This window comes from Colletotrichum abscissum (genome assembly GCF_030869225.1).
Source record: "Colletotrichum abscissum strain IMI 504890 chromosome Unknown Scaffold_82.1, whole genome shotgun sequence".
In the NCBI taxonomy this organism is placed as follows: domain Eukaryota; kingdom Fungi; phylum Ascomycota; class Sordariomycetes; order Glomerellales; family Glomerellaceae; genus Colletotrichum; species Colletotrichum abscissum.
Genome location: NW_026850528.1, coordinates 25,379 through 93,873, shown reverse-complemented (window position 1 = coordinate 93,873; position 68,495 = coordinate 25,379). Strand labels below are relative to the sequence as shown.

General features: G+C 53.1%; 16 protein-coding genes across 16 annotated transcripts; 8 read left to right on the top strand and 8 right to left on the bottom strand.

Moving 5' to 3' along the window:
- Positions 1-7,974: 7,974 nt before the first annotated feature.
- On the bottom strand, positions 7,975-8,439 carry CABS01_16127 (uncharacterized protein; the record flags this gene model as incomplete). Its single annotated transcript, XM_060549459.1, has 1 exon — positions 7,975-8,439. The coding sequence occupies one exon, from the start codon at positions 8,437-8,439 to the stop codon at positions 7,975-7,977; it is 465 nt and encodes a 154-aa protein (XP_060390181.1).
- Positions 8,440-9,980: 1,541 nt separating this feature from the next.
- CABS01_16126 (vegetative cell wall protein gp1) lies at positions 9,981-11,240 on the top strand (the record flags this gene model as incomplete). The annotated part of the gene is made up of 1 exon (XM_060549458.1): positions 9,981-11,240. The coding sequence occupies one exon, from the start codon at positions 9,981-9,983 to the stop codon at positions 11,238-11,240; it is 1,260 nt and encodes a 419-aa protein (XP_060390180.1).
- A 9,019-nt stretch (positions 11,241-20,259) lies between these two features.
- CABS01_16125 (cytidine and deoxycytidylate deaminase zinc-binding region) lies at positions 20,260-20,940 on the bottom strand (the record flags this gene model as incomplete). The annotated part of the gene is made up of 1 exon (XM_060549457.1): positions 20,260-20,940. The coding sequence occupies one exon, from the start codon at positions 20,938-20,940 to the stop codon at positions 20,260-20,262; it is 681 nt and encodes a 226-aa protein (XP_060390179.1).
- A 2,410-nt stretch (positions 20,941-23,350) lies between these two features.
- CABS01_16124 (uncharacterized protein) lies at positions 23,351-24,643 on the top strand (the record flags this gene model as incomplete). Its single annotated transcript, XM_060549456.1, has 1 exon — positions 23,351-24,643. One exon carries the CDS (start codon positions 23,351-23,353, stop codon positions 24,641-24,643), a length of 1,293 nt encoding a protein of 430 aa, XP_060390178.1.
- A 1,776-nt stretch (positions 24,644-26,419) lies between these two features.
- On the top strand, positions 26,420-27,242 carry CABS01_16123 (aflatoxin biosynthesis ketoreductase nor-1; the record flags this gene model as incomplete). The annotated part of the gene is made up of 2 exons (XM_060549455.1): positions 26,420-26,874; positions 26,954-27,242. 2 exons carry the CDS (start codon positions 26,420-26,422, stop codon positions 27,240-27,242), a joined length of 744 nt encoding a protein of 247 aa, XP_060390177.1.
- Positions 27,243-28,311: 1,069 nt separating this feature from the next.
- On the top strand, positions 28,312-29,760 carry CABS01_16122 (uncharacterized protein; the record flags this gene model as incomplete). The annotated part of the gene is made up of 2 exons (XM_060549454.1): positions 28,312-29,196; positions 29,257-29,760. The coding sequence occupies 2 exons, from the start codon at positions 28,312-28,314 to the stop codon at positions 29,758-29,760; spliced, it is 1,389 nt and encodes a 462-aa protein (XP_060390176.1).
- Positions 29,761-29,841: 81 nt separating this feature from the next.
- On the bottom strand, positions 29,842-31,158 carry CABS01_16121 (uncharacterized protein; the record flags this gene model as incomplete). The annotated part of the gene is made up of 1 exon (XM_060549453.1): positions 29,842-31,158. One exon carries the CDS (start codon positions 31,156-31,158, stop codon positions 29,842-29,844), a length of 1,317 nt encoding a protein of 438 aa, XP_060390175.1.
- Positions 31,159-34,655: 3,497 nt separating this feature from the next.
- Positions 34,656-35,467, top strand: CABS01_16120 (phosphatidylethanolamine-binding protein; the record flags this gene model as incomplete). The annotated part of the gene is made up of 3 exons (XM_060549452.1): positions 34,656-34,786; positions 34,859-35,370; positions 35,430-35,467. The coding sequence occupies 3 exons, from the start codon at positions 34,656-34,658 to the stop codon at positions 35,465-35,467; spliced, it is 681 nt and encodes a 226-aa protein (XP_060390174.1).
- Positions 35,468-36,572: 1,105 nt separating this feature from the next.
- On the bottom strand, positions 36,573-37,781 carry CABS01_16119 (uncharacterized protein; the record flags this gene model as incomplete). Its single annotated transcript, XM_060549451.1, has 1 exon — positions 36,573-37,781. One exon carries the CDS (start codon positions 37,779-37,781, stop codon positions 36,573-36,575), a length of 1,209 nt encoding a protein of 402 aa, XP_060390173.1.
- Positions 37,782-38,619: 838 nt separating this feature from the next.
- CABS01_16118 (uncharacterized protein) lies at positions 38,620-39,825 on the bottom strand (the record flags this gene model as incomplete). Its single annotated transcript, XM_060549450.1, has 1 exon — positions 38,620-39,825. One exon carries the CDS (start codon positions 39,823-39,825, stop codon positions 38,620-38,622), a length of 1,206 nt encoding a protein of 401 aa, XP_060390172.1.
- A 426-nt stretch (positions 39,826-40,251) lies between these two features.
- On the bottom strand, positions 40,252-41,163 carry CABS01_16117 (uncharacterized protein; the record flags this gene model as incomplete). Its single annotated transcript, XM_060549449.1, has 1 exon — positions 40,252-41,163. The coding sequence occupies one exon, from the start codon at positions 41,161-41,163 to the stop codon at positions 40,252-40,254; it is 912 nt and encodes a 303-aa protein (XP_060390171.1).
- A 1,474-nt stretch (positions 41,164-42,637) lies between these two features.
- On the bottom strand, positions 42,638-42,778 carry CABS01_16116 (uncharacterized protein; the record flags this gene model as incomplete). Its single annotated transcript, XM_060549448.1, has 1 exon — positions 42,638-42,778. The coding sequence occupies one exon, from the start codon at positions 42,776-42,778 to the stop codon at positions 42,638-42,640; it is 141 nt and encodes a 46-aa protein (XP_060390170.1).
- A 908-nt stretch (positions 42,779-43,686) lies between these two features.
- Positions 43,687-45,195, top strand: CABS01_16115 (FAD dependent oxidoreductase; the record flags this gene model as incomplete). The annotated part of the gene is made up of 1 exon (XM_060549447.1): positions 43,687-45,195. One exon carries the CDS (start codon positions 43,687-43,689, stop codon positions 45,193-45,195), a length of 1,509 nt encoding a protein of 502 aa, XP_060390169.1.
- A 5,997-nt stretch (positions 45,196-51,192) lies between these two features.
- Positions 51,193-51,454, bottom strand: CABS01_16114 (uncharacterized protein; the record flags this gene model as incomplete). Its single annotated transcript, XM_060549446.1, has 2 exons — positions 51,193-51,379; positions 51,432-51,454. 2 exons carry the CDS (start codon positions 51,452-51,454, stop codon positions 51,193-51,195), a joined length of 210 nt encoding a protein of 69 aa, XP_060390168.1.
- Positions 51,455-52,065: 611 nt separating this feature from the next.
- On the top strand, positions 52,066-53,237 carry CABS01_16113 (uncharacterized protein; the record flags this gene model as incomplete). Its single annotated transcript, XM_060549445.1, has 4 exons — positions 52,066-52,109; positions 52,311-52,363; positions 52,423-52,568; positions 52,950-53,237. 4 exons carry the CDS (start codon positions 52,066-52,068, stop codon positions 53,235-53,237), a joined length of 531 nt encoding a protein of 176 aa, XP_060390167.1.
- A 3,319-nt stretch (positions 53,238-56,556) lies between these two features.
- CABS01_16112 (methyltransferase domain-containing protein) lies at positions 56,557-58,142 on the top strand (the record flags this gene model as incomplete). Its single annotated transcript, XM_060549444.1, has 4 exons — positions 56,557-56,986; positions 57,223-57,252; positions 57,380-57,590; positions 57,674-58,142. The coding sequence occupies 4 exons, from the start codon at positions 56,557-56,559 to the stop codon at positions 58,140-58,142; spliced, it is 1,140 nt and encodes a 379-aa protein (XP_060390166.1).
- Positions 58,143-68,495: the final 10,353 nt, after the last annotated feature.

The following is a 68,495-nucleotide window of genomic DNA, read 5'->3' as shown; positions in this document are numbered from 1 at the left end:
GCGCGACTCTCTTCCAGTTCCCACTATACTTGTTCCCACTTGGGTGCATGGCGAAGACAAAGGACGAGCAGCAAGACGTTGTATCCCGCATTTCTTCGCTTCTCGCTTGTCGCTTGTACCGTAGCCCCGGGGTGAGAGGGGATCGTAGTCCGAATCCATTACAGGATCAGCCAGAGGCTTAGTAGAACCCTAGAACGATGGGAAGCTCGGCTTCTGTGCTAGTATCGCTCTCCGTGTAGGTGAGCTGATCCTCTTGGTGGCCATGTGTATGTGTTGTCCAATTGTCATACGTCCGAGATACCACCACAATTAGCAAATCCATACGCGCCACACCGTCTCGTGATGGCGATGGCCTCACTGGAGACCACCTGATACTGGCTCGAACAATCGTATAATTGTACAGCCTTAGAAGTGATACTTCTGTGCGCGTCGTCGACGTCACCGAGCCCTAACATGACCCTGTCAATGGTCATCAGGCGCATGCGGCATCTTCAACCCAACCAGGGGCAGCGGGGATTTTCTCCCTCTCCCGTTTGAACCACTGCGCAACAGAAAGAAAGCAGAAACGACGCAAAAAAAGTCAAAATAGGGCATGAAGCAGCAGAAACCCCTCCTCTTCCCTCCTTCGCATCTGCAACGACATGCAATGCCATGCAAGTGCCCCGCCAGTCCGTAAGGTGGAATGCGGTAATGATAGGGTGGTTGCCATGGACGCAAAGAGTCGGTGAGGAGGGGCTTTCGCGTTGCGCCTGTCACATTTGCGGTCTGGGCCCGGAGTGCCGGGAAGAGAAGATAGCAAGGAAGGAAAAGAAGAATAACAAGGCGGTTGCCAGAGTCCTTGCCTATTTTTGGTCAAAAGTGGCTGTCAGTCTGAACGGTATTGGTCGAAGAAGGGCGTGGGTTTCGTATGAAGGGCGGAGCAGTGGACGAGGGCGGTGGTGTATATATTTGATGGCTCGGCAGCATCGATCATGGATGAACATGGGCGGACTGCATGGCGGTGGGCATACAGGCGAATAGACGTCAGTGAGGGCATCGCCAGTGGGTATTTGATGCGTGTTTCGATATCGAAAGGGTGGGTGTGTGCGATTCCAAGCTGGTCGTCAAATGGTTGCAATGCATCGGAGGTGTTGGGTTAGGGGAGCAACACCCAGAGACGCCAGTGACCGGAGAGACGGAGAGTCGAAGATGACGGGAATGAATGAAGCAGCCGGGAAGACAATGCAAAATGCGGTGGACCCCTGCCGGCCGCAGGATTAGGGATGCGGATGCGGCCCTTCGTAGTGCAGTAGCGTCCCCTCCCAGCGGCCCTGGCCGTCCGACCATCAACTTGACTGGCCATACGGGCTGGTGCGCCGGAGGAGGAGGAGGGGATTCTGTCAAGTTCGCGGTGCGACGTGTTCATTGACACCCAATCAGCACCAAGGCCCTCACTTGGGTGACCTTTAGAAGGGCTTCGAGGAAGTTTGATAGGTGCAGCAAGGAGGCCGGCAGCCTTGGGCTGTTGGACAGCAGTGCAGCAGGGACTCGTGAATGTTGGGACCGACCACATGAGGCTTTTCGTAGCGCGCTTCTCTGTCACTCTTCCTTCTCTCTCATACACTCCTTTTCCCACACCGCACACTACACTCTGCACACCTCGTTTGGTGTAGTATGGCCTGCCCTGATGAGCACTCCTATGAGTCACTCCGCAGCGACCGTCCCATTCCCGCAATTGGTGCTATGGCATGGTAGTAGGGCTGGCATGATGGGAGAGTGGTCTTGTATGATGAGAGACAGGGAGTGAAATGAGACGTGATCTATTCTCGGTGAGAGATGAAAAATTTTCACATCGGTGCCGGGTAAAAAAGCAAATTACAGTACGCACATAGAACATTTGGCGCAACCTGCCGCATGGGCGCGCATGGCACCTCGGGAGTCTTGGAGTCGGGGACTCAGGGCACACTCGCACACACCCGACACTGACACTAGCCGACGGGGGTCAACAATGACAACAATAACAACATGCAGGGAAGCAATCAAGTCTTCCCATGGTGCGGTAGGGGAAAGAAAAACAAACAGACAAGCCTGAACGGTCAAGGCCCGGCCTCGAGCCACTCACCGAGTGTTGCGGCCCGCGGTGAAGTGCAGGTGAAGGGAATGCCCAAGAGGTTTGCCGTCTTCTAGAACAAAATAATAGTTAGAAAAAGGGTATTTTTTCTCCTTGTGGTGGGAACCGTGGGATGAAGCGAACCTAGCAAGCGAGATCCAGGACGCACCGAAGCCCTGTCGTCACAAGCCAGCGCCAGAGCGTGCGCGCGCGGCATCTAGCCAGACGGCTGGGTAAGGGTGGACTCCATGAGAGACAAGGTCGAGGACTCGGAGAAGACGTTCAATGGTGGAGACGGGAGACGCTGGACCGGTGTGGAACCGTGTCCAACTGCAGCAGGGGAGCTGGAGCAGGGTAATGGAAATGTTGCAACCTCCATCAACTCCACCCGGCACGCTAGGAACAGCAGCCTGTGTGACGCTATCTCGCTCGCTATGCACCTGCGCTGCAGGGAGCAGGGAAAAGGGGCGTGTAGGAAGCAGGGCATCAGAAGCTTATGGCCTGGCGATATCCTCTCGAGATGCAAAACAGGCCAATTTTCCCATCTCAGTGGCTCGCCCCAAACAAGTGGCCCGTCGATAGATGGAGCAAACCGAGACTGTGGTTGTATATATGCGGTCAAGAAACCGGACTGATGGAGTCGAGGACGCCGAAGTCTTGACTAGTGGCATTCACTTCCTTACAGTAAAACTGACTGTATGGAGTAATACGGGTAGGTAAGTACGGATACGACTGACGAATCATGAAATGGACGTGTAAGTCGATCTCGGTCAGACCTGGCGATGCCGGGGTACCGGTGGCTATCGGTGAGGAACGGGAAAGAATTCAAGTTGATGCCGGTTGCCTCTGAGGTGAGATGTTGCGTTGGGACTCGGCTGGGCGAGGAATGCTGATATCGAATTGACTTTGCCTGCCGCCTACTCCCGGATGGTCCCCTTTCTTCGGACGTGTACTTGCTCCGTATAGATAGTCAGGTATTGATTCGATGTAGTTGTCCGTGAAGCGGGTGAGAGATGAGACGGATGAGCACGGACAAGAAGAGAAGAGAAAAAGACATCGGCCGAGACATGAGGCTGCTTGGTGCAAGACAAGACCGACACGACGCGACTCAGGTCGTCCAAGGGCTTGTATCCGTAGGCCAGGCCGAGCCACGACAACGGTAGTGCATATGCGTACGAAAGCAATGGCCGATAAGACCACGGCGGCAGTTTCGCAGGGTAAGCCGAGTCGATGCAGAGGCTCATAGCATGCCCTGCCCTACACATCGCAGCGCATCGGGCAAAAGACCACATGGACATTCCAGGGGTTCAAATCGTTGTAGTTGCGATCCCAAGGCGCCTGTCGCCTGTATTGCTCGCAGCGATTGCCCGGCCCTAGCTAATCCTCGACTGAAAAGGATCGAGGTATAGGTTTCCTTCAGTGGCTGCATTAGCTGAGCCCGCCGCTAGGGCAGGACACATCGGGGCATGTCGCTTCCGAAGGCTGACAGATGCATAGTCGCAGACGTCCTTGCGATCCCTTACAGCGCTCCTCTCCTGCTGTGGACTAATACTAGACATTTGTTTCGGTGAACAATGCCTGTACTGTGTAGAACTTGGAGTGTATTGCAGCAGTTCATAGGTGTAAGTGTGGATAGAGTTGGTGATAACCAGCCTCATGTTCCCAGGGAAATCCTAGGACAATCCCTCCGATAGTTTGTCTAGGATGGTATGACGAACACGAGGTCAGGACTTTTGCCGTGAAATCCAGCTTGTTGATAGTGATTTCTGTTGGCACCCAATGCTTGGGTGAGCAGCTGCTTGGGCCGCAATGAACCAGGGTCATGGTGCACTGCCTACTGCCCGCCAATTGCGTTGCCCTCGAGATCAGCAAGATCAATAAAAACAAACGAGGATGTGAGGTGAGAAGCCAATGAATGTGGGCGAAATTGTAGATGCCGGACAAAAATACCAGGCCCGAGAGCGGCCACAATTTGGCAAATTTTGGGTTAGTTGGCCAGTGTGTAGCAAGCGAGCCAAGGTGAGACAAGACCATCGCCGGCCTCTCCAGCCACCTACCCCTTTCACCCTCTGTTGACAGCAGGAACCACGCGCAGGGGTGAGGGGAGATATTTGACCGAGTACACCGTACACCGTACACCGGGAACACTGGCCACGGTAGGCAAGGTGAAGTGAGGCCGCCTGGAGGCTGGAAGTTGGGACGCGCGGGCAGGTCGGTAGAGGGAGGACGCCATGACGAGCTGGTGGCGGACCGAGTCTTGAAGGGGGCAAGCCGTGACAAGTAACCCCAACATTCGAAAGGGGCTACAAATAACGGTTTGGGTCTGGCTGAATGGCAGACTTGGTCGGTAGTAGTCGATGGAGGCGTGAGGGGCGAGGGGCGACGGGGAAAGTATTCGAGTTCATCCGGAGGGCCCAACATGGTGGATTTGACTCCAGAGGGCTGGTGGCCTAGAGGAAACCAAAAGCTAGCGACTGGCGATGTAGTGCCAGTTCTGGGCCACTCACTGGATGGAGTTGACTGAGGTCATGGCCACTGAGTCTGGAATGAATCCCATTCGATGGAGCATGGCGAGGAGAGTATCCACATGCGTCGTTCCTGGTCGCCGCCGCTGGTCTTCCGTCCCGTTGGTTGGCCTGCGATTTGTGTTCGCCTTCGAGTCAGCTCCGGCGATTGTGGAGTCTGATACAAGCAGTGCCGTACGGTCGGAGCTGAATGGTAGCGGGAGAGGCAATATGGGCCCTGGGCAAGAGTCATTGAGTGTGCGACAGTGACGAATATGGGCACTGAGACGAGAGTTTGGAGACTAGAAGGATTGATGGACAGGAGGAGGCAAAAAAGCTGCATACGCACTGTAACTTAGCATGCCAAGAAAGTACGTGATTGACGTTCAAGTTGGGGATGCTCTTGGGTTCATGCCAGCTGTGGCGTACGCTCTAACGCAGGGGCATGTACGGATATTCGTATTGACAATAGCCGTCGTCCGAGGATGCGGCCACCCGAAATTTCTGGCTGGGAATCGGAACGATGCATCGTAACGGTATATTTTGTTTGATGTTTCTTGATGTTGCCAATGGTTCCCATGAAGTTCGTGGAGAAAATTACGTTGAAGTCCTGAGGTGACGCCCAACGGTGGTTGACCACATGAAGAGGTACGTACATTTTGGAGTCGTGTTATTGGAAGGTGCGCAACTACCTTACCTAATGTGACTCTTTCCTCCTTGTCCTTCCTGCCTTCTCTATCCTGAGATAGTAGTCGTTGCTCCTCTTAGGTGAGCAATCAACCTGGAAGGAGGCAGGTGGAAGATCACAGCAAATCTGGAGAGGGCAAGCGCATACTTTGGCAAGCTGCCTCCTCTTAATTGGCTCTCACGATAATGCGAATGGCGTGGAAGTGCAGGGAAGGGACGGCCGTTCTAGAAAATCGGGAGGGGGCCACCATGCCAATTCTGGCCATCACTGGGCTCTTGCTGCATGTTCCGCTCTCCCGTCACCCCGCGTTGGGGGACTTGGGGTGCATGTGATGAGCGAACTCCTCCACTCAAGATGCGAACCTCCGCAATGTCACTCTGTCACGCATCATTCTTTTCCAATCGTCATACTCCATATGGTAGAGCTGCTCACCCTCATGTTGAATGGGCGCTTGTTCGCCAGTCACTTGACATTGCACATTGGTAGAAACAACGTAGGTCACTGGCTGCAGTTCATGCTATTCATCACCTGCCATATCGTACCGCAATACCACACTATGAGCCTCCTTCCTCTCACTGGTGAATCTCACAACGATGTGAATACGTGCAACTTATTATCAGCTATCTATTCCGTACATACAGAAAACTCACTATAGTTGAGGCTTTGCTCATTTTTCTCTCTATGCACACGCCGACTACCCAGTCGTGCCTGCTACAACTTCCAGGTGACTAGCGATGCGGGGGAAGTATGTTAAGTGGGAGGAATATACGCAGCAAATGGCATCACAGCATCTCATCTGATAAAAGTTGCACTTTGATGCCCGTCATCCCCAAAAGCCACTCGTACCCCTCCCCCTCCCATGCCAACGTGATCCATCATGCATGCAATCCCTGGGCAAGGCTCAAATGTGCACGTACGGATAGTTAGCTACCTATTCGTGCTTTGGGGATACGTAGATCGTCGTTGCAGCTTCAACCTCTGAATGTTCCTCATGTATTCTTGCATCTGACTTGCTCCTGCCTCTATGCGCAATTACCTCGTCAAAGTACCTACAAGGACGTTCCTTCCTTCTGACTCCTTCCGTCCTCACATGCAATGCAGCTTCCTTAATACTTCTCCTCTTCCTCTCTCTCCCACTTCACATCATTTGCCTGCATCCATCTGTTTTGCCCACGCTTCATCATCATATTTGCTGCTTCACCATCCCGAGGACAGGCAGCTGATACGAAGCAGGTGACAGCGCCGCTGCCTGCTCCTGCTCCAACGCATCATCTATACAACTCGTCCTGATAAAAGGGTCCAACTATTGCACCAGACAGCCGGCACATTTCTCTAGAGAGCTTCCAAAGTCTCTCGACCCATCGAATAGCCGGCTTCTACCTTATTGCTCTGCTCGATCGCGGTCGCGTCAGCGGTCAGCACCTGGTCAGCATTCACTCCAGTCAAGATTACCAAGCTAGCGAGTCGATACTACAAACCCCAGCTCTTAGCTTCTTCCCGCCGTGCAGCACTCTTGGCGTGCAACCACCAGCCGCGAACCGTTTTTGTCCAGTCCCGCTCTTCCAACTTCCGCTCCCTACGGATACAAGACACCACGGACTGAATTTGCTCATTTCGAGCAACGGCAGATCTCATCTGCCATCAGGACGTTCGAATCAACCACGACTCGACGCCGACTCAAAAGACGTGCGGCTGCCGGGGATCGCGGACAGGAAGAGAAAATTCTGATCCATCCTCCCGGCTCGCGACTGGGATCCATCAAGCGCGAGACCCCCGTCCTTCTCTTCCACAACGGCCAACCTTGCCTTGCTCGTCCGAACCGCCTCACCGAGGGCGCACGGAGCAAGATTAGCAGGCAGCACCTGGCCACGACCACACAAGCAAACATCACCACCACCGCCAGCTTCAATAACACGCACCAGGCTCACCCAAACCAATTCGGGAGCCGATCCTCTTCACACCTCTGGCCGGGCGCAAAGTCAAAGTCAGCGAAACATTGACTATCGTCGTACACGATGCCATTTTGAATCCCATTGATTCTCTGTGGAATCCCGTCGATATTGCAAAGCCAAACCACCAAATCATCTCCATACCAACAACCCCATTTGAGTTTTCCAAGCCTTTTCGGCTCGTCGTCGGCGGGTGGGCTCGTGTTTCGGTGGCCTTCACCTTGACACGGTGTGATTCACCCTCGGAATCCCAACAATTGCAACCCTGTGTTGGATGATCAAGGACCAGACTGCGGCCAGCCACGTTACGCCAGGGGAACGAGAAAAATTTTCACCTAGGACGCTCTAGCGGCACTGGCCCGGTAAGATTCCCCCGTGGCACCGTTGGAGACCTTTTTCCGTCTCTCTTTTGGTGTGGTGGAAGCCATCTCCAAAATTCAAATTCCACGCCTGTTCGTGCGAGGACCCAATTTCGCTTACTCGTCACCGGTAAATTTACCCACACGGCAGCGCCTACTTTCACAAGGATCACTGGGCTTTATCTCTGGAACTTTTTTTTTCTGGTGCCCCTCGCCCCTCTTGCTCTTCCACGAAAAAGTTGCGCCCGGGGACTAGGAACCGCCAGCCGGGGGTCCCACGGACGTTGGCGTCGACTCATTGAAACGACAAGGCCTCCCAGTCCTGAGTCTGCCTGTGTGGTCAGGGTGTTAAATCCCCCCGGCCGTTAGGGCGCCGGAGTCACTATCAGAAGCGGTGACCGGATTTTGATACTGGTGTGGCTAATTTCAGCGTCAAGGTGTGAATATCGATCTTCACCTTTCGGTGGGCGAGGGCCTGCTCATTCCCATTCCAACCCCGGCGAAAGACCAATGTGGAAGGTTCAATTAGGACATCGATCAGAATCATCTTAGACCGCCGAGATAGAGGAGAGAAAGTGTGTGTCATTAGCCGGGTACGGTGACTCGAACAATCAGAAAAGCAGTCAAAGGGATCCAGCGCCAGTGCCCAACGTTGGGAATCGAGTTGCAACTTGCAGCAGGCCAAAGGGCGACTGCAGGCAAACGCAAGTGGCCTGGACGACGAGGTGCATTCTTCACTGCCACCCCTTATTTCCACGGACGTGCCTTTGGGGGCGCGATCGTGTGTGTGTGTGTCTTCTATTTCCAGGAGCTTCTTTCGAGTCAGCAGCGAACCAAAGCGCACTTGCATCGAGCTGTGCCACGAGTACGCTGCACAACGGTGATTGACATGTTCTGACCGGGACTGTGGCCGACTAGACTGGAGTCATCATCACCGTCGTTGTCGACCACGACTACTGCAACTTTGTAAGCCCCAGCAAAGCAGCCTAAGGTGGTCTGCGCATTGGTGCGTCGCGACAGCTGGCTGAACCACGGACTTGAAGGGCTTGGACAGTCTGAGGATCTGAGTCGCTGCTCGCTTCCGCGCGATTTTGAACAAACGCACAAACGAAGGACGAACAGAGACGCAAGACCAGACAACAGAGTGTCTATTGGTCTATCGCCGAGAGGTGAACAAGCCAGGGAGAGAGACAAGCGTTCACCCAACGTGTAAAAGGGGTCCAGTCGACACCGTACGGTGTAGGCCTTCGCGTAGGAGGCTGGTGTTGCAGAAGGGAGTACCCAGCAGCAGCGACAAAGCATCAGGATTCTCATTGGGAGCTGCCATCTACTGTTCTCGATCAAGCATCCATCTATCCGCCCACCGCGGCGAGCTGAACAGGGTCCCGAGGTGTGAGTGATCCCTCCTCTCCCTTTACTCACCACCAAAGCTGATCAAGCAGGACAGAGAACGCAGAACAGCGCAGAACAGCGGCGAGCACGAGGTACTTTGTTGGAAGTCGAGCCATAGGGACACGCCCCCCTCCAGGAACTTGTCGTCTGTGTTCCCTCCTAAGAGGGGGCGCTCTAAATTGGAACCAGGTTCCGTGTGCTCTTACGCTAAGGCAAGCCAGCCACCCCTGCCACCCCTGCTCTTCTCTGCAGCAGGGGACAGGGATCAGAAAAGGGAGCTGCTTTGGTTCCTCCGGGCAGGCCACCACGCCCTGGTGCGAGACTTGCGAGACTTTGGACTACCACCCCCTGTGGACCTCTTTCGCGCGCATTCCCACTCCTCCCTTCTCCTCTCCCACAAAAACTGGGAAAACGCACCGAGTAATTAAATACCACGCTGCCCTCACCACTACTCTTGAACTTCTCCTCTCTTCTCATGTTTTTGGCTTCTGCCAATCAATGAATATTCTTTGACATTCACAGCTTCGGCTTCGGCTACCAACCACCTTCAACCCATCCTCGACAAAAGAGTCGTCATTCGTTGCTTCGCTGGCGTCCTCCGAGAAGCCTCCAGCAACTTCCATTCATCACACACTACCGACGTCGAGAAGATTCCTTCCCGAGCTCGGTAATCTGGTTTCCATCCTTGGTCATCGAGGGTAACCTGTAGCAGTTATATCAAACTTGGTCATGTTCGGGCACAGAAGACAAACTTCCTCTCCTCTATCATCCGACCGCATACCAAGGTGACTTGCTTCACCTTTTCTTCGCGCCTCGACATCGGCGCGACACCCTGGCCCTGGAATCACAACCATCCGCATCGACACAACCTACCGACATTTTGGGGGGAGTCGTGAGAGCTAGCAGAGGAAGCTGCTAGAGAAGAAAAAGTAGAAGACAGATTTGAAGAATACCGTGGACGCCTCCCATCGACCTCGCCACAAAGAGCCATCAGTCAACATGGCCTACTCATCCCCCTACCCCGGATCTCCTCCCGACGAGTACTACTACGCCCGGGAGCGATACCAGTCGGCAACGCCAACTCCATCCCCTCGGGGGTCCTCCAGCTATTACTACCCGCCCGGCTCAACCCCGCAGCGTCCGGCAACCCGCTCCCACTTCCATACCACCAGCAGTGGCTTCAGCGAGTACAGTCCCCGTCCGCCGACGGCGTCGCCTCGATACACGAGCGATGGCTACTATGCCACGGCAAATGTGAGTAGTGGTCATCATTCGCGCAAGCATTCATGGGCCACTCCGTCGCACCCACCGCGCGAGCGCCGATCTTCTTTTGTCTATGTACGGGCCGCGACGCCCCACGGAGAATCCGACGATGAGATTATCGAAGTGGATGGCCGTACTTATCTGGTGCCGGGCAAGTCGTCACGGGCGAGGAGCAAGAGGCATTCTGTTCAGGAGACTTTTTACTATGAGGATGGTCGAGGATATCCCACTGATTACCGTTCCCATGCACAGAGCGGTTTTGCCTACATTGAGCGCGACATCCCAGCGTATGAGCCTCGCCCCTCCCGTACCACTGCCAACGGCCACTCTCGCCGTTCCTCGACTTCGGTTCCCCAGAGGCCCTCCACCGTTCGCCCCGGCAGCAGTTCTCAGGCATCTAAGAAGGCTCAGCCTCAGACTGAGACCAAGAAGCCCACGCCACCCCCAGTTTCTCGCGCGGCTACTGAACAAGACGCCAAGAAGCACAAGATCCCCTCAGGATACTCACTCAAGAACTGGGATCCCACCGAAGAGCCCATTCTTCTCCTCGGTAGCGTCTTCGACTCCAACTCCTTGGGCAAGTGGATTTACGACTGGACTGTCTACCACCATGGCCCTGCCACTCCCATTTCTGACATGGCAGGTGAGCTCTGGTTGCTGTTGATCCAGTTGGCCGGCAAGATCAAGCGCGGAGAGGAGACTATCGAACGCGTGCGCAGCACCGAGAAGAAGGAAATCCTCGATGACTTCATCGATGCTGGTGAGCGTCTGACTGATAAGCTCCGCAAGCTTCTTAAGACTTGCGAGGCTCCCATGCTCAAGGCCAGCAAGAAGTCCTCTTCCCTCGGCAAGAACGCTGGTGTCCAGTTCGTCGAGACTCTGTTCGGCATCGAACGCGAGTTGGACAAGACTGAGCGATTCATGCAGGGTGTTCGTCTCTTCATCCTTCGATTCGACGCCAACTGTGATGACATCCTCAAGAACCCTGAGAAGTAAATGGCCCCCTTATCTTTGGACACATTCCCTTGGTTTCCTTTCTGTCTATACTGCCACATTCCATGGACGGAGTACCATCAAGGAAAGCCAACGGATGAACCATCGGAGCCACACCTCGTTACCACCACAAAAAAACCAAGAAAACCCAATATCGAACCGACGGATGGAGTTGCCAATTGTACGATTAGGAATCTGTTTTCCGGATCTCATTTTTCCTCGGGAGTTTCCACTTTCATCTCATTGAAACACGACGGATTTGGATTTCCCTCTATTCATCACCATAAACATAATCTGGCGCAAGCTATTATGCATCGGGGATACACACCAAGGACTTTTTCTTTGCGATACCCAAGATACCACACGGACCCGAACCTACACGGGACGAGAACGACACGAACGAACGAACGCACGGCATCATCGACCTTGTGTTACAGGGATGGACATCAAAAGCATGCTTTGGTTGCGAAATGATTACCACGGGCGACTGGAACACGTTTCAGTCATGGAAAAGGATAGCGTGCTTACGCTTTTATCAGGAATGCTTTATTGTTTACTGGGCCTGGTTCAACACTATTCGGAACCTCGCCATCGCAAAGTTTGCGCGCACAACAGGGAAACAGCTTTTACGTGTAATATCGTCGTTGATTTGCAAGGACGCAGCCTCGACCAGTTGAATTTTATCTAGACGGATGCACGGGATTTGGTTGTTTAGTTTTGTTTTTGATTCTTGGATTGCACTACAGCATCCACAACACGCCGCACTGGAAGCGCAGCTCGTCATTTTATTATTACTGTTCACTCGGCTCGATTATTACGAGAGTCGAAACGCTTTTCCTTTCGAACTGGCAGGAAGACTACGGAGGAGCTGGATATACCCCTTCCTTTCCTTGTTACCGGCTCCGCGGGGGAAGCGAGTCTGAGAAATAGTTGCAGAAATCAATCAGTATCATTCTTAACACTTGTCCCCTTTGATACGCAAAATGACATGTATGGTTGAGTGACATGGGACGTGGTTGACACCAACGTCATCCTCGGACAACATCTCTAGTGTCCATGACCGGGGTCCTGAGTTCCCACGTGGCTCCGTTCAGGGAAAAAGAGAACCCCATCGTGAAGAGAAGAATCCTTGTTCGTCTGTGCGGTTGTTAGGGATTTGGCGGACGGTGGTTCGATCGTGAGGATAGTTATGAGGTCATTTGACCAGCCAGCCACCCTTGTAACTCTTGTAAGCGAAGGGCTCCGCGCGGGGCGGTTCGGGGGGAAGCATTTCATGCGACTAGGGTCCTGCTATGCGCGACATCACGCGGGGGTTATGGTTTATACCGGAGGCTGACGATTATCATTAGGTAGGTAGGTAGCTCATTCATGGATGCGGGAGCTGAGGATTCGGGTCTGGGTGGTGCGGCGCGGAGGCAGCGGGAGTCGGACGACGCGGGAATCAATGGATCGTGGGATTTGTTCATCCGGTGTGTCCGTTTGAACGGGGGAGGTTTGGAGCCTCTGTTGGTTTGGGGGGGGCGTGAGGATTAGGGCTGGGAGGAGTTGCGAGACATTTGAGAAAGTTGAGGCTGAGAGAGAAATGTCGATTCATCTGGTCTGTGATTACTTGCATATCACGTCCGGTCTGATTTTCTTCAAACTCCACTTTTTGTCATGTTTGACATCTTGATGATTCTGGACTGGAACTGGACTGGAATCCTGCTTTCTGGATCTACGGTATGCATTCTTGTCACGGATAGCGAGCCGAAATACCTTGCAAGTTTACGGAGGAGAGATGTGTAGGTGTCTTGAACCTAATCTAGTCTCTCTTTCTTCACACACGCCCTCGAGTTGGGGCTCTTTTGCGCTGGAGAAGAATGCTGGAATTGCGTCGAGGATTGAGGTTTGGGGGGGAAAACAGAAACCGTGATTCGGAAATGCCAATGTATTCGGTGTTGGAAAAAATCCCTCAACGGGCTTGCGTGTAGCTGGATCACGGATTGTCTCTTACTGATGTATGCCAAGTGCAAGACGGTGAGACTGGTTCTTGTGAGTGAGACTGTCAAACTTTTGGCCTTGACTCGGTGCCGCGGAGTCATCACGCGGAACGGGGCGGACGCGTGGACTCGGAGAGCGGAAAGGAGTTGTTGAGCTGCGTTTCCGTCGGTAAAAAGGGTGACTTGCCGGCCTGCCAATCTCTGTGTGGGAGCGTTGTGTATGAGGTCTGTCATTAGCGACGTTGGGAAGAGACGGGAGGCTGTTTCCTGGAGGTCCTAGACGCGCTTTACCGCAGTTGGAGTCTCACGGGTCGCGGGAGCACTTGCTTCTCCCCTTTCCACTCTTTCTTCGTTTTTTTCTCCGTTTTTTTCTTGGTCCCTTCCAGAGACTCAAGCCAGCGCATAGGGGTCTAAGCAGACGGACTCAGGCTAGCCCTCCTCCTTTTTCAATTTCAGGGTCGTTCGCGGGCACGGTTACAGTGTCTGAACTCTCTACTCCGTAAGGTTGCAGTGGTTCAGATGCTCCTCTCAAAAAAAAGAGAGTTTTTTTCTTTCTTGTTTGCACAGCCGGTTTACTAGGACGTGCGTTTGCACTACCTACCTACCTTACACTGGGGTCCGGGAGCATGGATGGAAGGGGGGGTGGCGGGTTTGGTGATGAAGATGAGACGGACGGGATGATGACGGTGCGTCTGTACCTCCGTAGAGTGTGGTTCGAAGGTATGGGTGAGTCATGTTTTTGTCACTGTATGCCTGTTCTTACGTCTGTTCGTTTCGACTTTTGAATGTGAATGATGTTGTGTGAAGATTTGCACGAAGCCGATGAGAGGACCAGGCATCGCTTCTTGAGAGAGCGCCTCAGGGGGGGGAAGGCGGGGTTCATCTGTACCAGGGAACGTGATCTCTCAGGATATCAGATCTCAGGAATACATAGACTCAACTGATGACGCCCAATGATGCCCTCTTCTTTTCTTCTTTTTTCTTTCCCTTTTTTCTAGCTCTGCTTTAGGCTTTCCGCGATACATGCGAGTGATTGAACGACAGGACAGAAACAAAACTGAGAAAGACGGCGCTGCCGAGACGAAACAGCGGCGGCGACCGGGGGGGTTAGGGGGTTGTTAGCGTGGGGCAAGCCGCGTACGGGGGGGATTCATCGCTGTGGAAGGAAGAAGAGAACGCGCCGGCCGGCCGGTGTGGCACACCTCCTGGCCCGGGCGGGACTTTTTCGGGCGGAGGTGGTGGTGGTGGTGGTGTCTTCGAGGTTGTAGTGTAAGCTAACTTTTGGTTGGTGCTAATTCAGAGATATATCCATCGAATTGAAGGGTGTTGGACGACAAGTGAGAGCGCTCAAGAACCTGGCTTTGGCTGGGTAGGTAAGCCCCCCCCCCCCCCCCCCCCCCCGGCCGCCCCCCAGCCCCCCCCCACTGCTGGTGCTCTTTTGGTTGGTGGTAAATTCAAGAAATATCCCTCGGATTTAAGGGGGGTTGGCGACAAAGGGGGGGGCCCCAAAAACCCGCTTTTGGTGGGGAGGGAAGCCCCCCCCCCCCCCCCCCCGGGACGGGGCTATTCAGCACTGTCTGCAGTTCTGTGAACTTTTGTTGGAGTGAGCCAGGTTTGGGATGTGAAGATGACAGTGTGGTAGCACGCCGACTTCAGGCCCTCTCTGTGACGGAGGCGAACAGATAGGTGAACAGGGGAATATTTACTAATCTGGAGGGTGGGAAGAAGGCTGGCTCATCGGTGTGACGAAGTGGTGATGGAGGTTGCCCTTGTTTCTCGTGGCGGGCGTCTGGGCGGCTGGCTGGCCCGTTTGCTTTCCACGAACCTGAAGTCACACTCTCTAGCCTGGGTACCTACATCTAGGATGGTGTTTGTTTCCTTCTAAGAGGAGGGGGCGTGCAAGTCTCAGGTGGTTGGTTTGAGCGGTGGTTTGCATCCAACAGGGAGAAGAAATATGGCAAGGCTGGGAATTCAGGGTGGCCGGCTGGTCGGTTGGAGAGATGGACAGGGAGGATGAGAGTGATGTGTGTGTTGGGTTGTACTGTAGGGATCTGGCGTCTGGTGTCTGGCGTGAACGTGTGAACCTGGGATGCGCGGATACCTGCACACACACAAGTGTGCATGTTCCAAATTGGGGTTCGTTCATGTCGGGCCTCAGCGCTAATCTCACCAATCAGCGGCGCGGGTGGTGTGCATGGCGCCGGTAGTCTCAAGTGATACCACGTTTTCCCCCCTCTTGGCTTGGTTTGTTGCTTACTTTAGGTGTGCCGTGATATACACGATGAACAGCTTGCTCTGAAGGTTGGTTACAATGGGCGTTTCTTTCTTGGGCGCGTCTACGTCGTTTTCGATCGGGGGGCTGAGAATGTGAATAGACACATGAGGTCTCGGCGCTGTGACGCTGAACACTGTGACTGACAATCTACGACTGGTACTAAGTAAGCAGTGCCTAGTGAGGAGGTACACGAGGTGCGTGAAAGTGCAAGGTACTCCCGTGAGCAGGCTACGACCCAGTGTGACGGTGGCACGGGTGGCTTGCGTTTGCCTACTGCCTACTTTAGCGAATGATACGATGACCGCGTTTGGCGTTTCGTGTGATTCGAGAAGGAAGTTTACAATCTCGGATCGGGGCTTGGGGGGGATCGGCGGTGCGGGAGGAATTGGGGGCCAAGATGGGCCGCCGCCAAAGGGGCCCGTTGGTAGCCTTACGAGGCGGAGATTTTGGAATACGTGATACCACGCAGAGGCGCGGGTGAGTGAGGGATGAGTGAATTCTTCATGTGAGATTAGCTTTTGAGATGAGGTTGTGAGATTAGATTCATGTGAGAGGTCAGGTGAGAGGCGGGAATGGCAGTCACGTAACCGTCCGTGTCTGAGATGACGGACGGCTGACGATCGCGAATGGGACTTGTGAAGGATGCCGCTCTTCCCGCTCCAGAGCCAGTAGAACCCATTTCAAAGTGTTTGGATCGTTGGTTCATCGCCCTTGCGTGTGTCTAATGTCTCTGATGCGCCCTTGCAACGGTGGTGGTTGCTCACATGAGGCTGAAGAGTTGCGGAGAGACAGTGGTCAGCGCGCCATGGATCCCTTGATTCTTGCTCCCTGTGACTGATGAAGAACTGTCATCCGCAGGCGTCCATCTAAACCCTCGGCGACTTAATTCCAAGTTGGCCATGATGCCGGATATGGGATGTTTCTGAATTCTTGATAACCTGAGCGATGATGGGGGTACCCCGGCGGTTCGGAACCTCTTGGGAGAGGTTAAAGTTGCAGTGAAAAGAATAAGACAGAGGTCAAAAATTAATTCCTACTCTGGCCTGGTCGGCTTTCTCATGAAAACCCGTCCAACCAGAGGTACGAAATGCTCCTAGTTCAGCAGTCGGCTCAGGTCCTCAGGGAGTGTTAAAATCGCAGTGAATCAGTGCATTTCCGGCAGACCAATCAGCTTCCGAACCAATACCCCAAGGATGGTCAAGCTGGCGCCCTCCAACTTGGGGTGCAGAACTTCCACGCCTCTCTAAGCCGGAAGCGAGCAACAATACAGAGACTCGACATCTTACCTTAGCTGTGGTCATGCAGAGTTCTCTACAGAAAGAGTTGATTGAACCTCTTCGAGTTTGAATGCAATGAATTCCCAGACTTGGAACCTATGTTGGTCGTAAGATTGGGTCAGCCTCGCCTGATCGCATCTTTCTTGGGGCGGGTCAGGATTGCTGTGAAGCGATGGCTACGCCACCTGGATGCGGGACATGCACCGAACCGCGGCTGGCTGGGTTCCATAGAGATCGAGCGATCCTTGAGCATCCGGGGGTTAAGGCCGAATTGAAGCAAGACTACGTGTCTCGAACCGCCGGGAGGATGGAAACTGCATCAAAGATGATGATTGAGTAGTGTCTGACTGAGCAGGGAGTTGATGAGGCCTAGAGCCTTGGGAGTGTATGAGAGTCCCAAGTATTGGGGGAAGTCAACATCTCAGTGAACAGGTGAGTCTTCTGGTCACTGGAATCCTGCAGGGAACCTCAGGGGTCCATCACCTTGAAGGGGGAGTAGTGAAGTGAAGTGAAGTGAAGTGAAGTGAAGTGAAGTGAAGAGGCCCGCATACTCGCCAACGGACATGTCAAACCAGATGGCGGGGTTGGCGTCGATGGCCCACGACAAGACCCGTCCGGACCCGTCAAAGGGAGACAACCATGCGGTTGACACAGAGAAGGGCAGCTGCAATTGAGGGGTGGATTTGCAAGGTGAAGGAAGCGGAGGATGCGAGGATGTTTCCCGTCCAGCCTTTTCTGGCCAGATCGTCCGTTTCTGTCAATCTCGAATTGCTTCCTTCATACACGCCTCTGTCATGAGAGTCTAACAATTGCCGGAAGTCTGTCATCCAAAGGAAGCAGTGAGAGACATCGCGTCTTGCTCAGCCTCTGTTATACATCAACCTCCGAGATTGGCCTGAATAAGCTGACGACTGCTTTACCTTGCACCACAGGAAGCCATTGATTTCAGCCCAGTGGTGAACGGACAGTCTCACTGGTACTACCCAATAGACAGCGAGATTAGCAGAAAATCACACAGTTGGTGCCATCGACAAGCCTCCCGACTGGCTCTCACCAGCATCCAACAATTCACAAAGCACCAACCGCGAATGTATGTATGTGGTGGTGTAAACGCACCAGTATGCACAGCGCGGCACAGCCAACGACGCATCGGCACCTCGTTATTTTTGGGAATTCGAGAGACACCTCCTTCAGCCCTCAGTAACCCATCCAAATTGGAAAGCCTGCGTCATTTCTCACAGCGAACCCTCCAACTTCCAACCTGCGCGTCTGCAAACTAGAGAATGCAACCCACCACACCCCCGGGAGCCCAGGCAAGGGTAGCCCATGGGAGGAAGAGAGAGCCAGTGTCGGTACGAAGTAGTGCTGTGTCGGCCCGTTCCAACCTGGGACCGTTCGTCGCGACTCCCGTCTTCCTCTTTTTACCTTGTTTTAGCGACCTGTCACTGGTCATTAATCACCACGAGTGGGAATAGTCGCCTTTGCCCGGCCAGTCATCCTCCATCATCGACCATCATCCTCCGTCAACCAGCTGCACACTCCCCCTCCCTCTGCCCACGTTTCCCTTGCTCTCCCGTTGCCCTTTTGAGATTCTGATGAGAGAGCTAGAGGGCGTGCTCCGGTCAAAAGTTGAATCAAACAGTTCTGGGCGTTGCTTGCCTGTTTGTCGTACGAACCTCCGCCTGTATAGCGGACCGTCTACTTCCCTTGAGCACATTGGCCGATGTCTGGGATGAACTGACGATGCGCGTGACAATGTGTCTAGGTATCTCAATCACGACTCCTGTCCCCGCGGCTGTCGCGTCGCCGGCTGTACCTAATCTCACGCTATCATAGCGGACGGGTGTGCTGACACATGGCTGCTCACTGCGTCTTTTTTTCTTTTCCCTACCCGCCGGGATACCACGGATGGCGTCTGCACGCAACCAACAAGGAGGAGGGGTTTTGAGACGACGAACAAACGATAACCGGGAGGGGAAAGGGCTGAGAGACCCAAAGACCCTCACCCTAGGCTGCTAGTATGCGCGGGAGGGGCGGCCGTTGCGGAGACTTTGTCCCATCATCATCATTCCTGCGAATACGCAACACGGTTGCGCTCTCTCGCCTGCGTCTCTCGGTCTTCAGCAACAGCTGTGATGTGGTGCAGCAGCGGCCGCGTCTGTCTCCTGTTGCTGCACAGTTATGGATCCCCCTTGGAGTTTGACTCCATCCATTCTAGCCGCAGTCTGCGATGATGCCTCGCGCTGCCGTGCCATGCGCTGCACAACGTAATGAAGGCCCCTCAACCCTGTTTCTCGCCCGCGCACGGCAGTATCACCAGCAGTTCGTCTCGAAAAGACCACTTCCTATAGCATCAACTATGCCATGCTCGCAGATATCTTCACTGGTCATCCACGCTGAGAAAATGCGCGCCATGTCCGGCCGATCCGGCAAAGGCCATGTTCTTCTTCTGCTTTCCCCTCATCCTTCACCCCCATGTCCATGACCCGTTAAACCCGGGCGACTCCATTCCGCAACGTGCTCCCCACGCCGAAAACCGCCTCTGCACTGCATGTGCCTAAAACGACAGCGGGCCACATGGGAAGGCCAGACGAACCCGGCCAATGATGATGCTTCAAACCCCATGAAAGGGGGACCCGTTGAAGAGGGGGGCGTGAAGAAATCCAAATGTACCTCATCGACAGGGGGATGGCTGTACACTATTCCGTACCGCCGTGCCGTAGCCTACACGCCCTGGTCCGCTTTACCCCGCGCCTGCATTTCCGCCTTCGTCTGCTTGGTCCATAACCGCCGTGGGATCATCGGCATACTCTGGCCAGCACAGTGCGTTGCGTCGTGGACGATGTTCTGCCCGGCGAAGAACGGCGGGTGAGGTTCAGCTTCGGGGGCCGAGGGATCGTAGGTGTTGCGGCCGTTCAGGGTGCAGGATCTTGCTGCCTTGGTACGGGCCACGGCCACGAGTGGCCCGGCCGGCCTGGGAATTGGCCCCCCTCTCTTCTTCCCGGCGGCGAGTGCCGTATGCCATGCGACGTTGATCGATGCGGCAGCGATTCCTTCCCTTGCCGTTGCGGAGGTCTCACCCACGGCTGAGACACGGCCGGCCGAGATGAGGTTTTCCACGGCACGCACTGGGTTGGCTCCTGTCTCTACACACCTCACAATGACTCGATGCTTCGTAAATAGTAGATATGATGGACGTGGCTGGGAGGTTAGAGCTGGATATGGGAACGAGTCTTTGTTAGTGGTATCTCTAATCCTCTAGCTGAACACCAGTCGTCACCGGCGGCATTCCATATCGATGCTAGAGTATGACGCCGTCTTCACCCGCTCGGTCCTCGACTATGGAAATCCCCCGGCTCCATCGATTTCTCCCAGCCACTGCCAGCAACACCCAACGCGGACTCAGTACTTCGAGCAGTAAGTAGTCCCTAGTAGGTATCCGTGAATCGACCACCCCATTGACGAATCAACTCAACCCGCCGCTTTCTACTCTACTTCCACACGCTCGAACTCTCGGCCCCAGCCTTCTTCCCCTCCTGATACGTCTCGCTCAACGCGTTGTACAACCCTTTAACGCGCTCCATCTCCTCCTGCCAATGAGCCCTCTCTCCCTCATCCTTGATCTCCTCCACCAACGCCCCCAAACTCCGCGCCGTGAAGAACTGGTTAGTCCGGTTGTACAGCTCCCGTCTCCCCAGCGCACTCTCGTCCTCCCCCTCGGCCGGCACGCGAAAGACCTGCTGCAAGATATTGATATCGTGCGGGATCGCAAACAGGTCGCGGCTGTCCTCGTACGTGAAGAGGTAATACACCTCCCGGAAGCCGGACCAGGCGATGCCCGACAAACAGAGGGAGCAGGGCTCGTGGGTTGCGAAGAAGACGCAGTCGGTGCGCGGGGAGGGGCGGGTGGAGGGGTCGGGGAAGTCGCGCGTGAAGAAGGTTTGGATGCAGTTTATTTCGCCGTGGAGGAGGGGGGAGGTGCGTTCGTCGTTTGTGGAGACTGTGTAGGGGGTGAGGGCGTCGTCGGAGGAGAGGATGGCGGCGCCGAAGAGCTTTGAGCCGGAGGAGACGCCGCGGGCTGTTAGGGGCACGATGCGGGTTTCTGTGAGGGTGAGGAGGGAGGCGAGGACGGTTTTTGGGTCGCGGGTTGGGAGGGGGGGTTCTGTGGACATTGTGTTGGTGATGTCTTGTCTGAGTCCTTTGATGTTGTGTGGTGGAGTTGGATTGAGTGATCTTGAGATGTGTGTGAAGTATGATGTGATGTCAATTGCCGGTCGTCGAAGTTTTGTTGGTGTTGATATGGTGATGTGGAACTGGGATGGACCCGCGACTTTATCAACCCCGCGACGCTTATCGTAAGTCTCCAGATGCTATCCGTACCGCATGTCGAACGTACCTCGAGTAAAGACCTACCCAATTAACGTTTATGAGTGGACGCCGACCTCCTACCATCGGAGGCGTCCGTAGCGCGGGATGGCGGGATGGGGGTTCTACTGTTTCCGGTCGCGGCGAGTTGGGGCGGCGACCTCCGATATCTGCGGTGTTTTTAGAGTCGGAGGTGGGAGATGTGCAGAACGCCAGGCTGTTAATGCGTTTCTTTCAGCTTTGAATGTAAAAATGGAACTGTAAGTAATACGCGGCGTGAATTGGGGATGACGTGGAAATATCCGCATCTACTTTGCTAAGAAATGTTGGACTTCGGTCGAGAACCAGGCCTGGAGGGTGGCCAAGCCCGGAAGCTGGGCCCACTTATCGCCGGTCTCCGATCGGAGGTTGCGGAGAGATCTACCATACGTTAATTTTCCTCGAGCAGAGCAATATAATCCACAACTTGGGCCCAGGGAATAGGGTTCGCGACCGAAGACAGTGACTATACGCTGATCCTTTAGTCGCATAATCGACTGCGTCCTGGATCTTCTGCAGATCGAGTTGAGAAAAAGACACCAGCATCTCCGCGAATGTCACGATGCATCAAGAGCACTAGGAACCGCACCCCACCTGCCTACACTCGCCATCTCACTCGGCGTATTCCGCATGGGATATTCCAGAGAAGATCTTGGGTCTTGGGGCTTGGTAACACAATTTACTCCCCTGAAACTTTGAGACGATCTCGACGGGCGATCCAGTGACATCAACGGGAGCAAGTATGGGAACCACTTAAGCAACGACCCGCCTATAGGGTTTGCGCTTGCGTCGAGATGAAGAGAACAGGTGGTTGCGAATGATTGTTTGTGAAGCTCGCGGCAGTTTTAAAGGAGGACCCTTTAGAAGTGCTGACCTATCGTACGGAGAATATCCTGGTCCAAGTGATGACCTCTGAGTCCGCTGCATTGAAAGATGGAATATCTGTTCATCAGGCTTGCAACAGAGCTAAGCTACCTTGTATAAGAGAGGAGAGTTTAGGTTGCTGTGTTGACTTCGGCGCTAACACTAATCGCCTTGCGAGCTCAACGATATCATCTAGGTCCAGACCCAGGTTTGACTTGCGCCTGGGTAGATATGAACACCTCAAAGTCGATTCGGACTGTATGCTTCTCGCGATCCCCGATAGTTGTGTCAGAAAAGCGAGCATCGAAGCTTTAAGTAACCTATCTCTTTCCGCTCGCTCTCCAATCCGAGGTATTTCACACGGAATATTCAATGTAGGGGGCGGGATAGATGACTGGATAAGATGTATTGCCTTGGGTCACATCTTCATTTCAGGGTAGTGACGATAGACTGTTGCGTGCATATCAATCCTGACCCAATAAGCAACTTGCTGTAGCTGACAGAGCATCTTCCGGAGCATTCCTGCTGGCACTAGACACTGAAACAGGCTGATGAGCATAGAACCTTATACTGAGCTCCCGGTGGCTTGAAAGGCAGACGCTTCCGGCTGGGCAAGTCCGTCTCTGTCTCGAGGCGCCAAATTCGTGAGTTTTTTTGGTGTTAGACGTTGAATGAGTTCATCGTAGTACTGAATCAATTCATATGTGGTATTTCATCGTCGATTCTTGTCTCAAATCTTTTTTGATTTCTTGCCAGGCGCACGATCCCTTATCCATGCACCTCTCTCGCGTAGTCGCCGGAGCCATCAACTTCGATTAATATTGAAACCTGACCACTCAGTTGACGGCTCTCAACTCTGGTATCTTTTCTCGTAGCCGGCGAAGTGAATCTCAGAAGGATTACCCATGTCTCCAGAGGCGGGTACTAAGTAGCACATTGGTTTAGCTAGTGTTGTTGATGATCCAGCAGATCTCTTACGACGCGTCATACACATTTAGTAGCCAGCATATTAAACCATCTCACTCATAGCTATCTATTAACTCTTTTCATAGTAGTTGAATGAAGTCTGTAGAGTTATCGACGAGCAATGCCATCAAACTCGGGGGCGGAAGGAGGTGCGTGAGCTAGTGACCCGCTTTATTCATAAAAGAAGAGCTCCTACTGGTCAAAACTGAATGACTAAGCGGTTTCTCAGTTTTCGTCCCTCACCCGCGAGCTCACTCACGCCGCCGTCTCATCGACGACACTCAACGACGCCCTCAAAACCGTGTGAGTCTTTAGAAACTCAGACTCGGTTTTCACACTCACGACTCAATGCATTACATACGGCTCCTACGAGCACCAACGCTCACACGCGAAGACAACAGGAAACACCCCTGGTCCCTCAACGTCGTCTTCACAATCACAACCGACCTCGGCGACTCTTTCCTCACACCAGAAGACAATGACCCCGTCAAGATCAAAGTCTCCGCCGGGTGGGAGCATCAGGATCGGAAGCAACAACAGAATGAGGAATCATCAAGGAAGCAGAACAGTGAACCCATGACGCTAGCTGCTGAGAAGGTCCTGCGCTGGACACCAGGCATGCGCGTCCTCAAAGCCGACATCCCAGCTCAACATATCCCGGGGCGGGGACCCCTCCCCAACACCAACGGTCTCGGTCCGCTGAAGGTACGCATACGCGCCGAGGGTGATAAGTCAGCCGACACGGCGATGAGCGTGAGCATCGCGGGGTTCGAGGGCGAGTGCGGCAAGATCCTGCCCCTCTGGGCAGACGTGCAGACACCAGGCTCCGAAGGGCCGACGACCTGCGTCCGGAGACTCAACCACGGAGATCGTCCTTCGGAGCCAGTGCTTGAGATTGAGGAGGATATTGGGGAGAGTATCGCGCGGCATATCTGGGATGCCGGGTTGATGGCCGTGTCTGGGCTGTGGCAGGTCAGCACGCGCGAGAGCTTCGCTGCGGAGAAGCACCCGTGGCGCATGAAGAAGTTTCACAGCCTTCTCTTCGGGGATGAGCCGGTGAATATCCTCGAGCTCGGATGCGGTGTCGGTATCCTGGGCAACGGGCTGGCGCAGCTCTTGTCGGATGCGGATCCCAAGGGCGAGGGTGCCATCCTCATGACGGATTTACCTGAGGCCGAGCACCGCGCCTCCGCGAATATCGACAGGCTTGTGGCGAACGAGGCGGCGAGTATTCATCCGCGGTATGAGAACCTCGACTGGGACGACGGTCGGAAGGGGGCGTTTGGGCCGCTGGTCAAGGCCAAGACGTGGGGCGTCATTGTCATGAGCGATTGCACGTACAACGTGGACTCGCTGCCTTCTCTGGTAAATACATGGACGGCGGTCCACGTGCACAACATCTCGAAGAGCGCGAAGGAGAGTGTGCAGACGTGGGTGTACATTGCGTGGAAGAAGCGGCATCCGGATGAGAATGAGTTCTGGAACCAGGTTGACAGCCAGGGGTGGACTCTACACGAGGAAGATGTTGTTGATTTGCCGGTGCTCGGCGGCGAGACGGAGAAGATCTTTACGTATCTGTTCAGCATGAAGTCTACAATGTTTGAGCTTGATGAGGAGAAGGGAGTCTGGAAGTGCTCATAGTCGCCAGCATGAGACCACTTCGAGAAAAAGATTCTCTGCCGAAGAAAGAGGACAGGTCAGACGATGAGAAGAGGCCGTCAGGCTGTGGAGAGAGAATGAGCACGGCGTGCGGCGACCGTCGCGATTGGGGCGGTACCCCACGCGCTCGATACAGGCATAGGCACCGTCGATGTTGGGTCATCCTTGAATAGCAATCGTCCGGTTGATTGTCAACAAGTATTCATCCTCCCAGAGACACTAGGTCGATGTAGCTGATTCCTGAATGCCCTGGAGATCACCATACCGCAGGGATATGCAGGCTTAGTCGAGGCATTTCAGCGACGGCTGCAGTAAGTATGGCTGGAGATGGGAACGAAAGGCCTCTGCTCCACCAGCACGACTCTTTCGCTGATCGACACGCTGCTAGGACGGTACTTCGTTGCTGCAACAATACTCCCAAGATGTAGCCTAGATTGGGAGACTTCCACTAGAGGCAAACCAAGGATATTGTTACTTGAAGATGACCGGGAAGACTGGTTCGACTACCGGCGATGGTTCTGTAGCGCAGTAGGCCCGCGGCTCACCTACTATCCCATTCATCCGGGACAGGGCGAGAGGGGGATTAGGCTCACGATACACCAACGCAACTTTGCGACCATGAGTGAGCCGCCCATCGAAAGATCGATGGGCCAATACATCGACCTCAAACCACTTACTCTTTCCTTCTCACGTCCGAGTTTGAAAACCGCTTAGAGCGAGCCACAACAATCTGACGGGTGCGTTCATTGCCAATCAGCCTTCAACTATTCACACTATCGGCCCCTTCCCGGGCCCAAAACCAACCCAATAAGCTACACGTGGCTATCCAGCATCCCTGGGGAGACACAAAAAGCAATGAAAGGCCTCAACAAGCAAAAGAATGGACGATCTGGGAATCGAACCCAGGACCTACCGCATGCTAAGCGGTCATTATACCACTAAACCAATCGCCCATGGTATGATCTAGCCCGGACTTGAACCGGAGACCTTCAGTGTGGCAGACGAGAGAGATTGAGGCTCTCGAACTGTTAGACTGACGTGATAACCAACTACACCACCAGACCAGTTATTGTTGAAGATCCACGAGGACCAGGATGAATATGAACGAACGGGAAATGGAATCGACTTGCGTTGCGGTGAACGGGGCGCGAGAAGCGAGGGTTTGGAGTGCAAAATCTGCTGGTTGCAGGTGAGGGTTTTGATGACCGCCAATCAGAGATCTGCGCTAAGGGGGATTTTGAAATTGCAGTCTCCGCGCTGGTCGGACGCCGTGGCGGGACTAGTGGGGCCGGGGCAACTTGCCGGAAAGGGACCCGCAGACGCTCCGCAAGTCTTCCGCAAGTCTCCCGCATGTCTTCCGCAGAGTTGACCTTGTGTTTACAGGCCATGGACTCATTGTCGAGAACGTAGTGAAGATCTATGGCTTGTTCTGGGAGCACGCTCTCGTATCGTCTACCGTACTGGGCGTGAACAAAGCAACATGAAAGGATCGGCCACTTGACTAGTGCTTACCGTTGCTGCTGGCTGGGTTACGTGGCGGACATAGCCATAACGTTATATAACGTTGACATTCTATCGCCAATCTCCCAGCCTCGCCTCCGATTCATCATGCTTTGATCAAGACCGGGATCTGCCTATATCAAAGGTTTGCCCTGATGAGATCTTGATACTTGATACCGATACAGCTCATCCTTCTACAATAATTGGAAGATAGTGTACATAGTGTTGTCTGCGGAGAGAGATCTCGCCCTAGACGCCATGGCACCAACCACAGTCCTCATCACCGGTGCAAACAGAGGCCTAGGCCAAGGCCTTCTCCAGCGCTATCTCGCCCTCCCAAACCACACCGTGATCGCAGGCAACCGCGACCCGAACCACGCAACATCGCAAGCCCTCAATGACCTACCCAAAGCCGACGGAAGCAAGCTCATCGTCGTCAAGATCGATGCCACCGTCGAGAAGGATGCCCACGACGCCGTGAAGGAGCTACAGGAAGCCCACGGAATCACCCACCTCGACATCGTCATCGCCAACGCCGGCATCTCGTACGCATTGCCGACAGTCGCTGACCTCAAGATCTCCGACCTCCAGACGCACATGGAGCCCAACGTCTATGGTGTCGTCGCGCTATATCAGGCTACGCGACCGCTGCTGCGCAAGTCGTCCAAGGAACCCATGTTTGTGCCGATGGGTTCGACTGCTGGATGTATAGAGTGAGTTACATATTGCCTCTCGCATAGGTAAATTGAGATAAAGGCATTAGCACAAGGTCAGCTGACATCGTTCCAAAAGAAACCAACCTCCCATCCCGAACGCCGTCTACGGCCCCTCCAAGGCCGCGGTAAATTGGCTCACGGTCAGGATGAATGCAGAAGAAGACTGGCTCAATGCCTGGGTACTGATCCCCGGCTGGGTCCAGACCGACCTCGGCAACGCTGGTGCTCGGGGTCTGGGTCTGGAAAAGGCACACATTGGTGTCGATGAGTCGTGCGATGGCATGATGGGGGTTCTTGCTGCGGCGAGTAAGGAAAAGTATGGTGGCAAGATGGTGGCGTATAATGGCAACTTTCCTGCGTGGTAGGTAGTTAGTTCAGGTCTGTTTATCTGTGAATGCTCCCGTTCGAAATAGTGGCTTTGGGTTGAAAATTTAGCCCTGTGCTATTCATTTACCTGGTGTAACGTGAAGTTGTCTGGAATCAGGACTGATTATGTATCTTAGTCAACGTCAGGGGCTGCACAGGGAGACAGTCGCATCTAGATGTCGTGAGCATCCCTCCCTTGTCTGGGACGCAACCGCATAATCTTCCATGTCGCTACCTATCGGCTACCAACACATTCCTCGGCCCGCGACTGCCACGCAACGTCAACCCTAAATTCCTCATTCGGCCCGTACTGGAATTGTGTGTAACGGCATGAAGCTCGACAGCCCCTTGGCCCCTAAGCTAGACGCCCGAGACAACAAAATGCTTAGCTTCTACTTACCCTTCAGCCTCATGATCATAGAGGCCACTGTCTCAACCTCAACGTCGTACGGCATATCTGAGCGAAACGAGATATCTCATCGCCCTGGAACTCGGTATCGAAGTGCCGTGAGCGCTTCCCTTCAAGCATCAACCTCATTTCCTTCCCACATGTGCCAAGACGAGCTTTGGAATTTTGGAATTCGTGATCACGCCAATTGACCTATGGCCTCCGCAAGCAACCGGGGCCGATCTTCTCGGATTATTGCAGTGTTCATTTAGGGGAGATATCCATGGCTTCAAAGAACTGTCTCGGGCCGGGCACGCGTCTGCTCAACACCAGTAGCCCACCTCACGAGAGGAATGATGGGTAATGGCTCAACGGCATGATGGCGCCCATGGAAGTATTCAGCCTCTTTGCTCTGTGGCCCGTTGGAAATTCCCAGCACAATCTCGGCCCTCTGCAATGTTCACATATGTCTGGATGGACCAATAACTGGAACCTCGCAGATCTTGCTGAGCTCTCTTCATCCTATTTCTTGGCCCACATCTCTCTCTCTCTTTCCCCCTTGGTCACCAACCCTCACCAGTCAAGTTGGGCATACACTCTTTCATTCTGCTGGAGGCTTTTTTCACTCGCTTGCACACACTCTCTGTCTCTAAGCTTACCGAAAGGGCAACGTCGACACAATGGCCTGGACCAAACACGCGGCCGTATTCGCGGCCTTGGCTCTCGGTGCCAATGCTCAGGCTCCGACCAATACCCCTATCCCGGCGAACGTTGGATTCGTTCTGAGTGTGCAACCCCCTGCCGCCGTGTCGAACACCACTAGCTTGCCGACCTCCGCGATCACCGGGATCTCGTCCACACCGACGGCGTCTCTCAGCGTCACCCTCAGCTCCAGCAGCAGCAGCATCCTCTCGCAGCCGACCACTGCAATCCCGAGCAGCGGATCTTCGTCGGTGCTCTCGTCTGGGTCTCCCAGCGGAGGCAGCACTCCCAGCGCTTCCTCGTCTTTCACGACCTTCGGTACAAGCAATTTGAACCCGCCGCAGCCGAGCTCCACGCTCACAAGCTCCGCTCCGACTGTCGTCACGCCGGGTAGTTCCACCACTTCCCCTATCCTTTCGAGCAGCAGCACTTTCAACTTTGGGAACAGCAGCACTGCTAGAACGACTCCCTCCTCGACCAGCAGCGTCTTGAGCACACCTACCACGACCATCAGCGTTGGCGGCAGCAGCAGCAGTGGTAGCAGCAGTGCTCCTAGCTCGAGCAGTACCAGCACCGCAACCTCTGCTCCGACAAGCACTACAACCGGCAGTAGCAGTACTGATAGCTCGAGCATCGCCAGCACTACTTCTAGCAGCAGTTCATCGGTCACATCCTCGACCTCCTCGACTTCCTCGACCTCCTCGACTTCCTCGACCTCCTCGACTTCCTCGACTTCCTCGACGTCCAGCGATTCCTCAAGCTCGAGTAGCTCCTCCACCTCCAGCAGTTCTTCAAGTTCGAGCACCTCTACAACCATCACTTCGACCAGTTCTAGCAGCTCTAGCAGCTCCAGTAGCACCAGTGTGAGTAGCACCCCCCCGATGTAGCCTCATGCGACATACACCATGCTGAGTTGTCTTCAGTCTACCTCCTCCTCGACACTCTCTTCTTACATCTCGTCCCCGTCTGGTCCTTGTGCTATTAATACCGCCGCTTTCGTATTCCAAGCCTCAGGTACAGGAGACGCCAACGTAGACGGCAAGTGGGCCGCGCTGTCGCCGGCCTTTGGATCAGGCTACAGGCTCCGTTTTGATACCACCAGACAACTGGCGCAACAGTTTAGACTCCAGCCCGACTGCGCGCTCACCACTGCTGACGGTACTTTCGTGGCCATGGTTGGCGGCACCGCGAATCTCCATTTTCAGTACTTCTTTCAGTCCACCGCCATCGCCTCTTCTCTGGTCAATGTCAATTTTGAAGCCGACGTGTGCCAGAGGAATGCCGACAACACACTCACCTGCACAGCCATGGGTCAAAGCATTTTCCAAGTCACACCAGGTGACCCTTCTCTCCAATTGGGCGACGAGAATTATGGGGAGGTGGTCACCATCAACATGATTACCGTACCAGGAACCATCTTCCGTTGAAGTGGTGGCACATTGGGGGTTGGAACTTTGGGGATATCACTAATAAATAGCTTTTGAGACAAATCTAATAGTCGCATCTCTTTATGAGGTGCTCTCCTTTCCCGTATATCCCGTCTTTGTCTCTCCCAAGTCCCATATGCCATCGCATATCCAATGCCCAGCTTCTCTTGTCCACAAAAAATCTGGTATCCTGTCGAATCTAGCGTCGTACCGGTCCGATACCCCCATCCAGAACCAAAAGTCATCCCACTTCATCGACATGGGCCGCTGCGTCTCCGGTCCAGAGTGGTACACTGGCGGCGCGTCCCTGATTCCTTGCTCGTCGAAGCAGTCCGCCACCTTGAACCATAAGCTCTCATCCTTGAGTTGATGAATAGCAATGGCATCGTTACCAACCAGCGCGTGCTGGATGGCATCCGGATGCGTCTTTTTTCTAGCCCACGCCGTGCCGTCATGCCGTGCGTCTTTATTGTCGTAGTCGAACTTTTCTGAGCCCCTAAAGTTTACAAAATTGGCCTTCTCGTGACCCTTGAGCATGAGAGTCGCTATGGCCATGTCTTCGCCCGTCACCACGTGATGCTTGTTCTGGAGGTCCGCCAGCAACTCGACCATATCCCATGTGACGGTGTACATGGCGCCGTGCGGGAAGACGAGATCCCAGTACTTTGAGTAGTAGAGCTCTCCAATGACAGTCTTCTGGACTGTGCTCTTCATGAGCCCACTGGCACTGTCAGTCGAAAGTCTCGGTGACAGGAAACGATCCCAGAATCCTCGTGCGTTGAGCCATAAGTCGGTGTCCATCTTCGACACAAACTCGTACTGGACGTTGTGATTAACGAGCCACTTGTAGAACTCGAGCGTCTTGATGGTGTTGGCAGTGATGTCGTCCTCGGCAATAGTATCCAGCACAATCATGTCTCCAAAGGTGCGGTTCTCGTTGGCCACAACCTCCATCCACTGTGGCCCAGGATTCGATACCACGAAGCGTCCGTCAAAGGGGGCATCGCTAAAGATCTTCATCCACGTGGATCGTATGAGCATCCGACGTTCAACATCTGATGCCGTCGAGATGACTGCTGCCAGCCAGGGGTTCGGTAGTATGCTGTCATCCGTGCTGTTTGAACCTGTTGGTTGAGGAGAATACGGGAAAGGTAAAAGATCGTATGATGGCTCCGGAAGCCCGTCCACCGGATTTCCATGAACGATAGGCTTCGTGATCGGGGCTTTGAACGGCTCGTGGTGAGTTGATCGTTGGGTATCATGAGTAAGGTGAAAAGTAACGCCGAGAAACAAGATGAAACAGATTGCAAAAACACGAAAGAACCTCCTCTGGATACATCGACTCAACGATGTCCATATTGCCATGGCCATGGACGAGCATGAGGCTACGGAAGCCATGTTCTCTGTCTCACACTCTCGCTCTCAACTGTCACTCTCTCTTTCAGTTGCGCGAACGCAAGCGGTTCTGCAAAAGCCACAGCAAGTAAGGGAAGAAATCTGGGATGAGTAGAGCTGTCAGAAGAAAGAGGGAAGAGAGTTCAGAAGTTGAGACGAGCTGGGGTGGACGGGAAGTAACCCCAAACCCCCCTGATACACGATATTGCAGACAAGATTTTGTAAACCCTCTCTGCAACTATATCGGGCGAAAAGTCACTTAGGAACGGTTACGGCTGCCTGCTCAGCGCTGGGGTCAGCCACCACCGCCATGCTGGGGTGGTGCGGTCACATCCCGAAGACACAAGCCCACAGGAAGGCAGGCAGTGATTATTTGGTTGGCTCGTGAGGACTCCTTCATCAGATGGTAATCGTGGTAGTGGAGGGTATGCGCAGGCCAACCTGCGCTGCGGGCTTCTGCTTGAATCAGACGTGCCGCGGGCATTCGGTTCTGTACGTGATCGGCATTTCCGCCAATACTTTTCTCTTTATCTTTTCCTTGATTTTTTCTCTGTGTATCTGTGCTGTCCCGTAATGCCATAGCTTTTCCACCCCGGGGTTTGCAAGGGTGATGTACCTAGTTGATGGAGACAACACTTTTTCCCGCCTATATGCAGATCTCCATCATCCTTGTTCCTTCGTTCGGGAATATGAAGCCACGCGACATGTTGCCTCTCAGTCGTCGGGCGTTCCTTCGCGCCATGCACTGCCTATTCCCGCAGCGGAGGCGTTGCCTTGGCGGAGCGTCCAATCAGCCTCATCAATACCGAAGTCCCTCGTTTTGGGTTTCGGAGAGATGAACTTGCGAAACATCGATCAGCTGCCAAACTTACAATCTTGTCAGTGCACCAACGGATTCAGAAAGTAGACTTTTCGTTATCGTCTTCGAAAGATTCTGCCAGATGCAATTTAGTTTGCGTATAATATCACTCCGTTAGTCTTTATATTACTGATTGGTAGCCGTAAACGGAGTACCACAAGCGGGCGATTATTCTATCACCCGAGTGGGTAGTGGCTCTACTAGAAAACTGTAAGCGTGCGTATAGCAGTACTTGAAGAATGAACTTTTGCAAATGATGATGTTCGAGTTGACAACATGGACGGACCATCTACTACCCAGTGCTGACGACGTATATCAGGGGCGACCCTAAAGTCCCAAATTGGAAAACCCACGTAGATGCCACGGGACTCTCGAGTATAAGCGGGATCCTCGAGGCTGAGAGCACAGAAGCAATACTGTTGTGACACATGGCTAGCCCGGCTAAAGTAGAGTCACCTTGGCTGTCGCCCGACTGCGGTGTGTCCAGCGGGCATGCATTTGGAAAAGGCAAGTCAAATTAGTCGCCGAAACACAAAAAGGAGAATCCACAGACAATATGTAATATCTACACACGAAGCGAGAACGTATCAAATCATGGATCACCGTTCATGGAGCCTTTACCAGTGCCCGCCTCTATCTAATGACCTTGGCTTCTAAAGTCGCTTACAGAGCCAAGCTCAGCCAAGCTACGGATACAACAACCAACATCACCAGCCCCATTCTCACCCGTTTCCTGCAGGCAGTAAGAAACGGCCGGCTACAGCTTACGTGCGGTAGCCAATCGAATTTCACTATACGGTTCAATGATGTAGACTACAACACGCGGCGTGATGCCCGATGCTGAGCCGCCGCCCGACGTTACACTGTGGCTGCAAAACGAGACCGGGCAAGGCTCTCACCGGCTGGCTTGTGCAGACTATTCAAATTTCTAGACTGCCAAAGGAAAATCTGCCCCTAAATGGCCAGGATCTGCCATTTCATCGGCACTTGAGGCCTTTTGAGTGTCCTTCACGTCGGTTCCTTATTTACAGCTTGGAGCAGATGGCGAGCACTACGTGGAGGCAATTACCTTACTTCATCCAATATTTCAATTAACATGCAAGTAAGGCTTAAATAGCGGGGAGAGGATTCAATCGTTGCATACTGCAAATTTTTCTCAAGGCCGTTGGCGTACTAGCAGGGCTGTGAATCCAGGCAGCAGAATTATTCTCGTTTTGGTAGGACGAGCCTCAACATGGGGGGGGGGGGGGGGGGGGGAGAGGTGCGAAAGGGTGTTTAATGCCAGGATAAATGGAATCCAATTGTACAAAGGTGCTAAGATTCACCGGAGTCCTATCTTCTTCCAAATTCGCGAGGTAGTCTCATTTACGTGCGGAGTTAGACGAAGTTTTGCAATCAATCTTAGTCTAATTCATGGATAGTACTGATGCCTGCCATCAGGCGGACTGACTTCACTCTGATCCGCTCACCGTTACTGATCACTTATCTGTAGTGAAGAATACGAGTCCCTGTCGCTAATTCTATTTCTGTCAGTAATCATGGATGGGTATGTGACGATGATTGCAAGTTAAACATTTCATTGTTTAGCTGCTTCGTATCAATGTCTCCATCCGTCTCGTGTCCATCTTCAAATTCTCTCTCTCTCTCTCTCTTCCGATGAATTAATCAGGAGCGTTTTTCACATTCAACGAAAGCCTCTCGCTTGAGCTCATGGAAATATTCCCAACTAGGAGACAGGGTCGCTCACTCAATGTATCGCGGGCTCGTCACTCGCCGCCCTCGCAATAGCTTCCCTGTGAGTGTAGTTATGATCTGATATGATGGAGAGCCAGAGCTTCTCGAGTGCCCGTGTGTCCCGAGGGAATGGCATCGACAATGTGAATGTACCAAGCGGCCCGTTCTCACATGCGTTCCATCTTCCAACATGGCATTGTCAGCATTGGGCATCACGTAGCGCCAACCGAACCACGATGGCACTTACCAGGAGGGAATTCAACTGGGCCATTTCAAATTCCGCGGTACTAGGTGAGATATGGCATTGATATAGAAAACCGGCCTTTATACGTCGGTCTGAAGCGCCGTTCACCTGATGTTCTCATACTGCTCAACATCACGACTATGAAAGTTGAGGAATTGAGGGCAATCTTATCGCGACATGAAAATGGAGAAGGAATACCAACTGAGACTTCATATCACTTCACAAATCATGAAAAGTCGTGAAGATCAATGAGACTGTTGGGTGAGAGCGGCTGAAATAAAGTTGCAAGACCCATCTACTTCATTTTAGTGCGCGACCGGTGCGCCGTTGCAGTTGACGCCGCGGAGCAGGGGTTCCGGGCGGGGGAAAGCACGCCAGAGCGTAGCGGCATGACATCACCAAAAACGACGCCCGCGGCTTTTCCCTCCCTGCGGAAACCGAAGCCGGCGGGGGGCGGCAACAACGGCACAATTCTTCAACGCGTTTGTCTTCGCATCAATCGTCGCAAAGAAGAAACGCTCAACCAAACAATTATTCAACAGCAGCAAACTTGCTTGCGCTTGGCTTTTGCTGCCTGCCGCAATCTCAACTGTTTCATTCAGTGTTCATCCACTGCATCGCAATTCGTCTCGAGGACGCGCAACGTCGTACCCGTCACCCGCAATGGCGGGCTCCCTTGCAAGCAAATTCCTGGCCGCGGTGGCTGTCTGCGGCACCGTTGTTGCCGCTGCTCCGACGAGCCAAGATCAATTCGTCCTCAGACCTGCTGCTGATCTGACTCGCGTCCACGAAGAGTACGTGTCTCTCGTCGGCTCCGCGCCCTACTCATATGCGCCTTTGACAGCTCGCTGACCTGCAAACTACAGGCTGGACAAAGCCAAGGTCATCCCTACCGTCTTGGACGACTTTGAGCCCATCATCGGCGTCGCGGCCGAGTGGTCCTCTTCCAATGTCGCCGATCTCGGGAACACCCTGAAGCCTGCCGATCTCCAGTCGGCGCCTGTTGTTGCCATTGTCAGCGGCTCGTCAATGACCAGCGTCATTGCCACGACATACGTCCTGACCCTCACCGACCCGGACGCGCCCACTCGTAGCAACCCCATCTGGTCCGAGTTCTGCCACTGGATCGCTGTCAGCAGCTCCCCGACCATCTCCTCCGGCATCGAGCCGGCGGATCTGGACGAGGTCATCGAGTACAAGCCGCCAGGACCTCCGCCCAAGACTGGCAAGCACCGTTACGTCTTCACGGCCTGGGTGCCGGCCAACGGAACCAAGGAGAAGCTGGAACTCTCGAAGCCGGCGGAGCGCAAGCATTGGGGAGGCCAGGAGGGGCGCGGGGTCCAGAAGTGGGCCAAGGAGAATGGCCTCGTTGCTGTCGGTGAGTCGATGCCCAAGCACATAGCTCAAGTCAAGGAAAGAAGACTAATTGCGACCCAGGTGCCAACTTCATTTATGCTCAAAACGAAAAGCAGTGATATACACAAGTGACGCTATGTTGATGTCGGCCCAACGTGACCCTAATGCTGAGGGAGTAAAACCGCAAAAATCAGAATGGGTTCGTGATCATCACCACGGAGAACTTCGTTATGCGAGGATATAGCTATTAATACAGCTTGAGTTATTGCTACTTTGAGCAATCAATCATACGTCAAGCAAATCTCAACCTAAATCAATGCAGGAACAATCATCGATGGAAAACACGGAGTATACACGCGTGTGCACTACCGACTGACATTGTGCCAAGCAAGAAACCCATCTACCAAGGAAATGTTCACAGCCACCCCGAACTCCTCTCTCAATACACACATCTATCGACCAACGCAACAAATGAAGCCACGACCCACGTTCGCGAAGTAATGATGACCTGCGATATTATCAGTTGCTAGTCTAGGAGGAACAGGGCAAATGCTGATTCTCACCTTGTACAAGTCGCTCGAATGTGCTCTTCGTTGGTACGACTATCGATCGCTGTACGGCGCCCTTCTCTCTGAAGGTCCTCAAGCCTCGTGACGATCATCGTGACCGCGCTTGGTTGATGCCGGACCGGCCCCTGTCGACAGTTTAGGAAACTGAGTGGGCAGGCCTGCTTCAGCCCATCTCGGACTTCTCAATGCGCTCATGGGATAAGGCGTTGATAAGGTACGAGATTCAATGAGCAACTGCGGCACTATCTCAGTCTTGGCCTTGATCTGGTAATCGGACTGACCTCGATGACAATGCTGCTTCAAGTCCGGGTAGCCTCGAATGGCATCCTTGATTGTCTTCTCCCTATGACCGGTGGGGGTTTGTCCAAAGGTCTGCACAAGGACCAAGCTTTCCGTGCCTGAGTGATGTGGCTGTTTGCTTGAGTACGTCCGTCGACTATTCGGGCAAATAACACCTGTTAGATATCTGGTTCAGCGTGAAGGTATCGCTCGAGCGTTGGCGAGGATTTTCATACTTACTTTTGAGGGATGGCAGCAGATGCAGGAAGACAGCGTTGATCGCCAGTCAGGTATAGCAACACTGTTCGCGGCTGCGTTCGCGTTCTCTGACGCTTTTTCCTCTGCGGTGTCAGCTCAACCAAGACCTCTGACACTATCAATCGGTCTGGTCGGCAATACGGCGTCTTTTCGTCCGCGGGCCAAAGTCCTCGCCCGCATTTTCCTCGACTTCGTCCGACCTCTTCCGAACGACAGGAGGAGGCGAGATACTTAGGGTGCGGCTTCTCAAGCCCAACCCCGAGCTCCCACTCGCATGGCTGCCGCTCTCGCCGATATCCTCAACCTTGTTCTTGAAGATGGACGGCTCTGCCTGCTGCCTGAAATCCACAGGAAGGTCAGGAACTTGACTGTCATCTTTCACGTCTAGGAAAGACGACTCTGGCCCTCGCTTCTGTCCCGCCTGATGAGTAGCTGGATCATCAGGAGGATCAGTGACAGTGTTGGCCATCTTCTTCACCTTTACCTGCCTATCTAGCACCCTCTTTCTCCTAGACTGGCCAGTGAAGGAACACACGTCTGACATACGCATGCAGACTTGACAGGGGCCAGTTTCCTTCCGAATACATACGTATTCTTGCTTCTGGCATTTTTCGCACTTGGGATCCTGCACCGTCCCTTCTTTCGCGGTCGTGTCGGCACGTTTGTGCTCCTTCCACGTCTTCTCGGCAATCATATTGCCGTTGGGACCATACTTCTCTACACAATAGCTGCAGGTGCAGCGTACCTTCTCGTTCTCTTTCTTTGGCTTCGACTTCTGGTTGACGACTGCCACGACCGCTGGTTGTGCGGTAACTTGGGCAGACGCAGGAGCGGGAGTCGCAGCTGAGGCTAGAGCTGGAGCCGCAGCTGCAGCTGGAGCCAAGACTAAAGCCGCAAGTTGTTTCGGCGCCGAGATCGAGGATTGTGCACTGCTTTGAGGCGTGCTCAAATCCTGCGTACGCCTCTTGATTGGGCCATCCGGGAGTAGCTTTCGTCCCCTGGCATTCAGTCTGGGCATTGCTGGGGGCGGATGCGTCACCGAGGGCTCAGGCATCGTCGACGGCCCAGGGATTTTCGAGGTCTCAGGCGTCGACAACTCAGGACTCGGAGGTGTCTGTAATAGTGAGCCCCCAACCGGGGCCGGGGACGTGACCGGAACTATGACCGGATTAAATTCCCGCTTGGGCAACACCGGCGACATGTCGGTGTTCATGATATCTTCTATTGGACACTTTGGGTCCCAGGTCCGTTCGAAGCGTCTCGGCCCACCTTCTGCCTGTTGCTGCTGCTGCTGAGCAGGGGCAGTGGCAACAAGAATCGGTGCCATCTCTCTTCGTGTCGGCTTCGTCTCGTTATGATACTCGACGTGGAATATTGTGGTGACAGTGAGATCTGGTGAGTGGATGAGTTGGTTGGTTGACTGCTGAATATGAGAAGAGAAAGGGAAAATTACCGTGTAGTGACTCTTATCAATGAGTTCCAGACGGGGATGGAGAAATGTACAGCTTTCTATGCCTGTCCTGCCCGGGCGAACACAACTCTGTTTCTTATATTCTAAGAAAATCGGCCCGGAGATAGCTGGGCTTGGTGTCTTCTACAAAAATTGACCTTAGCTACCTCTCTAGCCTTTCTCCGGTACGTGTGTATATGTGTATGTGATATCAAGCGTTGAAAGCAGTTGTCAACCTCTTTAGTCTTTCTCCGATACTCTCGTTGGGAAAGTGAAGATTACAAGTTTTTCAGACAACTACCTCTCTATCCTTTCTCCGATGGGTGATCGACTATTACAGTTCGTCCGCAGAGAGCTCCAGCAAGCTCACCTCACCGAGACTGCCGAGACGCTTTAGGGCGAGCATGCTCTAGGCTAAAGCGTCGGTTAGTCGTCTCTGTGACATAGTATTATGCGACACACAAGATTCCCAGCGAGTAAAATGGCTTCATATTAAATTTCATTACAAGCACACGTAGTCATTATAAAATATGGGATATGCAAGATATGACTGTGTTTTTGTGTTGGATTTCTATGGAAAACAAGTGCGAAATACGGCTGCAGGACCGTGGCGAGTAACGATCTCACAAGTCCTACTTTACATGAACAATATGTTCAGATACCATCTTCATATACCGCCTCCCCGATACCATCCAATCCTAAGATGGTTCTAGGTCTAGGAATCCTGTGAGTCCTGAACTCTTCCTTTTCCGGGGGGAGAACCGCATGGTTCACTCGAAGACGACTCCTCTCTCTCGCCAGCTGTGGCGCCACTTGAAGACGGACTCCCATCAATGGTCCGAGAACCATCGTCGCTGGAGCTACGCTCACGACCACTGGAATCAGGCGGCTCGCCAGTCTTGTCTCGAGCAGGAGGGCTACTAGGCGACTGTCGCGCAGCCGGAGAGGTCTTCTTGCTGGCCCTCGTGCGCGCCTTCTTGTTCGGGGGTTCCACAACCTCCAATACCTCCTCCGCCTCGTCCGTGTCCTTATCCCGGGCAGGGCCCGCAGTCTTCTTCTGCCCCCGCTTCACTTTATCCTGATCTCTCTTCCTTCCCTTCCCGGGGACTGGATTCAAGGAGCATCGCTCCTTCAACTTCATACACCTTGAGCAGACTTTGCCTCCGCTATAGAAGCATTCATCTCCCTTGTTATTTTGGAGACAACGATCGCAAGGAACGGCGGGCTTCATGCCTTTATTCCTTTCCTTGTCAGAGCGACTATGCTCCTTCTTCGTCTTGGCGCACTGCTCGATCCCCTCGGGGTTGCTTTCCACGCACTTGGAGCATTTGCATATCTCCCTTTCGCCACTAGTGGCCTTTGACTGCGGCTTCTTGTCTGCCGGTGTGGCAGCGTTGGTCCGCGTGTTGTTCTTCGCGGCTGCTGCAGGTTTCGTCGGCATCTTCTTTCTCGCGACTAGGGCGGCTTTTCCTTCAGCCGCTGGTTCGACCGCTGGCGGCGAGGGCACTTTTGTATTTTCTTCGTTGACCTCTTGATTCTGTCGCTTTTTGGGCCTGCTCGTTGGCAACGGGCGCCGAGGTGCTGGGCGTGAACCGTTGCTGCTACCCGCCTCTTGACTTTGTTGGATGGCGGGTCTATTGATAGCAGTGAAGCCACGAACGCGCTCGGGTACGGGACTTGGAGACTTTTCCCGAGAGGGAGCCCGACTACCTATAGTGATTGCTGGCGTTGCAGAAGCCAGCGGTTCAGGAGGCGGATCCTGAGTTGGCGAGGTCGAGCTGATAAGACCGACGCCGCGAGCCACGCGCTCCTCGTCCTTTTTCGATTTATACATCGCCGCCAATGCCTCTACGGCAATGTTTCTGAGCCTTTCTTCTTCTCCCTCCGCAAATACGGGCATGAAGTTGATAGAAACAGCCATTTATCTGAGTTTGGACTGTTATAGTGTTAGTTGGGACTAAATGGGTACTAGGCAGACAGTCATAGGAGAGCAAATGGGATGAAGTCTTACAATATGGTTTGGATGAAAACCCGAATACTCACAGAATATCGAGGACAAGGGTGAGGGAATTTTCAAGGTGGAAGGAAACATATTGTTCTGACTTTTATATAGACACATGGCACTTGCCACAGATAGTGACTTACTAGACAATGGAGATAGGTTCAGGAAAGCTAGGACGGGTGTATGGTTGGCGTATCATTGAGTTCATCGCAGGTTCGGTACGCAATGAGGTAAACGGAAACAGCCCTCAACGGAGAAAGCTCTTAACCCAGCGCGCCCGCAAGCAATAATCTATGGGATATTGATACAAGACAAAACCCTTCAGACTCATTCCCAACCCCTGCTTTACTCCCATGAACATAACTCCTTGTACCGAGTGCACTCTGAGCAAGCCTTGTAATTCTCTGGCCATTGATAGCATTTGCGCCTATCAATCCCTCGGCATCTTCTGCATTCGCCCAGTGGCTTTTCTAGCATGTTGTGTCTCTCAATCTTGTCGGCTGATAGATGTGCTCGTATGGTCTCTCTGGTTTTCGGCTTGCCTTGACCATGGCATCTCAAACAAGGGCACTTCCGTATTCTGCCGCCTTCCCTTCTGTCCGACTTTGCGTCTTTCGAAGGAGACTCGTCAATGATATCATCGTCCAAGATGCTGTAGCTCGAAGAGGCTGGAGTAACGATGTCGGACATTTCAATGTCGGTGGTCTCGCCGGGAGATGTCTCGTTGTCAGGAGTCTCAGCGCCGGTGGCCTCCTCAGTTCGAGCGGCGTTGCTTGAACTCATTGGGCTTGACATACTATCTGCTGACTCGATCTCTCTTGAACGGGAGATCTTGGATAAGACTGACTTTGGCGCAGTGTTTCTCGGTGCATCATCAGTGAAAGCCTGAATTTTCGAAGCAGAATCGTAGACGGTGTCATTAGCCGAAGTGGCCTGTTGTAGATTGTCGGATGGACCATCGGTTGTTGTAGCACCATCCGCTCCCTCTATTTTCGCTCGTATCTCTTGGTCATGGTCGTCGAATAGTTGGTCTAGGTCTTCAAAAGCCACGCTGGGAGTTTCTGGATGCGGTGGAGACATTTGGTGAGCAAGCCCCTCTTCCACGGACATGCCTTGATCGCCTGCAGACATATCCTCGTCCGTATGGAATTCTAAACCATCTCCGTCCGTGGGCTGGGGATCAAACGGATCGTCCAGATGCGCATCGTCTGGGTGCAGATATTCCGCGTATGAGAACGATTTGTCGGCCCCGGACATTGTTGGGCAGTTGTGTGGCAATCTTGCGTTTGATTAATGAGCAAGTGGGTGATGATTCTGGTAAACCTGGAGGTACCAGTTGACAATCTAATTGATTCAGAAAATACAGAAGATGATGATGTGATCTGGTCGAAGTGCACCATTTCTTCCCACAAGCCAAAGAATGCTGTCATGTCATCAAGCGACGCTGTGCCTTCCTTTTCTTGAGATTTAATGGTCTGGGAAAGCATTGCTGGGCTGACTGGGCACCAACGACGAGACACGCAACTACGGCAGGAACTCAGCTACACGTAACAATGGTCACCTGCAAGAGCAGCATATAACAAAGTAATAGACTTGCAGCTGCCCAAAATGAATGGAGATCATATGGAACTAAACCACTGCCTCTCATTGATATGTCTAAGGTCCTTCCTTCATTACCATGCTAGACACTTCACTGCTTTCCCTGGGAAATGACCTGGTGCCCTTTCCTCTTGCCCTAAATAAATGGACAAACATCGATGAACTGACCAAATACTCAAGCACTGAACGACAGAAGTTGCACGCTAGACTTCACTCTGACTGGCAGCTGCATATTTATCTCTTACCAAATATGCGAGGCAGAGCGCAGATGGACAGTCTTCAGTATCGACTTGAGTAAGCCAGCCCTTTGCCATGCATGAGGATCCCATCTTCTGATGATTCGGCAAGATATTTAGGTAGCCAACAACTCTGAGGAACACAGCCTAGCTCTCAGAATAGAAAGCTTCTCGTAGGACGTTACACACCAGTCTATCCTCAGGCCAAAGATGTAAACATGTTGTACTTATCTCATTCAGGTGGGTCGCAACCAGAGTCAGATCTCATAAATAAAGCCTGGGTATGGGCTTTCCACCTCGTTGAAGTACATCTAGTATGTTCTAGAAACGAGGTATCGATCTTCAGCCCTCGCTCCCGCTAGCTAAGGCACCTTGATGACTCAATGACGGCCCACCCAGGACTCCGAACTTGAAGATTTATCTAAAGCCCTTCATTACCTACTTCACTCAAACTGCGAAAAGCCTCCCTTGAGATCTTCGCTGCCCTAGGGCATCTTATGCTCTAGGTCACCGTCCCAAGCTAACGGACGGTCGCGATCGACAGTTCCTCAACAATGATATCCGCCAAGCTCCTGATGATGTCGTGGTTCTCCAGCTTGTCGCCTCTGCCTTCAAGTGAGTTCCTGTGACGCAAAGTGCTGCTGGTGAAGCGACCGAATCCATACAAAATAGAAGTCGATGAATCCATTGCCTATGGACCAGGAGTGAAGTAAATGGGCACTCCCGGCGCCTCAAATTCCAAAGTTAAAACGTTGAATTTCCTAGGAGGACGGAAGTCACAAGCAAGAGTGACCGCATATTTCCGGAACAGAAGGGTCAACACACATGTGATCTCAGCAGGAACAATACTAAGAGGGTCAGCTTTTCAGGCAAACTTGATGAGCATTTAAGGTGGCTTATTTCTGCCCCAGACACATCCTGGCTCCTTTGGAAAACGCGACTTGATATTGCTCGAGGCTTTTAGCATTTGGCTTCAACCATCGATCTGAGTTGAAGGAGCGGGCATCGGGACCCCTCGCATCTACACTTGTGTGCATAGTGTGCGCCGACATTGAAACGACAGTCTAAACAGAACATTTATGTTAGAAGAGATGCGTATCACATGGCCGTAGGTCCAGTCCCCAGGAAATCGACGGCGCGGTGTTGAGCGAGGATGAACTTGCAGGTATTTTAGTAATAGAGAGAAAGCCAAATAGAGAGAAAGCCAAACATTCGATTCCATACGGCCGTTTTAGTCAACTAATCCAAATGGCAGGAAATCTCGACTTTTCCAATGGGTGCGGTCGTACATGGTAGCTGAGGGCATTCCCAATGCAAATGCTGGGATGGTCAAAGACTTGAATGCCCATGGCTTCGTATGCGCCTTACTGCCAAGAGGGTCTCTCTTTTCAAGTTTTGATGCTTCTGGATACATTACAAATTCCATTATAAAATCATACACAGCCTTGCATTTGAATTTCGCAGTCATGTCAAAGACGTGATCAACACGAGCTGCGCCGTGGTCCAGGCATAGCCGGGATGCGCCGATACCCAAACGGGCATGTTTATGCGGACCACCGGGCCCGGAACCCCGCACCGATCATCGTCCGCATTGACTTGCCATATCGCCTTGAGTGGGGGAGACGAGATTCCTATCGAGGGACAAGCACTCTCGTCCACCACAACCCCCGGATGCTGTGATATCTACATTACTCGAATTCATGAGGGACGTTGGACAACATGACACAGCAGATTGACATGAGTGCGAGACTGGAGAACTCTTTATCTCGTGTCTGACGTCAAAAGCAACCTCACAAATCCCCCCGCAGCTACCAATCCCGATTCTAACTCAACGTTCCCATTTGTCTTTTCCTCATCGCTTTCATATTCGTTCAAGGAAGTAGTCAAACCTGAGCTCAAGTCCGAGGATAATATAATACAATCCACTCGTTCGTCCGTATCAATCATGGACGAGAGAGCCCGCATTCCCGTTACCCTCCCGGTGCCGAACCCAACGCCCAGCTATTGGCACTCGCCGCTCTCCCGTCTCTCAACCTACAACTCCAGCCCATCACCACCCTCAGAGACCGATACTTTGATCATAGGAAGTGGCATCACTGGCGCGGCCACAGCGCACTTCCTCCTTTCCTCAAAAGATGGATCGGCTTCGCCCCCGGACATCACCATGCTTGAGGCTCGCACCCTTACCTCAGGTGCAACGGGTCGCAATGGCGGCCACACCAAAGCCGCATCCTACCGATCATTCCTTCATCACGCCGAGACACTTGGGACTGAAGCAGCTTGCCTCATTGCCCGTCTCGAACTCGCAAACATCCGAGCGGTTCACGCCTTTGCCGCGTCACATCTCAAAGACAAGGAGACGGAGAGCAGACCCTGCCAGACCGTCGACGCGATATACGACGAGGCGCAGTGGGAAGCTGCCAAGAAGGCCATAGAGGCGATGAGAAAAGCCATGCCAGACGACGACGCCTCAAAGTACGAATTCTATGGCGTTGAAGAGATGAAGACGCGGTTTCACGTTGCAAAAGAAGGGCTATATGGAGGCATCGGGTACGAAGCCGGAAGCATTTCTGGGTACCGCTTCACCACCGGCGTGCTGGAGTTATGCGTCGACAAAGGCATGAAGCTCTTCACAGAGACACCGGCACTAAGCGTCAAGAAAGTTCAACATGGTGTCTCCACGGACAACCACCGCTGGATAGTCGAGACACCAAAAGGACAAATCAAGGCTCGCCGCGTCATACTCGCAACAAACGGCTACACCGCATTCCTCCACCCACGCTTCCAAGAGGCCATCGTCCCAATGAGAGGCCAAATCACAGCTCTCCGCCCGGGCTCCAACATGCCAAAGGCGGGCCTCGCGACAACCTACAGCTTCATCTACGAGGCCGGCTACGAGTACATGATCCCCAAACCGGCAGGCACGCAGTTCGCCGGCGATATTGTCATCGGCGGCGGCCTAGTCCGCGCTCCCGACCAAGGGCTAGGCGAGTACGGTACGACGGATGACTCGCGGCTGAACCCCGTCATCAGCGCGTACCTGCGCGAGACGACACCGCGCTATTTCGGCGACGATTGGGGCGACGATGACCCCGAGGGCGAGGGCGGCGGCAGGGTGCGCACCGAGTGGACGGGCATCATGGGCTTCAGCCCCGACGGGTTCCCATTCGTGGGCGAGGTGCCGGGCGAGGAAGGGCTGTGGGTTTGCGCGAGTTTTCAGGGACACGGTATGGTGTTTTGCTGGATGTGCGCGAGAGCGTTGGCGGTCATGCTCGAAGGGAGGGACGGCAGCGCGGAGGATAGGGAGAACGGGGAGGAGAGCAAGGCGGAGGAGGCGGAGAAGCAGCTTGGCAGCTGGTTTCCCGACGCATTTAGAATTACATCTGCACGCCTGTCGCAAAGATTCGGAGGGAGAGTGAATCACTCGACGGCTGGATCCGCTGAGCGGACATAAAATAGAGACATAGAGGCACAGAAAGGCATGGAAATGTCGAGACATGAGACTCGAGAGTCACTCGTAAACGCCCACCTGACGCCGTAGCGGGCTGGCTTGACTTGGCTTCCTTGCTTTCTCGTTGCGGCTGGAATAGAGTTCGACCGCGCCAGTCATGGCCGCTTAGCTTAACCATCCCCTCGGATTTTATCGTATGAGCCCGTTCTGGCGGTCAAAGAAGGAACAGGTATACCAGGGAGGAGGAAAGGGGAAATGGCGTCTCGTCCGGCTTTCCACGGCCGTATGTAGGCAAGTACGTACGCATAAGCAAACGATGTTGTTGTTGTCTTGTTTGCTCGAGCCGGCGTCGGGAAACACGGTCACGAGGTGCATGGCCATACCTACATGTCACACACCCATGGGATGGGTCACTGCCAGGACATGGCTGGATGGAATACGACTGTGGCAGATTATCGTGACGGTTTGTGGAGGTTCTCCTTCAGCCGGCCACGTTCCTATTCGGTGTTATCTCTTGTGTTGCAATGAACAAGTCAGGATACCATTGCGTCCAAAAGATTCACTCACGCCAGGTTCCAAGTCGCGCGCGTAATTGCGGCCGTTTGATGTCATCTGCATGTCGCACAATGCGCGGAAGCAGCAAACATTCTGACCAAAAACCCCACCTAGATGGCGGCACGCCTCCACAACTCGGAATGGAGGCACTAAGGTCATTGCACTACGGGATACGTACGAAGTAGGTCCCGCCATGTTCGTCCGTCTCTGCTTGAATGGAGTCATCCCAATCGAGCGGCACAAGCGGGAAGAGTCTCGCCAGTGCGTTGGCACGGTACTGCTCGCCTCGGGATCGCTTGCAGGTGCAGGTCCAAGGGGGACCACTCGGTTGGGAACAATAACCCACTCGGGGAAAGGGGGGTTCGCGATGAATGAATGGATGTTGAGGGCAGCGAGACGCAGAGATGGAAGGCCAGACCCGAGAGGCAGAGCTGTGGCGTTTTTGGTGTGCCGTCCTGTTGGATAAAAAGGACTGGACGGCACTTCAGCCATCATCCGTTAGGTCGGTGGATAGCGTACCCTACGTCCGGTTAATGTGAAAAAGAGATGACAGGCAGCACAGCTTATGACGGGAAGCTGCTGTCTGAACGAACCATCCCCGAGAGACCAAGCCTATGATGGAGATGCTTCTGCGAGGAGAGCAGAGCCTGAGAAACGTGTATGCCCGCCTTGGGTCGATGTCATTTGCAATATCGTGGGGGGGAGCAGCTTCGATCCAGAAAGTTGTCGGAGTGGAACGGCTTGCCGAGAGCCACCGTACACACACATCGAATACGACTCTGAGAAGCAGCCATGGCCTCATTTCCTACTCGATACGTACGTCCACCAAGATGATCGTGAGGAAACCCCCGCTCGACCATAAGTATTGAGGCAGGTGCTTAGTGCGGTCCTGGGCATCGTGGGTGCGCAACTTGCGCGCACTGCGCGGGCGCGGCAGCACGGAAAGACGAGAAGAACGACAGGGGTAACTTTGACAAACACTTTGCCGGCCGGCTTCCTTTGCCCAGCACCAGATGCTGGATAGACCCCAGCCAGCCAGGACCACAGCTGTACGGACGGATATGCGATCCACCGTTCTGGAGACCTTTGACAGGCTGCGAAACCCGAAGGATTCAAGCAGCCAAGCCGTCCGTTGATATGAGAGAGAAAGCAGCACACACACACGCACACACACAAACACACATACACAACAATCTGCAGACAGCCTACAGGTAACCCGACAGAGGGGATAGTGGCCCGTAACTGCAGGCACAAGACAAGGAACCACCCAATAGCCCTTCGATTGGGACCGCGCGCACACACGTCGCCAAATGCGGTGAGCGTCGAAGAGGTATCCGTAGAAAGAGATGCAGTTACTATGCGCCTCTGCGGCATGATGTCGGGACCGGGCGTTGCTCAGCGCGAGAGCGAGGGCAATGCATTGAGTGAGGCTTGGGAATAGCCAACGTTGATCTTGTCTCGCCTGTGGTTTGAGTCATGTCTACATGGTGCGCGCATATACGTAGGCTGAGCCCGTTTGTAGCTTGACGTGCGTTTGTCACAAGCATCGCGGTTCCCCCCTTCCGTCGTCATGCTGTGCATTTGCTCATGTTCCGAGGATAAGGGTCTGGTAAGATTTGTAAAGTTCGGGAGAGAGATCCCTCGGCCCAAAAACTCCTTGGTAGTGCCCGATGATTCCGAAGATCTTCATTGCGCCAATTTGGGTTGATTTGCTAGTGGCGTTTTGGAACCTGTTGGACCAGAGGGGTTAAAGAGGTTGCAGCTCGGCTGAGCATGGAGACATGTATGTCCTTACGTGTCTGTAAGCTTGTGCCAGACAGGTATGATGGCTGTGTCGTCGGGTCATCAAACTTTGTGGGATAAGCACGCAAAAGAGCCTATCTGGTAACGAAATCGGGTGGCATGCGGCCAGAGCAGAGTAAACCGCGTGCGCTTGCGCTTGTACGGCCGAAATATCGTGTTGCCCTAATATGCTGTAATGTAAATGGTATCGCAATTGGTGCGAGACCATTCCGATGGTTTTTAGTACATATGGTAATGTTCAGTAATCGGTATTCAGCGTTCGAGGCTGTCTAGCACGTATGGGTGTGAGACGGCGGCTACGATGTTTGACCGCCTTAGTCGTGGTTATTGGGAGAAAGCGCAGTGTTAGACCCGGTAGTGGTTGGCGATCGACAGTCAAAGTCCAGGCCAAAAAGCAATGGCTTCAGATCGTCGCGTCCAATGCCATGGAACTTGCTCGGGACCCCGGCTCACGGGCGGTGACTAGCACGTAGTTCCATCTCAGAGGTCCCCTTGGACGAGCACATTTTGTCTCTTTGGATTCGAGGGGAAGGGAGGGGGGCTGAGACTAAGCAGCTAAGGTAGCTTAGGCCTTTTGTTTCGCCTGGGATGGGATTCCAAAGAAAAGATGGCTTTGCTAATTACACATTGTCGACCACGTTGTGACATGCCACGGCCATGCTCTACGAATCAAGATCCGCGATGGCGACAAGAGATGAGTTGACACAATGGGGGCGCAAACTAGGGCCAAAGTAGCGCAACTGACTCTGATCCTCCCTACTGCGGGAGAGAGAGAGGCTTAGGCTGAACCACGGACCAGCAGGCACGAGTCGAAAAGCTGCGGACGCCCGGGACGCTAAGAGATCATATGAACCTCACAGTTGGATTAGAGCGTCGCAGCTTGCCATCCATCTCAGTACCGTCTGGTCCTGATTTGATTTGGCTGTCTGGGTCATCTCATGATTTCCAGTCTCTTGTCCCATCCAGGGTGGATAGGAGAGTTGATCTGAAGCCGACGGTGCGAAGGCAAAAATGTGAAATGAGCTGACGGAGATCTGCAGTGGTCGTTATTCCCGGTGCTAGCAAGACGACCGAACGCCCGTTCGCTCCGGACGGTAAGTAGATGCTGAGGATCGGGTGGGCGAAGAAGACGGGACCGAAATGATATGCCCTGGAGGGGAAACAGGGACGAATCGCGAGAGTCGCGGAGTTTGCCTTGGCGGCACCCAGACGCAACAACGGCCGGCGGTCAAGCCGGGGACTTACAGTTGCAAGAACTGCCATTGGGTCGACGCCATATTAGACGAGACAAGACGATGTCGCCCTGTGTCGGCCGATGAACGGGATGTCGATGTGAGTGACAACAGATGGGTAAAGACGGGGGTTGTTGTTGGTCATGGGGATGGCTCCGTTTGGGATCCGGGAGGTCGCATCCGAGCGTGGTATTCAACGGGTTGTAATAATGCAATGGAATGGCAATCGCTTGCATGGCGCGGGAAGTCACGACGTGTAATATCAAAGCTACTTGCATGGATGGATAGGATGGTATAGCCATGATCGCTTTCCGTACTCCGGTTTGTATCAGTACTAGAGAGAGAACTCTGAACTTTGAAGTATCAAATTTTGCGTGGGCCCTGGATGCAGTACGCCAGGTGTAGATAGGAAAAGGATTGGACTATTGGAGAAACGACCACTCACCTGAAAGGCTAGAACGATGCGACTGCCGACTGCCGAGTGACGAGCGGCGTAGAGGCATGCGATCTTCGCTGCAAAGGAAGGACTTTTGGTTGGAAAGAAACACAATCGAAGCCCCCTCCATGGACTTTGCCGCTTACCAATGCCAGCATTCTATCGGATGCATGAAGTCGCTGAGTTATTGAATTCAGATTCCTTGGTTGTGAGGAGCTTGCAAAGTCTCTGGTTTCACAATAGAATACGTCTGACCATAACTAATACTGAGCAAGTCTTTGAGGGATAAATCAGCTGCTCCTCTCGTAAACGTCAACATCTCCTAGCCAGTGAATTACAGAATACATGCGGATCCGATAGACTCGGAGAGAGTGACCTCGATGGGCCGGCCCCCCTTCTCCCAAGAAAAGCTTCCTCCCGAGTCCCGGCCCAGCGTGCCATTCCTCTGGGAACATCCACAACGATGGCTGGGGCCCCTAGCTGCCCTGTTGTCCGTTGAAGGCGTGCAGACCAAGTACTCTGTATTCGTAGAGTTGCAGCGCTTTATCCGTCTCATGTCCCTTTCCGTCTAGGGGGTGTCTAGCAGTACTAACAGTGGGCGAAGGGGAAAGAGGATCCAAGGAACAGGGAGCGAAAGGGGTGTTGGGATACCAGGCTGTGACATTTCCTCCATGACAGAGAAACATGGATAACGTCAAGGAGAAGGAAGCAGAGTCAAGTACTGTCCATGTACCCGTCTGCTCTCCTCTCGACCTCGGCATGCCCCCTTTGAGTATCCCACCAAAACCCATTCGATTCCTCGACCCTCCCTGTACCGCCAAGAAGGACAATCTGGGTCTCAGCCCCCACAGAAGGGACAAGTTCAAATCCCGAAATCTAAAGTCCCACTCTTTCTTTGGGTAGTGTGTTCTTCCGGCGCTCACTTCGCACCTATTCTCCGTACCTCTCTCTGTACGGTAGGTATCCGTACGCACACACACACTCGTAACGGACGGGATATGCTCTAGTGCAGATTGAAGTCTCTTTAAACGTGCTGGGTCTCGTGTTTTTCTCCGAACGTAACCTCCATGTGGCGGGTGACTATCAGGTCATACTTGAGTTACGGGCTGTCAGGTTTGACGCATGCTTTGTGTGGAACGTTAAGATGAGGGGGAGAATTCCACGGAGCAGAGGAAAGGCCACCCAAGCAAAACCTGGGCTTCCCAGAATCTTCGTGGCTAGAGAAAAGCTTCATATTTACTTTTTTTCTCCTCTCTCCAGTCGAATCGACGGATTGAGCTCGATGCAGGACAAACGGACCAGACGGCGACGCTTCTTCCCTCCACCCTCTCTGACCGTAACCGCTGCTGCAAGGTTTTTTGTGAGATCTGACAAAGACTTGAGCAATTGTGGGCAGCGCTCTGCTGGATTGGGAGGAGGAGGGGAAGACCCAAGCAGCGCCGACGAGGAGGGGCAGCCCGGGTCCGGGAGCATGGACATGGGTTTCTCGTCAACGACTGCCAGTGACCACTTCTCGGGAGCCAAGACCTCCAAACCTTGCCCTGCTCTGCTCATCGGTATGCTTGAACTGTGCCATTGTAGCATCCGTCAAGCGTCAACGCTGTCAGCATGTACCTCTGAAAGCAACCCTGGAAGAGTCAGAAGTGAGGCTTTCCTCATACTGCTCGAATGATTGATCACTGAGCGGCCTTCCTTTACCATGGTAGTGCGGACTTTGCGCCCGTTTGATGGGCGACGGAAAGTATGGATGGTCCTTGCTGGTGGACTTGGTCACGGACATAGGACTGTGACACTGACAGCTGAGTGAAAGGCCGCCAAGTTGTCGAAACATTTTCTTGCTTTTCTTCCCTTCCCAACGGACTGGACTGCTAAGCTTCGGCACTCGGTCAATGTGTCGGGGGAAGTCGGTGGGCAGAAAAACACTGGCAGCTTTGGGCAGAGAATCCTGCCGCACGAGAAGTGGAATGATATCGATCATCTCAAGTTCGTTTGCTGTGGCCCATCCAGATCTTTGCCTATGGGTTGATGGGCTTCGTGGGGTCCAGCGATAGTGGTATGCTTCTTCTTCTTCTTCTTCGGGACATCGCGCAATCTCGCGCAATCTCTGCGGGCCCATAGTTCAACGGATGCATCTGTGTGATCTTTTCTGGGCTCGATCTTGCTGGAGACTTCAGAGACGGGGGTCCCCATCAGAAACCGAAGAGCCGCAAAACATGACCGTCAGACGGTCGGCCATCTTGACGGTACCGACGGGTCGACGGCCCCGGCCTTCAGTTTCGACCGAGCTTCGGCGCTCTGTGCTCCGTGCTCTTTGTCCCAACTCTTGAGCTTCTTGGGTCTTGGGTCTTGAGTCTTGACTCTTCGTGGGGTGCTACGTTTGCCAAGAGCTCCCCTTCTCTCGGGCAGGTGGTTTGACTGTACTGTCGGCCGCTTGTTGCAGGTTCATGGCGCTTCATCCCAGCAGCTTGGTTCGAGACAGAATAGAGTTCATTGACGAGGTGTTGATCCTTTGCGGGCTCCATCGAAATCTGCCACAAGGTCGAATGGCATGGCGAAGTGAACGAAGGCCAAGACTTGGTCAGACGCGAAGGTGCCGACACTACTAGAGTGATGGGCAGGCCTTTTGACAGACGTACTGATAGCATCGCAGACCAGAAAGTCCTAGACTCGTGACATCTACCGAGATAGACTTAGAGTCGTCGAGATGATTATTGCGGAACTCTCCGTCAACTTTGATTTCCCTGCGAAAATCCTCGATTCGTCTTGGGGGCCCTGCCGGTTCCGGGCTTTGAAAATGAGCTTGTACCTGTCCAACACAAGTGGAGAATGGAAGTGGATTAGATAAGCATGCCCTGTACCATGGAAACGTCCGAGCCAAGGGCCCCAGGGAAGTGAGTGACACTGACACTGACTGGGAGTTGGGAGGGCTGGGGAGGGGGTGAGGGCCTTGGACCAGAAGGGAGAGGAAGAGAGAGAGAGAGAGAGAGAGAGAACAGTAGTCAACAGGTGATCGATGTACCTCGACACCCGCAGGTACTTCCGCCTTGTCTTTGCCTTTGCGGCTTGCCTTGCCTGCCCGGATCCACGAGAAGGGGGGCAGAGAGGCGGCCGGGACGCTGCACGTTCCAGGTCGAGGTTACTCCTGGTGCTCCTCCCATCCGCAGCTCCTCCCAGTGCAGCAGAGCAGCTAAGGGTACATAGTAGAGTGTAGGCGAGGCGAGCAGGGCAGGGCACTTGCTTTGCGTCTGCTTTGCTTCTGCTGCGCTGCTGCTGCTAGAGGAACTCATGTTCCCATTCCCTTGGGTCGGCGGGCCCCCTACTCCGTACGTCTGCGCCTAGTTAAGTACACAGTAAGTACGGTACAGGAGGATGTCCTAGCCGTAGCAGCAGCAGTCCTGGGTCATCGTTGCGCAGGTTAGTCTTGAAGGACTTCCCTCCGACGATAATCCGCATAGCAAGCAGGTCGATGGACGTCCGCAGGAGAGTTCCCCATCAGCAGCTCCAGTTGCCCCTCTTCAGTACAGAACATGTCGACATTCATTGGCATCACGACTGGCCACGCCTCATCATGTGCTTCTCAGAGTCTGCCTCCGGCTCCTCTTTCCCGTTGCTATCTCGCCCTATCTCATATCCTTCTCTCTCGACTATCGGTCTACCTCCCGAGTCTTGACACTGCGCATACACGAAGCACATGCAGATTCATGTCCAGTCTCCATTATGCCACCATGTAGACGCTCCGCTCATTACGCACGCATCGTCTTGGCTCACATCCGTTTGCCTACAAGAGTAAGGATACTCTGTACTCTGTACGGATATGTACAGAGCATCGCGGCTGGCAATGGATATCTCTCCACTCGGTGAACGGCTATCTCTCAGATACAACATGCGCTTACCGTTCCGGTTCGAAAAGGAGCCCTACTGCCGCACATCATCACCCGTTCTCATTAAGGGGTTTGACGGCTCCTGACTCGCCCATCTGCCGTGGCACCACGGCACCGCGGCCATGGTCGCAGCCCTAAGGCAAGCCACGTCTGCCAGCGCACAGCACATTGGGATTGTTTCTCGGAGCTGCACTTTGGCAACCTCACAAGGACAAGAGGACCCGGAAGTGCTCGCAAGAACCCCCCCTCTTCTTCCTCGATCTTCAAAACCTAAGAACCATTCCGGCGTTGTCTTGACTCTTGGGGTAGTACGGATGCCCTATCGCAAAAAGTCACCTTACCTTAACCCCAACGTGCCTTGCACCCCTCCACTTCAGCTACAACCTCACCGAATCCCACTTCCAGACTGTTTACACTAGTTTCCCCCCTCCATCCCCTCTTTTGAACCCTTTTCCTGTGTTCCCCTCACGATGTTCACTTTTTCTTCCCATCATCCTTTTGGTCACGGCCCATCATATCCTATCTCGTGCTGCACGAGCAGACGGACGGGAGAATCGCCGTGAAGCATGTCTTATACTGATTCAATGAGCTGATGTTGTGACGGACCATGTGCTCTCCCACATGGGGCCACGTTCGTGTCTCTTCTTCCCGTCGTGCCTCCTGCCTATCCCGCTGCTGTATTCATTGTGTATGTATGCGCTGTGCTTGTACTACATACCCAGTATAGACGCAACGGCAGGGTGATGCCAATTCTGGTGCAAAACAGACATGCTTCATCCCCCAAATCCCTGACTTGAGCCAATCATAGGTCCATCACGACGCCTTCGTTCCTCATTCCCGGGTCCCTACGTCTTCAGGTCTGACCCGACAGCTTGTTTTGAAGGATTCCTTCCCCTCCCCTCCGACGCCGATGCCCTTACCCTCCTCTCCCGCTGCCCGCACCACTGATGTGCGCAGCCACCCCACTGACAGTGGCCAGGTCTGTATGTTGTACCCTGCCTGTTTCGTTCCTTGCTCAGCCCGTCGTATCTGAATGGGAGACACTCACACACACACTCACACACAAACACACACCCCAGTGCCCCCCCCCCCCCCCCCCCCCCCCCCCCCCCTTGGCGGCCCCGCCCCCCCCCCACCGGGGGCTGTGTTTTTTTTTCTCCCCCCTGTTTTTTTTCCTTTCCCCCCCCCCGCTTCTTAATGGGGGAAACCCCCCACCCCCCCCCCCCCCAAAACCCCCCCCCCGGGCCCCCCCCCCCCCCCCCCAGGCCCCAGGGGCAGATTGATGGGCGTTAGGCACACTCGAGGAACAGTAGGCGGCTGACGAGCTAACCAAATTCGAGACAACTTGCCTATGGGTAGCTCGCTAGCTCATTAGAGCTGTCGAGACTGTCTTGTCTTGCGCAGTAAGCATGGTAAGCTCGCTTGGTGCCAAACATTGCCAAGGACAGGTTCACACACTCCTTGAGCTCTCTCTCTCTCATCTTCCTATTCATCTTCATCTTTATCGTCCTCGTGAAGCTGTAAAGTCATCAAAAAAAATATAGTCATTTAGTTGTCAGGCAGCGACCATCATTAACCCTGGCCTGCAGAGAACCACAGCCCGGGTATCGAGCGGGAAAGCATTACCCGCCCCTGCAAGTATAAGTCATCCAAGCCTTGCTGTAGCATCTGAGGTAGGTATCGAAGCAGAGCAGAGCAGAGCGCAAGTGCCACTCTCCCACTTGTACCTGGGCGAAGCAATGTACATTCCCTTGACCCATCGACCCTCATGTACTTTTCCTTCCCTGCCTTAGTGTCTAGTAGGTTCACTTCCGTACTTCCTGAGAGCAAGAGTGACAGAGAGAGAGAGGGCCACAGCGACCCGTGCAGGGACGGGACGCGGAGCTGTAAAGACCTGGACCTTGCCAATCGTCCATACTCGAACATCCATGCTTCCTTCAAGTCTACATTCTGTTGCCTGCCTCTCTCTCTCGCACTCATTGTCCCTTGCCTTCGGACCACTGACACCAAACACATACATAATCGCTCCCTTTTCACCTTTGCTTTCACCATCGTGTTCTTCAACGTTGCCATACTGTCGGGCCCTCGAGATTCCCCACGTCATCACTTACCAGCCCAGGATTCCTTCTGCGACTTATCTTGCGACCTTGTCTCCCAGTCTTGCCTCGATCTACCGGGAGCGTTGTTGAGCTATCGATCACCTGTCAACTTGAAGGATTCGAGATACCTCCCAGGGTCGACAACCTCTTTCCCCGCACAGGGCATTCGGCGAACAACCCGATCTCACCACATTCCGTTGCGTCGAATCGTCGCTGTTCACACCCCAGCCACGACGACGACGACCGCCGAGAGCACACAAAGTCTTGTCGCGTCAGACTTGAACACCGCTCTTCTAGACGGACGCTAGTCGACGGTCGAAGTTTGCTAGACAGGTTGCAGGTTACATAGCTCTAGACGAAGCCTGAATCCCCCACCCCTGATACCAAAAGGTCATCCACAAACACCATCTCATTCTCAGCCTGTCCGCCATCCGCCGCCTTCTCTGGTACCGGGCTACCTTGCTAGTACGTACCTTGGCGACTTTTCTTAGTCTATGGGACGACCCCCTTCTCGTTTCCCCCCAGTCGAGGAAGTCATTCAGATTTCTGAGGCACCCTCACGGGCCATGTCAAAGTTGATGCCGAGCCGTCCAAACCACCATACCCTTTCTCTCTTAACACCAAGCCTGTCCCGTCGCAAGACATGCCAGAATTCCCGAACAAACAGTTGTTGAAGTCGATCCCTGATCCCCTTACCTCCCATCCTTCCCTTCGCTGCTCGCGTCCGCGATTTATCTCGTCCCGAACAAAGCGCACGCACACCAACCCCAAATAACCCTCTTCCATTGTCTCGGGTCCCTCCTTGTCATCCGCTCCAGTGGTTTCCTATTCCTTTTTCCCCTGTCAGTATCCTCCTCTTCTCCAAGACAGGCAGCGCAAAGTTTGCTTTCCCATCATTCGTTCTCGCCTCCCCGCTTCCACACCTCCAAACAAACCGACGTTTTCGTCCAACATCTTCCCTATCCTGATTATCTCTCTATCCACAAGCGGTTCGACCGCTCCCCACGCCGCACGCCGCTTCGGGACTTTTCTGATCTGACAGTTGGAAACAGACAAGCCTGGCTGCCAACCTGGGACGTCATCGCCGGCATTTTGGTCTTGGTGGAGGGGTCCCTGGTTAGAATTTTCCATCCCTGGAAAGCTCTCTGACGTTGAGAAAGCCAAGGTTTTGGATTGGGATCGCTTCGCATTGCCAATTCGCATTGCCATCAACTTCCCGACAAGTCAGGCGCCCGTCGCCGAGGACCTTTCTCCACGCCCGACGACAGTCAAGTTCGTGTACGCTTAGGTTCGAACATTTGACTCAGGCTGGCGTCTGTCGGGTACGAAGCGCAACAAGCAGATAATTCACGTCCACAATGAATTCGCCGCCAAACTCATTACGCGAAGAACAACTGAGAGATCTCTTGGTGAAGTCCGCTCGCGGCCCGCCTTCAGACCAAGAACCCCCCGAAAAGCGGCTTAAACTCGGCGGCCCCCCTTCTCCGGCAACCTCAGGCCCGGCCGTCATGTCACCGCCCGGTTCCACCGATACAGCTATCACTGTCGGTTCTCATAATGGCGATGAGTACGACACCGAGAGCTTGACCGACAGTGTGAGAGAGCACATGTACGAGAACCGACTACGATATCACGCCTACCGCGCAGGACGTTATGCATTTCCCAACGATGCTATTGAGCAGGACCGCGACGAGATGAAGCACATCATCAGCATTGAGCTGAGTGGGAGGTACTTCTTTTCCCCTGTCGATGACCTGATGGCAAGAGGCGCCGAAGTCCTGGATCTGGGTATGTGAAAGCTTTTCATGTGAGGCACCATGGTGGTGACGTACTTGAGATCATCGTGGCGAATACCTGCCGCCACGTTATGAACGCTTTCCTCTGCAAGAATCATCACAACGTTGTTCATGATGCCTCGGCAATGAAGAGAACAACGCCAGAATCTTGCGACGTCATCACCGAGCCGTTTGTTTGCATCTTAGGATATGCTGTGAATCGCAGTGAGTTAACACCATTCTTCACAGGAACTGGACCCGGTCACTGGCCTATTGAACGTAAGTTCCAAGTCCTCAAGACGCTTTCATTTGCCGTCATATGATTCACTTTCACACCGTTCTTCTCACACCATTACGATCTCGCTACGTTTATGATAAGCGGTCAAACTTACATGTGACCCCGTAGTCGCCGATATGCATCCCAACTCTACGTTTCTCGGCATCGATTTATCTCCGATTCAGCCAAGTGAAGTGCCTCCCAACTGTCACTTCATGGTCGACGATATTGAACACGAAAATGGATGGGATCTAGACGAAGAGTACTTTGATTTCATCCATCTGCGACATACCCTGCACTCCATTCGCGATCGCAACGATCTCATGCAACGCGCCTATAGGTAAACTCCTCATCTCATTTTCACATCCCCTCCTCAAGCTATCGAACAATACTACCTGAAGACAAGAGACTGAACTCTCGTAGGCACCTCAAGCCTGGTGGTTGGTTTGAAATACAAGAACTCGAGTTCTTTCCTTTGTGCGACGACCAGTCCTGCCCAGACGGAGATGGGTACGGCTTCCGAGTCTTCACGCAGTACCTCGACGCGGGATTAAGAGTGCTTGGATCAGAAATGCATGGAATTCGCGCCGCCGCCGATGAGATGCGGGCCGCTGGTTTCGAGAACGTGGAAGAGGACAGGAGGAAATGTCCCATCGGCGACTGGCCAGCAAGGCCTGAGCTGCGCGAGTGTGGCATATTGATGCGGGAAACCATCTTGGAAGGTCTCAAGGGTCTGGCGACAAGGCCTTTCAGAGCCCTGGGATGGACCGAGATACAGATCGAGATGTTCTTGTTGGACGTACGGTCGCACGTCAAGGAAAGGGACTTCCACTCCTATCTGAACCACAGGACAGTCTATGGAAGAAAACCGCTCGACGCGCCGAAGCCATGAGTGGCAAATTTATGAAGGAAAAGAATCAAGAGCACGAAGCAAGACTGACGACACGAAACGAGCGAGGCGACGAGTACGCATGAGATCACCGATCACCGCATACCGATAAAGGCGACGTAGGGTTTTTTTTTAGATTTGTGTTTTTGATTTTCCTGGGATTGGACGCCTCCTTTCCCACATTGGATGTGCTTCGGTGTCACTGGGGCATTGCATCAAAGGGTTCAGCCGGCGGGCTGGCATCATTATCATCATCATCATCATCAAAACAACGGCACTGCATCGGTTTGGAGATCTCTCGGTGGGCTTTGGGGTCTACGGACAGCGGGAGGTAGCTTCGGCTTTGGCATGTCGTCATCACATTTCGGCTACAGCGGGCGATGGGGGAGTTTTTTGTTGGCTTTCTACTTCGAGGAAGTCATGAGATTATTAAGACCATGGCGGCCTCGTTGGCTATATCAGCTTCTAATAGGTCTGGTGTATCTTACCGTTTCATCCCGCCATATTGGAGTGGTCCGCACGAAGGGGTTCGTTCATAGAGCAATCCCTCGAAGTCGACGAATATTGCGGAGGTGGTATGTCTATAACGCCCATGGAAAATACACTGCAAAGCCTCTCATCCCCGAGGGCTCATTGCTAGTTTTCTACGCTTCCATTCCTCCCTGATTAAACTGTTAAAATTCGAAGTGATGAATTAAATAAGCCTATAGATCTGAGTCTTTACATGAGATATGTTACAATTCGAAACGCAAAGGTGTCAAACAAGATGGTCATCAAGCTTGAGATGTTTCAAGTCGTGCCTACTTTTCTAAATGCCGATCATTTGATGACTTCGTGGACCGTGATTTGCATGCGTTCATGGAAGTCAACTCTTGCTATGTTCTTATCTATGTCCATAGCCGAGTTTTGAATACACGTCTGGGCTGTTCTTTTCCTGTCTGAAAGGCTTGTCATCGACTACAAGGTAGGAGGTCTGGACTCAAGTGACGGGCATGTTTGGTCACAAACTTGGTGCTCATGTACTATTATATTGGACGTTAAGACTGCAGTCGATGCGATGAAAATTCTAATGAACTTGAAAAAGCACTTGCACACCTTTGGACATTAACGGAGTAGACGGTCCAGATGCTTCGCGCAGCTGGTTCATTGTGGACTTGTTGTGATGTGTTGGTCTGCAACTCGTAGGGGGGAGTTCGAACATCAACGTTGCTCATGAGTTTTTGTAGATGTGAAATACCGGCCTTGAGTTATCATGAACCGCGAGTATCAGCGTTGTCTTATCTTTAGTCAGCTGGCTGTCTTCCCTCAGGCATTTCTTAGAAAGTCGTCCAGGTGAGTTGAATAGCACAATCATCTCGATTCTGAGCTCCACACATTACCACCTAAATACTCTTAACTCACCTCGAACCTTTCTGGTGAGTGCTTAAGTGGATAGCAAAGTGATCGGGTGATCAACACATCCCAAGCTCCCAATTGTCAATTAACAACATTCTTATCAGTAGGATTGTTACGCATCACTCATACTAAGATACCTCACTCTTCATAAGCTTTTCGAATGTCATAAAATGCGGAGAAGATGCCCAGAAATTGGATCCTATTTCTGATCATTTTCTTAAAAAGGCTGATGTACATTAGTCTATCTTGTCGTCTACTTGAGGCTGAGGTGCTCCGGCTAGTGACATAGGATCCGGGGGAATAGGTTCTACATAAGCTCCAAATCAATATCTTGACAATGTCAAGGAGCAAGAACTTATCGTATAAAGTCATAACGAGACGCGGATAGAAGATGGCGTAAAGCGACTCAGCTTGTGAGCATCCTGGTAGTTCGGATCGCAGAGTTCTGGAGCTTTTCATTGAAACACAGATACATGTGCTCTCCGCTAGAGGTTTTTGTCGCCACTGGCTAAATGAGTCCATCACCAAGTTGGAAATCCCGATTCAGATCGTCATATTCTGCCAACTTCCACTTGACGATGCCTATTTCTCTAACAGTTCCACAGTGTTGTATCACGTTAAGAATATGCAGGATAGGATGCATCTAGACTTGACAAAGTAGGACAATCTAAGCTGGTGATCTGTGAAATCGAGGCACGAACTTTTAGATTATGTACAGCTATAGTTCATAACCAAGATTGATAATGATGTGACCATGAGGTTCATGTAGCAAATTCACATGGCTATGGCAGCTTGAGCTTGATAGACAAGCTTTAGAAACCCAGGGTCACTGAAAGGTCAACTCACGATGTCTTCAACCAGAGAAGCAGCAAGATACCTAGATGTTCCTGCACTTTCCCTTTTACCAGGAGATCTTTATCCTATAATTACGGATACTAGCTCCTATCTTCCACTTCAGCTCTGGCCCTTTTCCAGAAAACCCTCTCAGTGGGTCCCAGCAAAGCACCTTGACGGCACATCCTCCAGGGCTCAAGCAGATCGGATGTTTGCCAAGGATGCGATGGAGCCCAAGCTCCAATAAAGTTCCGGGCTCTCTATACTTCAGACTCTGGGTAATAGAATCCTTCCCTTCCCCTGAGATATTGCGAGATATGGAGCGTTCTTGTTGAATGGACGAGTCATGCATTGTTCGCGACTTTCCAAGTCAAAGCGCGCGCAGTTGTGTATCCGTAAAGGGGGGAACAGATTCGAAGGCAATTAGTTTTCTCTTTAACAGTAGCCACTATTGAGTGAATGAAGACTCCATGTTGATTGCCTCGCATCTGCCCCATTTCTTGCCAGACAGCATGGTAGCCTGTATATCTTCAAGATTCGAATTCAGAATGCCAGCGATAAACCAAAACTTGGGCATCGATGCTTAGAGATCAATATGCTAACAAGCATTCGAAGAGCATTCAATAACCAACGGTTCCGATTATGGAGCAGTCATGAATGCACCTTTGATACTTTTTTACTTAAAGGGTCCATGTCGAGTGTCCTCTATAATTTAAGAATAGTTTTACACAAGACAAACGCACAAGAAAACACGACATTCAGCACTGATGTTTAGCTGTGCGTACCAAAATCAGAAAGCCTTTGAGAACAGAACTGGAACTTTGGCGAAGAGCCCATGGAGCTATGTAGAAGACGGAAACGAACGCCTCGAACGCCTCTTGGTGGCACCGAGTCGAATAAGAAAACAATTGACTCATGGACGCTGTAGATTCTTTCTGCGATATTCCAGACAAAACAACAAAACCTGAGTCTGATCCGCGTGGCTTTCCAGGAATCAGGTAACCTGTGACAAAGTCTAGACTTCATGAGTTGGCTAAGATTCAATGTAAAAATTCAATTTCGACTGGTTCAGGCTTCTCGATGAGGAACGTAGTCTGACACTCATTTCTTCGTCACCCGTGTGCAGTGACATGTGTACGAAGTCGATTTTGAGACCCTGTGAAACTCACATGCGCCTCTTTGACTCACTGCAAAGCCATGACGGCAGGCAAAGTGACTTGGGAAGCACGTGTCTGACGCCCAGAGTTTCCAAAGATAGGTCTGTGGCTGACATCATGAGACCAGGCTGGCCCAGACCGCTAGACTACACACACTTCAACTTGACGAGTACTTGGTGTGACACGACGATGAGATAAAAGACTCAACGATCAAAATTCACCCACACTTTCGTTATCTTGTCCACGTAAAGACTGGGACTACACCATTTGGAAGGGAAGACGCTAATCGTCTAGTCTATGGAAGTCAAACAAAGCATTGGTTGCTGACGACATGTTTCTGCAGCTATGTAGTAGATGAATCAGAAATCACGTACTTGCGCTCAGACAGACCTCTCTAGCTCACCCCAGTTACATCATGGGAGTTCTCTCCACAGATTTGGGAACGCACGTCGACATCAGAACAGCCAGCCCGTGTGTCTGTGCTATCTTATGGTTGCATCGGATGACATGTCATCCATCTCTAAGGCCGCCACATGGCTCAAGATCTTGATCTCAAGATACCTAGCAATGACTCCTCGATTGCCAAGCATGTTTGCTTTGGACCGCCAATTCTCCCTTTAGATTCGTAAACTTGTCATGCGTTACATGTTAGAATCGTGTAGCAAATGGTCTGCTTACGCGAGCTCTCATATCACGTTTGTCTACTGCGCATGATCAATGGCAGTTAGTTGGAACTCTGGAAGTCTTTGGAACTATGTCCTGGTTGCTGTAGTCGCTGAGTAACGAATAGGACCGGTCATCACTTGTCACTTTACCCCATGTTGCTTTAGACTTCAATGCAGACTCCAGAGAAGTAGAAGGTTCAAGTTGTATTCCTGATGTGTTCGTCTCATGGCATCTGAAGCTCACAGAGACAGCCAGCGTGATCCAAGGTGGACACGATCTCGGGTGGACCGGCAAACAATGAACAGACCATCATCCCCAGACTTTCCAAGGGCGGGGTGGTCTGGCGTTGTCGACGAGGTATCCGTAGTCCCCTCCAATAGGGTTCGCCGTCTTGGAGTGCAGATGATCTTCACTTCCCGAGGCAGCTCAATTAATACGAGGAAAACTTTAGTGCCCGGTTGAGGAGCTAGGATCATGAGAGAAAACCAACCCCCGAGATAAGAGAAAAGACGGAGAGTGGTACGACCTGACCATACGAAGTGCCGTAAGTATGAATGCCCGAATGCGTTGGTCGATCGGCTGGCTACGTCAAATGAAGCGAGTGAAAGAGATTATTCTCGAGTTTCTCGAAATGATGTAAATCTTCAGCTCGTCATCACGGCTCCGACCTACCCGACGCAGGGTGTGCCATTCACGTCACACGTAGCCCTACTAGGAGCGGTAAGGCTCGCAAATCAGAGTTTCAATAAGCAACTTGCAGGATTCATGAAGCTCTCTAGACGAACGATGACAGGCCACCCCGCGCAACCCGCGCTTCATCGGCATTCCCATCTTTCCCCATTGTCTCTCTCGCGCGGGGTGGCGGGCGCTCACTCATGGTTCGTATCGTTTGAACGGGCTTGCTGTGCTGGCAAGAAACTCAGAAATAGAATGAACCAGCAAAAAGAGCAAACAAACAAAACCTCTGGTTGGCCGTATTCCCGCCGCTGGGCTGATCTGGCTCGTCGGAGTCGCGCCTCTTGGGCAAGCTAATGTCTTCGTATATGCATATCGCACACAAGCGAAGCGGCAGTCTAACCTCGCGGTCTCAGTTGCTGGCCATGGGGGTCGGGCGGTGAGTCAGCTCCCAGCCTTTTGGTCTCACAATGCAAGGGCAGCAGCTTGGCCAACCTCACGGCCACATCACACATCACACACACTTCATGGCGGCAGAGACACCGTCACACACATGCTGCTGCTGGGTGAAGATAAGGCATTGGTGCTGTACGCCCGCTTAGCCGCCTGAAGCAACATCGCGCCCTGCAGGGTTGCGGCACGCGCGAATTTTCACGCAGAGGGCCAGAGAGAGCGTGGGAGGCAGGCTGCCCACAGTGGAAGGGCCAGAAGCCGAAAAGGGCTCGTTGCTCCTCGATTGCGACACAGAAGAATTGTAACCCTCGTGCCGAAAGGGCTCAAAGAGGCAACGTCAGTAGAGTGCCAAGGAGCCGCAACACGCCGCAACGTAGCACCAGGACCCCGGGAGGCGGTACGGAATAGGGAAAGGAATGAAAGATTGGAAGGAAATCGATTGAGGGGCACTTTATCTCTACCCTCACCGGAAAGCAATCAATAGAACAATATCGAGCCGGAGCTCTCATTGGAAGTTTGACGTTCGGCAGCGAGGGCCGCGAAACACTTTCGTCCCGTTTGAGCCTTCAAGCCCCCATTCAGGGTCCTCAAGAGGCTCGAACAACTCGAACCGGTCGATGAACCAGCTCATGATGGACGCTAAGCCGCAGTTGCTTGCGCGGACGCTGGCGTTGCGTGCGCTCCACGGTCGCAAGGCTGCGCGGATTGCAAGGCGTACTTTTTTGACATGATTTGACAGATAGGGGAAATGAACGACTTACGTATCTGGACATTCAAGATACTGTACTTGGAAGATGACCGCCGACGCCGTCGACGCCGTCGCAGAAACCAGAAGGCAGAAAAATCCTTCCGAGGCTCACGCTAGGCGATTCGCAGTTAGAGAGGGCTCGCGTCAGTGAGTTCGAGGTTCGGGTCTTTTTAGTTAGACAGGCTCGAAATCCCACGTCCCGTATACCACGACCTCGCGCGACACCCCGCCGGGGTGTTTTCCCTCTGTGCCTCTCTCTGCTGAGTAAGACCCACGTCACGTCTTTGGAGCGGCTGCTCGATAGTCTCCTTGCTGGCGGGCGGGTGTGGAGGTTTTTTGTCCTAGTTGTCGGGGCGAAACCGTTGTGGAGATGACAAACAGTAGCTCGACAGTAGCTCGAACAGATTTCGGCGCTTCTATGTGCCAGGCAGCAACTGCCACTTTCAAATCAACAATGACAAACGACGACCCGAGGCGAGGGTAGGGAAGACGAGGGTGGCGGCGTCAGGGCGTCTAGCAGGACGGGTTGGGCTTGTCGTGGCTGTTTGAGTGACACTGACAAGTCACGACAAGAGCCGCAGGTCGTTCGTAAAGTAGTCGAACTTCGACGACATCAAATTACTTGCTCGCTGGTGGCACCGTCCCGAAGGATATACCCGCACGTATGGAATGAACACGGGCATTTAGAGTGCTGGTCGGGGCGCTTCCGTCGTTCCCGGGTGATTGGGTCCAATAATTCCTTGCCAAAATAGTAACAATATTGGGCAATAATACGGAAGTTTAGACGGTAATGGCATATGCAAGTGCGAGCTCTTTTCTGGCAATACTCATCTCGACAATCGCAACGTTATCACTGGATACCGAAATTTTGGACGCGAGAGTCTAAGCGAGACTGAGAGAGAGAGAAGACTTTTTCCATATCCACGGCTCGTGGGAGCAGAAGCCTGAACGTCGAATTTTCGTTGAGACAAGCCGCTGGGCACTAGAGCCTTAGGGCATCGAGATCTTCGGCATTCCGGTGACCGCGGGGCCCATCTCGTTCTTGGCGGGGAAGCTTGGACGAGCTCCTTGCTTTGTGCTCAGCTCTGGGCGGCAAAGGGGGAGTGCTCTGTGACACATAAAGAGAACAATTTCTCCGACAAAGCAAGACAAAGCAAGGAGAAAAGCCGTTGGAAACTCTGAAAAAAGGAGACCAAATAGGGGCTCAAATTTCTGGGGGTTGAACGACGATGAGTGAAGATATTTTTCCTCCCTCGCCTCCATCAATTTGCTCTGCGACTTCGCCTACGCTGCCGCACGGGTTGAGATGTGTCAGATTGATCGTGATTCCGTCCAGAGGTTTCGAACCCATGGGCGAACAACGCCAACGAGGGCCACACTGGCTCCAGTGTTTCCTGAACCTGGAGGCTGGGAGTGAAGTGGTCCCAGCCCACCGGGACAAGGGGGGGTGTGGCACAAACGCATGGTCAAGCAGTCTCGAATTCAGTCAGAATTGCTCGGCGGCGGTCCTTGTGCTCCGTTTTCGATAGTGGGCAGGCCAAGGGACGCCACACACGGAGAAAGTCGTGAGGAAGAGAGCAAAAAAGAATGGGCTCATTCACTTCATTAGCCACAGGACCGGACAATTGTGCGAACTGGTTGTCGATAGGTACTGGAGAGAAAAGTTGGCACAGCGAGTGAGAGAGCGAGCCTGCGTAGTAAACGAGCCAATGGTAGACGCCACAAATCACACAAACAACGCTCTTCCCTGCTGTTCCGTCACCGATAACAGAGAGTATTTATAGCAACGATCACCACAGGGGACACGGATTGGGTTTGGGTGCTGAGAGGTGTGGTGCTGTCGTGCAACCGTCGCCTCGACGGCAGCTCGAGTTCGGGCATTTTATGACGAGACTTCAGACCTCTTTAGCTACTAGCAAATGTCTGTTGGTGCCGACATTCAGAAGGCAAAGCTGAAGGATTTGCTTTTTTTCTCCGGGCCACAATCGCTTTATGCGGGCTCATTTTGACCACTCTATGGATTTATGGGCTCATGCTGTACGTCCCGGGCTGGCCGGGGGGGGGGGGGGGGGGGGAACCGGGAGGGGGCCCCCCGGAGGCGGCGAAGGGGGGGGTGGGTTTTGTCCGGGGGGTTTTCTCCAAATGTGTGGTGGGGGGGGGGGGGGGGGGGGGGGGGGGGGGGGGGGGGGGGGGGGGGGGGGGGGGAGATACCGGTAGATGGCTCACCGAGATGCGTCAAAGTGTGGTTGCGTTTTGCTCAGGGGCTTTTCTCCAAATTGGTGGCTGAGAGTGGGGGTCGTCGCGGGCGGCGGACATGCCGATATGCCGATATTCTTTTACACGAGTAGAGTTTGATTGTCTACAGAGTATCGAAACATATTTTGTGCTTTGTACTATGTGTACGGACTATCCATACGGTGCTAAGGTGGGGTATAGGGGAATACGACACGCGAGGTGGGAAAACTCGAACGGTGTGTGCCTGCTTTTAGGGGCCGAACGGGTGGCTTTCGAACCGTCCTCGCATAGTCTGGATAGTCTGGATAGTCTGGATAGTCTGGATAAATCTGGATAGTCTGCATTAAATGGCTTGATCAACGATGACGGCGGCGGCGTATATGCAGGTCCCTGGCTATGTCGAGTGCACAAAAAACCGGTGCTCCACTACCGGTCCGTATTTCTTCGCGCAGCCGCGTCATGCCAACTCTGGAATAGGGGCAGAAGAGGACTTGGCGAGAATTTGTTCACCAAGCACGATAGCCCTGCCAGTGAGCTGCCAAACCTCCTGATTCCCCACAGATCATTGGCAATTGCTTGTCTCATTGGATACGATAGCAAAGGCAACTGAGCATAATCAAGAGTGAAAGTTGACAAACCTCTTCCAGGCTCTCCCAACCTCGCTGTTTGAGTTTCAGCTTGCAAGGACTGCCACTCCCGCGCGAGTCCGCCAGCGGTTCGGACGGAATACGAGAGACATCAGACGAGGAACAGACAACCGCTGGCCGCCCGCCGTTGGCCGTTCCTCTGTGCACTATCCGCAGCCTCTGTGCGCTAGAGGCGCTGGCTAATCTGCGCACTAAAGTATAACCGCCCTGTCATCGAGCTGGTCAGGGCAGTTCCTGGGAATGACAAAACCGTTGGCTTTGTCTCTCTTCTTGTCGTCGCCGTTCCGATAACCTTCCGAGAAAGGGTCGAGAAGCGACGGGCGAAAGGTAGAGACAGAGAGATAGGTAAGTATGCGAGCTTCAGGTATGAGTTACGGCGATACTTGGGAGTGTGTGCTACAGACCGAGACTCAGCGTAGCACCAGTTCAGATAGTGATAGTGATAATGGCTTGACAGAACATGGAAAAAGGAAGGTGACTGATAACCACGTCGGCTACCCAGCCTAAAGTGAGTTGTGCCGTTGCAATGGTTGGCGCACGATAGTAAGGATACAGATACACACACAGTAATAAGGTACTCCGTAAAGAGGGCAAAAGGCAAGCCACAACGTTTCGCCACCAAAAGTGCCGCTGCAGGCTTTATGAGTTCTTGAATCTCAGCCAATGCCGTGACGTCAAATTGCTTTTCTGTCCACTTCTTTTCTGACCGTCGACATTCGACAATTCGACAGGCCGAGCACAACATCACGCTCAGTCCGTCCCATCACCCATCCCAACCTATTACATCCCGGCGGCCGTGTTGTAAACTTGTGGGACCATCTCCTGACTCGCTTGGCAGCTGTGTTCTCCTTATTGCAGTCTTCCCGAAAATTCTTTTTCTTCTTCGCCTGTGCTTTCTCGCATGCCCGCCGCATGGACGCAAAATAAGGGGTCCTGTGGTTTTCCCTTACTGTGAACCCAAGCAACGCAGCCCCAGGGCCAGAACCACATGCTGCGGTTTTGCGGGTTGCTGACACGAGAGAGAAATATGCAATGCAATGCATTCTCCATTCAATGGGCCATGCTCGCCGCCGCCGACGACGGTCGACCAGCCCCTCGCAGCTCGCTCGCCCAAGACATGCAGAATAAACGGCTTCAAACGCTTGGAAATCGGGAGGCCACTCGAGCTGACATCTGTTGGCGCCCAGCGTATGTCGACACCTCGACACCTGTCGAAGCTACTGAAGCTTTCTCTCGGCGGCTGAGGACCATGGACACACCACGCCCGACACAAGCCAAATGATCCCTGAAGGATCCCAGGATCGATTGGGTTCCCGGGAAAACACCCATGTCGGCCAGAAATCCTGCAAAAGTTCGACTTTTTTCAACTCTTTGCGGCTCCACCCTTGCTTGGCCCGGGTTCCGCTTCCCAACTTCTGTTGCTTGCCAGTGCGAGCTCAGTCCAGCCCGCGGACACGGCCGTGGCAGAGCAAGGAGAGAATGGTCGTCGTTGATACTGAGATATACGTACCTTTACACACGCGAAAGGGGGCTGCCGTCCGAACTA